The 72,089-nt window shown below is 44.3% G+C and overlaps 1 protein-coding gene across 1 annotated transcript; it reads left to right on the forward strand.

Annotated features, from left to right (window-relative positions):
- Window positions 1–5,261: 5,261 nt before the first annotated feature.
- LOC123443755 (chromatin modification-related protein EAF1 B-like) lies at window positions 5,262–40,771 on the forward strand. The gene is made up of 22 exons (XM_045120277.1): window positions 5,262–5,556; window positions 6,221–6,447; window positions 6,527–6,581; window positions 6,651–6,748; window positions 6,835–8,284; window positions 8,360–8,479; window positions 8,599–8,859; window positions 9,094–9,279; window positions 9,460–9,540; window positions 9,990–10,050; window positions 10,124–10,689; window positions 11,273–11,330; window positions 11,456–11,649; window positions 15,405–15,458; window positions 15,530–15,610; window positions 15,847–15,984; window positions 16,258–16,374; window positions 27,168–27,268; window positions 27,431–27,646; window positions 27,728–28,109; window positions 38,285–39,734; window positions 40,331–40,771. The coding sequence occupies exons 2-21, from the start codon at window positions 6,311–6,313 to the stop codon at window positions 39,662–39,664; spliced, it is 5,736 nt and encodes a 1,911-aa protein (XP_044976212.1). The 5' UTR covers window positions 5,262–5,556; window positions 6,221–6,310; the 3' UTR covers window positions 39,665–39,734; window positions 40,331–40,771.
- Window positions 40,772–72,089: the final 31,318 nt, after the last annotated feature.

The raw sequence follows: 72,089 nt of genomic DNA on the forward strand, positions 1-72,089 counted from the left end.
GGTTATGGTTATGTTGTGATGCCATCGATGTATCTATACATATCGGTATGCCATGCGTACGTGTGTCTTACTTGATATGTATGGGGTTCGAATACCTAGTCGTGAACTTTAGTAGCACTCCTTACAAGGAAATGCCCCTTTGTGATCCAACGAGCCTTGGTAGTTCGCTACTGCTCCGGACACATTGATTGACCGGCATGTGTCCTTCTTAGCTGCTGTGTCTGTCCCCTTTGGGGAAATGTCACGCGACGTAATGGAGTCCTTGTAGCTTGCTACGACTCGTCTACGTTCGTTGATGACCGACACCTGCTTTGTTGGGTCATGTATGCCTGTCCTTGTGCGGAACTGCCACTTTGGTTTATGACTAGACATGTCGATCCGGGTTCTTTGACATTGGTTTGCTAGCGACACTATCGCATACGTGAGTCAAAAGACGCAAACGGTCCCGGCTAAGGTAAGGCTGCAGCCGTGGAGTTAACCGTGCGTGAGACCACAAAGGGATGCGATGTGTTACAGGCTGGATTCCTATGGCTTAGGATCGGGGTCCCGACAGTTCTCAACAGCAGCGATGACGACGTTGGGGAGTGACTCGTCGTGAGACTCCCCGTCAGAATCCGCATGACGGACTGGGACGTCGATCATCATCGGAGAAGCCTCCTCGTAAGCAGGCTCCACGGGCATGCAGATCGGTCCAGACGCGATGCATCCGGCGGTGTAAGCACAGGCCCCCGCCCAGCACGTAAAGCCAGCCGATGCCGCGGACGGCCCCACGGTGGGCGCCAAATGTCGGTGTTTACTCACAACATAAGCCTGGGTAGGCTAAAGATGGTGGGAACCGAAGTGGCACCGCAGGGCACTAGGAACGAGGTTGGTACAAGCATGGAATGCACGATGTACCCAGGTTCAGGGCTCTCCGTAGAGATAACACCCCTAATCCTGTTGGAGTGTATGATGTATCAAAAGGACTACAATGTGCTCCTTGAGCTGTTCTGTGGAGGAGGAAGAAGGAGCAGCCGACTCGCGTCTACCACTCCTGTGTGGTGTGTGTGTGTGTGAAGTTGACCGACCCTCTGCATGGAGGAGGCCGGGGGGTTTTATAGACGAACCCACCGACCTACAATAAGGATATAAGTACAAGAGTGGGACCTGGCTTGCAGCCTCGCCGGCTGGCCAGGGGGCCCACAAGGGTCTTGTCTTGTCGCTGGAGGGGTCCGCCGGCTGCGAGGTCCCGTCTGGCTGTGGGACCCGCCGGCTAGCCAGTAAAGCTCTCTCGTAAGGTTGACGCAGGACACATGTGGTACGTCCAGCGTCGTCCAGCGAGATTCGTCATGGGCAGACAGTACGGCCGTCTCCACTGTTCCCACGCCGAGTGCAGTAATGGAGTGGGAGTTTGACGGGACGACACTGTGCAGGGTGATGGATCGGAGCCGGAGGAGGTCAGCGACATGGCCGCCGACGTTGTACCTGCCATGCACCCCGATCCAGTACCTTTGATGACGCGTAGCCACCTTTAACCGTAGGGTCTCGTCATGACCTACGGTCTGATGTGACTTGAGCTCCCTAGTCGGCTAGTCGCTTGACTAGCCGGCCTGGGCACGGTCGCCTCGTCTCTAGCCGGTCGGCTTGGCCTAGACGACTAGAGGGAGGTAGCCGTGTTGCCTCTAGCCGACAGGTGCTTCCTCGCCGGTCAAAGAGTTGGTCGTCTCGCCCCCCCAGCCGACAGGTGCTTCCTAGCCAGCCAGGGGGACTTGGGCTTCGCGGAATGGTTCTTGCTATTCCTTCTTGGTGGAAGGCAAAGGAGTAGGCTCGATGAGCCTACCCCGGGGTTATTCCCCCGACACGGATGCTTCTCCGAACAAAGATCGTCCGGGAAGGCTGGCTAGAGGGCAGAGAGGATACTTCACACTATGATAAGGGTAACGAGTGGAAATCCTTGTGGAAACTGCAAGTTCCATCTAAGCTTGAAGTTTTCCTTTGACATTTGGCAAAAAAATCTATACCTTTTGGAGCATTGCTACATCGTTGAAATATGGCAATAACTTCGTCATGTAATATCTACCGAGCTCATGACACGTGGAGACATGCGATGTTGGATTGCCCGATGTCACGTAGTACGTGGGTGTTGTCTACGAAATCCATTCTTGACCAGCTAAGCATTAATCAGCAGGAGTGTGTGAAGAGTTGGATTTTTTCTATAGGTAAAACATTACCAAGAGATGAATTTGTCATGTTTGTCGTAACATTGTGGGCCATGTGGGGCGCTTGCCGCAAGGCTATTCACGAAGACGAATACAAGAGTCCTCATGCAATCCACGGTTTGGTAAGTTCCTATCTAGGGGAGCTGCATATTTTGACACATATGAACAAAGGCCAAGGAGCAGTGCCACTACGACGAGAGGGTTGGATTGCTCCACGAGAACTGCAAATGAAAATCAATGTAGATGCAACGGTGGGAAGATTCAGAAGGTATGGTGTTGTTTGTGCGGTTTGTAGAAATATATAATGTTTTTCCTTAGGCGCCTCGCCTCACGTCTTCAGAAACATTGGAGATCCATCTACACTTGAAGCTATGGCGATCAAGGAAGGTCTGGCCTTATCTCAAGATTTGAACATGGAAAGGATTCATCTAGCGTCAGATTACCAAGGGGTGGTCGAAGAGATCCACTAGGGGAGTGGTTCCATCTATGGAGCGATCATTCACGAAATTAGGTTCAATTCTAGTATTTTTATTTTGTGTTATGTAGTCCATGAGTTTAGAAGCTCAAATGTTGAGGCTCACAATCTAGCGAAGCATGCACTAATGTTAGGGCCTGGCCTCCATGTTTGGTTAGGCCACCCCGGTGGTTTCCTTTCGTCTCTGTAAACGTTGTAAAGGTTGAACAAAGCTTTGCGAGATTGTCTAAAAAAGTAGACATCACTCTCTAAGTGTAACTCGGTGAGTCCGAAATATATGGTATCGGTGGGACCGAGTTGGACTTTAGGATTTTGGACAGATAGGAGTGCGAGGGTGTTGTTGAGGGGTTTTGGAGCAATATCTCTAAGCACTTGAGCAAATGACTCATGATCAAAATTTCATCCCCTTTCAATAGTATTGACTTTCCTATGTGCTCAATATGATCTTGGATCACTAAATAAAAAATGTATAATCTTTCTACCAATGTTTCTCCTTTGCATTTGAGGGGTTCACATCTCCATCCTATAGCCATATATACCTACATTGAGCTTCACGTGAAATATTCTTAGAGATGCATTAGTTAATGCTATATATGTTGTTATTAATTATCAAAACCACCTGGGGATTAGATGCACTTTCGCCATTGATATGGCATACCAAGTTGCTGATCGCACAACACCCCCCCCATATCCCCCAAATCACTAAACATAAAGCGTGCTACTCTTCTCATTGTACACGCCCATCCCACAATATCGCACTAGCAACCGCCTCATCCGATCACATGTTACCAGCAGGATTTCGTTGAGCAATCGGGATGCTCGTGTGCTCACCCTCCTGTTTCCGTCCTTGTTGAGTTCTCCTCCTGTCTTATTGGTCGTGGCCACACGCCATGGATGGTGAATGCTAGGTGGCTAATCCCTCAAGCATCCCACGCAGGTTCGCGGAGCCTATGTTTCAGATCAGACTCGATTTGGTTGAGATAATAGAGTCCTAAATTTTAATTTTTGGATATAGAAAATGGGAACAACTCTATATGTTATCGTCCAAAAGTCAAGGTGGGCAGCCCTTCAATCCCGAAGTATCGCACTCAGAACCGCCTCGCCCGATCACATGTCACCAACATAATTTCGTTGAGCGATCTGAACGCGTACATTCGCCCTTCCGTTGTTGTCCTCGTTCAGTTCTCCTCTTGTCTTACTGGCCATGGCAAGACATCATGGATGGTGAATGCTAGTTGGCTAATTCCCTCAAGCATCCCCACGTAAGTGCACAGAGCCTAATTTTTTCAGATCGTATTCGATTTGCTTCAGATAATAGAGTTTAGAATTTGAATTTTGGATGTAGAAAATGGAAACAACTATGCATCTTCTGATCCAAAAATCAAGGTGGGCAGTCCTTCGGTCACGCTAACAATCATACATACGCAGATATGCTACTTGTCTTCAAATTTCTGGTATATAAAATGGTCACATTGTTAAATAATAAGCCGAGCATTAGCCATTGTACTTCGGCCTGATTGATAAATAACAAATTGTTTTATGCTTTACAGTCAAAAAATTCCAAACTTCACCTTGATCGCAAGAACTATTTTCGGAGATAGCTACTTGGTCATCTAAGATTTTGATATAGTTGCTCATTCAAATTACAAGGTGCAGTCATGTTTTTTTTAGGATAATAAATGATAAGCTTATAACTCATTCATGTATTGTTTGAATTATAACTTTTATGTTGCTTTTAGGTAGAACATGGGTTAGTTTATTACTTGTATCATCTTTACTCTGTTAGGATTAATTTCTGATATTTTTTAAAATATTACACCAAATTGCTAAATGAGAGCATGTTTTAGTTATATGGCATTTTCCAAATTTAGGGTCATATTTCGCCTTTCTTTCCTGGCCTCCAAATTCCTCGAGACGACCCTCGTACTTATAGGGATAGGATGTATGCATGTGCATTTATAAGAGTGAATGTGTATGCGTACGTATGAGCGTCTGTGGTTCTGTGTTGAAAACAACAATTACTGATTATATATTAAAAAGAGAGAAAAACAAAGAGCGAGACGCAAGTTGCAAGTTTACAACTCACCCTCGGCTATTTCGGTTATTTAGCTTCGGGTAGTTTGATTTATGAACAATTCAGGTACTTAAAAATAGGAATCAAAACTTTTTCTATCAAAAAAAATCCCAACCCAAATTACCCAAAATTTTGATTCGGGTAATTCGAGTACCAAAACCCCGAAAGATCGGGAACACACATCAACTTTTGGTATGAATAATTTTGATATACACGTATTTCGGATAGTATGTGTATTTTAGCAAGTATGACTAACATGAGAGTCTAATAATATGATGAATAATTTGGATAGCTTAAATAATTCAGATAGTACGAGTATTTTGAATTTTTTAAATAAAACCCGAATCCTAACTCCAAAACCTAATAGACAAGAAATAAGAACCAAACCGAGTTACCTGTACCGGATTATGTGAATGGTTCGGGTTCAGGTAACGGGTCAGGGTACCCAAATGGCCAGGTGACTTGCAACCCAACGAGCCCGATCGCGCGAAGGCCAGCCCAATCCCGCGCGGCCGCGCCGATCGGGTCAGACCGCACCAGTTCGCCCGCTCCCGCACGCACTGAGGCAGCCCTTTCTCCCTCCTTCCTCCTGGCCTTGCCTGCATACGACGTACCACCCCCACCGCCCCGCGTGCAACCCACCGCTCCCTGATCTCCGGCGACGCCACTGCCTCCGGCAACCAAATACCGTAATACAGCTCCTCGGTGGCCTCCCCCGGAGACCCTCCTACCGCCAGGACCCACCACCTGTCTCCTCCAGGCTCATCCATTGCAAACCCTAACCCTAGCTCCCGGCGCGGGCTGTGTAGGTGCGTCCCCTGCTACATCGAATGCCCACCCCAGTTACACTTCTGCCTTGCGCCGTCTCCTAGGGTCGCAATTGAGGTGTCGAGTAGGCACCGTGCTGTGTGGGGGACAACGTGTGGCGACATGTTCGAGTGACGCTACTGTGCTGTTGCTCATGAATTGCGCTTCATTTGTGTTAGGCGTGGAGGAATGCCCGTGCTAGTCTTCTTTTTGTCTTCGACAGTGTGCATGCAGTCGTCGTTAGGATGGGTGGGCTTGAATTGCGCCGTGGTTTGAGATGTTGGCACGGTGTGTCCCTTGAAGTGCGTGAGATGACGTGGACTATAGATGAAAAATGTGATATTTGTTTTGCCCGGTTATGCAAGGCATACACTGTGTATGAAAGATACTGATTAGGAGCTCCACATGATCTGTTGTTATGTAAGCTTTGTTCGAATATGCAAAAAGTTGTCATGTTGTTGCATGTGCTTGTTTGATTGGGCAGAGGACAACACATGTCATATTTGGTTGGGCAATTATTTTGGTTATAAAAACTCTTATTTTGATTTCTAATAGTAGGGATTCCTTTTGTTTTAGGCTTACATGGTCTGTTATTTGTTTGCAGCTTCTGCTTATTATTGTTGTCTTTAGCTGTCATGTTGTTTATGGCGGTCTATCGGTTTACAGGTTAGGTTTTTATGGCGTCTTGTGAATTTGTGAGGAGGGCATGCTCATTTGATGGCTCGGAGTCTGAGTAAAATGCGCTTGTAGTAATGTATGGGCAAAGCCTGCTTCTGTGGTCAAGTGGATACTGAGCCGTGCTCTATGGGAGGAATTGTTGAATGTGGTGTGAGCACTGACACAAAAACTTCCCCTCGTCGTGTGGCCATAGAGAAAGCTCAGGAGGAGCTGAGGTACATCTACGAACATGTTATTCTTCATTAGTTTACGTTTTTGATGGATACCTGATACCTTTCTGTACACAACCTTCAGGCAGGAATATGATGTCCGTGAAGAACGGAGGAGGGAGCTTGAGTTTTTAGTTAAGGTATGTGCAAACTACATCACATGTGCTGTACATTTTCATTTTCCCCTGGTTTATTCACCTATCATGCAGGGAGGCAATCCCTTGGATTTCAAACTTGGACATGTAGTGTCGCTGAGTGTACAGTCCACTTCTGTCACAGATCAGATAGCCGAACAAAATGTGATAAGGTGATAATTAGTTCCCGGTCTGTCATGTGATAACATTGACATTGTTATTGGTTGATTTAAGCCTTTAGTTCTTTCTTGCACTGCAGTGAAGCAAAAGGTAGTTTCACATTTGCTGCATCACCTCATGGAGATTCGTTTGATAGTAGTGGCAGACCAGGAAGTTCATGTCGTGAAGCCAACACAGCTGATAATCTTATGCTTTTAGATGGAGATACCAACAAGATAGGTGGGGAGAAACTTGTGAAACGCGGCACTAAAAGAAGTAACACACCTCAACCTGAGACGCCTTTGTGCAATGATGGCCAGAATAACTCAAAAGAAGCTGAAGATTCTGGTTTGTTCCGCCTTGGGGCAAAGAGCCAAGCGTATGCTCGACGCAGGTCAAAGTCAAGCAGGGAGAATGTTAATACTGTGCCTGTTAGGTCTCCACCAGTTTCTCCTTTTGCAAAAGTGGCAGTACAAGAAGCAGTAAATGATGATCATGGCGCCTCATCCAGTGTGACTCCAATACTGAGAAATTCAAATGGTAACGATATGTTGAATAATGTGTCAAATAATCAAATGGTAGGGAAGATGGGCAATGTTCAAGCAATTCATGAATGCAAGCAAGAAGAAAAACATGAAATAACAAACAACCAACATGTTACTCTAGCTCCTGAAATCTCACCAAACAGCGTGTCTGATAATTCACAGCATGGTGGAGGTGGCCAGATGCCTAGTGCAGCTGCTTTTGCTGAATCTCCTCATGCTATTACAAATGAAGCTTCTTCAAGGACAACTTCTTTGCCATCTACACACAACGAAATTTTTAGTGAAGCACACGCTCCTGAAAAGGCAGGTAACACCTGCTCTGACAAAAGCATGGTTTATGCTCATGCAGTTGATATGGAAAATGAGGCTTCTGTTCTGCAACCAGCCATAGAAATTGCTAGATCTAATGAAAATGAAGTGGATCTAACTTGTACAGATGCCACCAAGACTACTGATGAGCATTTAGGTAAAAAGGCTAATTTTGTATCAGTGAAGATTGGTGAAAATTCTGATGAAAGCTTGAGTAACACTGTACCTGGTGATAACGACGACAAAAGAGATGACCAACTGGAAGGCTGTAGCAGCCCCACTGCTGTGGTTCACAGTTGTGCTCCTATACATCCAGAAGTCTGCACTGCTGTGAAAGATGAAATTGAAGTTTGTAACGACGTGGCGGACACGCAAAAGGATACAGGACCTCCTGCTACTTCTGACCACAACAAAGTGACTAAGGAGGCAGGTTCTGATTTGGATAGAAATAACAACTGTTCCAGTGCTCTGAGTGGTTCCGATAACTTGACTTCTGTTGATGTGCCTCCTGCTTCGCTCACAGAGGATATGTCTAATCCTGTGCTATCAACTAAATATTCTATATGTAACTTCGACAAAAATGTTACAGAATGTAGCCGAAATGACGCAACAATTACAAAAAAGGAATGTGAAGATCCTACTATGATAAAGAAGGAATATGAAGATTCTATCCTTAGAAGGGCTCGGTTTATAGAGGTACACTTAGGTAACATAATGCTCTCCTTTTATGCCAGTATTCTTGTTACTGAAAAGGAAGTCATTAATTGACAGCTGAATGTTAAGAGAGCTGGTGAACAAGCTCTTTGCAATATTTCTTTGGAGAAGAAGCGGAAAAGTCACTGGGAGTTTGTTCTGGAGGAGATGGCTTGGATGGCAAATGATTTCATGCAGGTACTTCCTCAACTGATCTTATTTTCTTCATTGCACTCATTGACTTGTAAGATTTCTTATGTTGTTGTGTAACATTGTTGTTACATATACATGTAACCTAACTATATTCTATATAATAGGAGCGTCTGTGGAGAAGCACAGCTGCAGCCCAGATGTGCAACTGGATTGCTTCCAGTGGCCGAGCAGCATTTGAAGAAGCTAGTGTTCATAGAAAGCAGAAATCTGCTGCCAGAATTCTGTCCAAGGGCATCGTGAATTTTTGGCGTTCAGCTGAGACTTTACGAGCTACTAGTGGTGAGATTCCTAAAGCGTCACAAATAGAGAAACCAAAGGGGATTGAAGAAATGAAGCTTGCTGGAACCAAGGCAGAAAAAGAACTGGTATTAAAAATCAATAAAACATTAATCTTTTTTTTTTTGGTATGCGTTGGTTCTGATGGGTATTTTATGCACTTGCTAGAGGTGTTTTGGCTTCCCTGTAGCCTCAGAATGAAATAGCTGCAAATGTTGCTTCATGTCATTTTTTCAAGTGCATAAACTTTGTTGTAGACTTATAGGCTTGATATGTTTGCAAGTTGCAACTGCAATGTTGATGTGGTTTATGAATTTGAACAGGGTGACGAATCCTTTGGACAAGAGAAGCCTAGGTGGTCTCAGCACCCTCATATTCAGAGTTACGCTCTTCGGTTTCTGGAGTTCAACTGTAATGTGTCTGAGTGTCTTTCATTAGCTGAAGCACCACCAACTCCAGACAGGCTAAATGATTTTGGCATTTTAAAAGTGCCAGATGAACTTTCAGAAGTAATCTATCTGGCTCTATATGGTTTTGACAATTTCCTTCTTTCTTTACATCTTATTGCATCCCAACTCATTCTATGTGATTTACTTAATAAACCCTGGAACTGTTTTTGTAAGTATGAGAAGAACATGCACAAAGAACTTGTCTAAATATTGGTTAATGATACATTTCCTATCTTTCAGACAAATCTCTTTTATGAGGTAGCCCCTGGTGCAATGCATGCATACAGAGAGTCTGTGGGGTGTATCTCTGTTTATAATAAGGTAAGATGATACTTTTGGTACACCAAAGCAGCAACTATGCTCTTTTTCCATCTTGGGGGAGTTCTAAAATGTTGAACTCAAGTATACAGTGGAACATGCAATTGGGGCTATAACTATTTAATATTTTGTTGATCAAACAAAATCTACTCAGTGTTTTGTCCTGGCAAATATTTCAGTTGCTTCAGTCGTGGAGTGTACAAAATTCTTGCACATCTAAATTTAGTGTTCTGTTGCTTTCAAGAGATTAATTGGTGTTATGGGCTCAATGGACATTTGATATTACCAGTTATCATTTCAATGTTAAATCACTAACAAGAACATTTATGCTATAAATTGAGGAACTACACATATAAGTCTCCGTGTTCACGACTTGCATCATTCTATTTCTATTCCAAGGTTAACTTCTTTTGAATCCATGTATTGTCAAATTAACTATTTCTGTATTACAGAAGTTTGTTAACACTGAACACAAGGAGGATTATGAGCCATCTACATGTGATTATGTTCCAGGTTTATATGCCACTCTTTCTCAATATCTGTATCATGATGCAATCTTCTTATCAACGTTCCATTTTTTGTTTAGATGTACATAGGGAGAATGTATATGAAGATGATGAAGCCGAGGCATACACTTACTTATTGCCTGAAACATATGATGGTGGCTTGACATCGAAATCGAGTCACAAGAAGAAACAACAGCAGAGGATGAATGGCAGAAGGCCGTATGATAATGGTGTTGACCTGCCGTATGATCCATGCTCGGAGAGCAAGCCAGGAAACCAGCCGTTTTTATCAAATGGTAAAAGACCTCCGGATTTCCTTTCCATTCCTACGAAACGCATACGGACAGCTGCTAGACAGCGAGTTGCAAGCCCATTCTCTGTTGGTATTGCCGGAACCTCTCAGTTCACAAGTAAAACAGATGCCTCTAGTGGAGACACAAACTCCTGCCAAGATGATCAAAATTCATTACAAGGCGGGTTTTTTCCAAGGAAGAATGCAGATATTGAATCCACTGTTGACTTTGACAGACAATTAATATATGATGGCAGTGAGGTGTCTACTAAGTCTAAAAAGAAGAAGCCTAAGCACCCTGGGTACAAGGCACCACAGAGTGTGACAGAGTCCTATACCTTGATGGCTGGAAAGGTCAAATTCTCAATGCCAACTCTCTTTATTGTTTTGTGTACTGTGGTTGGTAGAGAAAGTTCGTTCTGCTTATGTTTCAGTCCATTGCCCATGATCCTAGACCTCAGGTTGATTTGATTTCGCTCAATATGAGCAGGTATTATGTTTAGCTGTATGCGATTAAGCAGCCAACATTCTTATGGTCAATCCATTAGGATGTGCTTGGTCAATCTGTTGGTGAAGTCAAACTGAATACCGATACTTCAGCAAGGAATATAACTCTTCCACATAGCCCAGTAGTCATTTTGAAGCGGCTACACATACATGTTCTAGCAACAGACTAGTGAACATTGTGCTAAAATGATGTTTGAAGGCACATAAGTGAACTATATAGCATAACAACATAATTGATTAATTCCAGTCATCCTTTATGAGTTATGGGAGTGTATTCTTGTTTGGGAGCAAGAGAGTGCTGTAGGGTTTAGTGAACCCTACGCAGCACTGCAAGCCTCCAAAGTTCAGTACCACCAAACATTGCTGACTAGAACCTACAGTAAGCATGTAGTTTCTCTAATTTCTGGATACTGTCTCTTTCCTCTATCAGAAGGATTATTTGAAGAAGAGGCAGGAGGCTAATAAGTTTGATTCAAATGGGAATATTGGTAACTTTCTTTGTCTCTTCCTCAGACACCATATTTTTATCGGCATAGAACATGAGAATAATTGGTTCTTATTTGAGAGGACACGAGAATAACTTCTGACATGTTAGATGCTGATCTATTAACAGTGGTAAATGGTCAGCATGCTTCTAAGAAGACTAAACTGTTACATCAAGCACCAGATATTTCATTAGAGGCTCTTACACCAGTCGGCCCACTGGCATCTCCGGCAGCATCACAAATGAGTAACATGGTAAACCCGACGAAGATTATAAAGATCATCACTAATCGGGATCGTGGAAGAAAAAGTAAAGCACTGAAGGTATCCATATATTTTGACATTCTGGTTGTATGTATGTTTTGCACCTTCATCTGCACATAGCCATAGACACTATTATACTGTGCTGCACCTTTTCCTTTACAAATCAAAGCCATTTTTCTTTGCACATGCATTGCTTTTCTCTGCTAGCAATTAAAACTATTTGAGTTTGAATTCATTATTTGCTGAAACCAAATTGATGTTATAGTTTATGTACTTAGAGTGTAGTACTATCAAGTAGATTACTAACAGTTCAGTTCATTCTATGCTTTTATTGGTTTCCTCTTTTGTTTCTGGTGTTTTGGTTTCTCTTGTGTAACTGAATGGACTACCCAATTACCCAGGAAGCTTTTCCTTCTCATTGGTTGCTGAACTGTAGTATGCTCTTCCTTATGTCACAACTAGGGCTGGGAATTAACCGAGTTCAAGAAAAGGCAGCCAGACTTATCATGAGCTTGCGTCGTTTTACAGTCTGGGCTTCTGGCTTGGATAAAATTCTCCAGTATGACTAGAGGGATGAGTGTCAACCTTTTGCGCTGCTTGAATTGGCTCAGTAGTATGTTTAGAATTGTTACCTTTAAATATAGCACCGTAAACGTCAGTAGTTTTTCTTCAAGATTTTGACAGTATGAAGTAATAATGAATAGTATTCACATGATGCATGGGCCATGTTACTAAGGGAAATGGATTTTTTTTAATTAATTCTGTAAACTCCATTGTTTTGAGAAAGTGTGTTTCACTCATATATGAGTGCAGATTGAAGCCATGACTTCATGCTCGCCCACCCTTGCGCTCGACCACCTGAAAGTCATCCAGGTTTCATGGAATGACAGTTAATACACCATAAATTCAATTTGTTGTACAACAAGGGCAAAAAGCTGGGTTAGATTTTTTTCTTTCGAGAAAACGCAGAAGATTTGTGTTTCTTTTCATTGAGAAGGAAGTCAGTTACAAGCGTCCGAGGGCGGACGATCGGGTGATCAGGTTACAGACTCTTAATGCACATCCCATGAAGGGGGCAGAACCACTCTAAGAGCATCTACAGCCGTTCGGACCCCCAGGGGCGTGAAATAGCGCCGCCTGGGGGCGCGCCGGTGAAAAACTTGTCCTGGGGGGCTTGGATTCGCAGTCGCCACCCCAATGGGTGCCCGAAAGCGTTTAAAAAAATGTAAATCGCCCCAAATTTGGCCAAAACCCAGTCAAATTCATACGAAGTTCGTAGATTGATTAAAATTTGTACAAAAACTGGAAAAAAACATAATTAAACATTAAATTTAAACTAAAACTAGCTAAAGTCGCCGTCGCCACAGCATTGGCGCCGCCCCTCGGAATTGTGCCGTCCGCGGGGCTCGACCCCATTGGTGGCGGCAAGCTGGTCGGCGTGACGACGGTCGAAGAACGCCGTCCATAGCGCGTCGCTGTCGGGGCGTACCGCGCGAGATTGCGCGAGTTCTCCGGCAGGCCGGACCTAATGCGCGCAATCTGCACCCGCCGCTCAGCTTCGGTGGGCGGTGGCGGCACCGGGACACCGCCGGCGCTGAGCCTACAAGACCTCGGCACCCGCATGTCTGGCGCCGTCGGGTACTCCGCCTCGTAGAGGAGGCGGGCCTCATCCTCGCGGAGGTGCCGACGGCCGAAGCCATTGGCGGCAGCTCCATCGCCAGGGTAGCGTTCGGCCATTGGGGAGGAGAAGGAGAGAAGGCGAAGAAGGTCGGTGGCGAAGAAGAAGAGGGGAGAGCGTCGACGGAAGAAGTGTGTGGCCACTGGCGGGGTGGTGGGTCGCCTTATATAGCCGTGGGCGGGTCAGCACGCGGAGCGTCGGCGTGTGAACGCGTGGCAGGAGCCGACGGGACGTGCGTCGTCGGGACGTGTGTCGCCGCGCCTTCATTGTGCCATCCGTGAATCAATCGAAGGCTGACCGGTGGCACAACCTTCGCATTGATTCTCGCGGGAAACGAGGCGATGAGGACGACGACCGTGCGGCCAGTCGCTGACTCGGCGGGCCCAACTTTTTTTCGCGCCAAAATGTTTTTTGAGGCGCCCCCGGGCGACCCCCAGCGTGGGTTCGGCCTGGGACCGCCGGGGCCAATTTCGGCCCGAGCCGACGAAAAACGGCCTCTTGGGGGCGCGACTGGGCCGATTTCGCACCGCCGGCGCTAAAAAAGTTGCCCGGGAGGGCCTGTCGGGTGGGGAGGGGGGGCGAGTGGAGATGCTCTAAGACCTGCGGCTCCAGCCTTTGCCTTTGCCTAGAGGCAGGCTTCCTCCTTGATTCTAACCATAAGCGTGTTTAGGGAGGGCGTTGTCGAAGATGCAGCTATTCCTATGCTTCCAGACCATCCATGGTACAAGAAGCGCGGCGGATTGTAGGGCTTTGCCCTGTAGCTGCGGCGTGCTGGCCTTGGCGTGCCGCCACCAGTCCATGAGAGTGGTCTCCTGGCTGGGAATCGTCGTCGGTATGCGTAGCCAGGCCAGCGTCTCGTGCCATGCCTGCCATGTGAAAGGGCAGTGCAGCAGCAAGTGCCAGATCGTTTCTGGCGCCTGATCGCAGAGCAGGCAGCGTGGGTGATGTTGCAGACCGTGGCGAGCCAGAAGATCCGCGATCCAACAGCGGTCGAGGTTGGCCAGCCAATGGAAGAATTTGACCCGAGGTGGTGCCCAAGTCTTTCCAAATTGGCTTCCAGGAGTGGCAGTGCATTGAACCTTGGAATGTGGCCGCGTAGCAGGATTGCGCCGATTAGATGCCATTTGCGGTCGACTTCGAGATCAGCTGGTCAGGGGTGTCGGTGAGCGTTGTGCTCTGCGTGAGGTGCCAAAGCTGCAGGTATTGGCCAATCTCATGGATGCTAAGGACGCCGTGAATGTCACGAGCCCAGGCATTGCCGTGGAGCCCCTCCGCCACCGTTCTGACCTTGCGCCGACGTTTTGGGATGCAACTGTAGAGCGCGGGCATGAGCTCGTCAACAGACCACCCATTGAGCCATCGATCCTCCCAAAATAAGGCGCTCATTCCATTCCCAATGGGCGTGTAGGTAGATGCGGAGAACAGCGCGCGCTCATTGCTGGAGAATTGGAGATCCAGCCCCTACCAAGCGTGTGCTGGGCGCGTCTGGGTCTGTTTGCGAGAACCAGAGCCATCGTAATCTCGCGAGCCCGGCGCGCTCCAAGTCACGGACTCCAAGGCCGCCAAGCTCGTGTGGGCGGCAAACATGACACCAGTTGACATAGCAATGCCCACCCTTGGCCAAAGCGTGCCCGGCCCAGAGGAATCCCCTCTGAATTTTCTCGAGCTGCTGGGTTAGATTATGGCTACTCTGAGACTAAGATATATCAGTTTGGTTGAGGATCATATATTTAGCATATTCATCATTTGGGCTCCCAGTCAGTTGAGATCAAAATTAGCCCAAATTTGATTTCATGCTCAATTAAACTAGAGATGAGCTCCTGAGCTGACCCTTGTCGGATTGTGCCAAAACTTTTTCTTCCTATTTTTTTTTTGTTTCAGCTAAGATTATTGTTTAGCATGCAAGCACAACCATCTCTGGCATTTTGCTCAGCAGCTACTTCCTGAAATATTGATCGCTTGGTCAGATCGCTGCTGTCCACTCCGGATTGAGCCAAAACTTGAGCCGATCTTTAGCCTCATGTTTTTAACAGCCTAACTGTTGTAGTTGAGCTAAGATATTTATTTATTATGCCAACACCTCGGCTCTGGCATTTTGCTCATCAACTACTTTCTGAAATGTTGATCTCTTGTTCAGATGACTGCTGGCCACTCCGGTCCTGGAAGTCCATGGTCAAATTTCGAGGATCAGGTTATTCTATGTTTGAAATTACTTGATCTGGCAACATTTTGCGGAAAACTGCTAACATCTTAAAAAACCAGGCTCTTGTGGTGCTTGTACATGATATGGGTCAAAACTGGGAATTAGTGAGCGATGCACTGAACAGCATTGTCCAACTGAAGGTAATTACTGAGCACCTTGCATGATTCATTTTTTCATAACCCATGTCCTTTCCATTTACTTTTCTAGCGTTTACTTATGATTGAATTGGCATCATTTCTTTTTAGAAATGCTGGATATTACTTTCGTCCTTGTATGTGGATGAAATTTGTTACCATATTCTGGTGGCTTTAAAACATTGGTCATCAGTTTCTTACTTAACGCCTTAATGGTGAACTCTTCAATCCTCACGTTGCAGTGTATATATAGAAGGCCTGATGAGTGTAAGCACCGTCACAAGCTTCTCACGGATAGAAGTTCTGGTGATGGTGCTGACAGCGCAGATGACTCAGGCTCATCTCAACACTATCAATCCACATTACCTGGCATTCCGAAGGTTTGCTCTTGCATTTATGTTATACCTATTAGCTTTTATACGGGAAGAATATTAAGTGCCAGATCATTTATGTTATACAGCTTTTATACGGGAAGAATATTAAATGCCAGATCCTTGATCTAGCGGCTATTGGATTTCTGTAAATCTGCTGCAGCTTTTATTGATTGCTATAAATTTCAAGAATAAGGCCACCTTTTTGTTGTCCAATAATCTGCATGGAGATGCACATTTCTTTAACAATTAACACTATGAATCCCCTCGTGTGAATATCAGGGCAGTGCGAGACAGCTGTTTCAGCGCCTTCAAGGACCGTTTGAGGAAGAGACTCTTAAGACACATTTTGAGAAAATAATATTCCTCGGGCAGAAATTGCATCCATGTCGCAGAAAGGTTAGTATTATCTTCCTCTGAAAACCTCACACTTACTTGATTATGCGTGAGGCGTAGCTGCCATTTTCCTTGCTCGTAGTAGCCATGTTTCCTTCTTGTAATTTTGCCATGTTGTTTTATGCCTTCCTTACTGTCTGTAAGGGCATTCATCTGCTGCTGTTGGATATGCAGATCATGCTGATCCTCATTTTAGGTCTCTGAAGATTGGCTATCCTCTCCCCATTTACGTTTGATGCATCATATTGTTAAAGAAATAGCAACTTGTATTATTAGGAGGCCAAAGCCAACATATATACACATAAGTGAGGATGCCAAAAGGCTACAATGCGAAAGGCCAAAAGACATCACTAATATAACTCTACCCCCCCCCCCCCCTCAAACTCATGGTGGATCCACAACACTGAGTTTGGAGAGGTGAAATCCATGTTGCGCTCTAGTTTGGGCCTTCGTGAAGAAGTCTGCTAGTTGTAACTCAGAAGCCACGTACCGAAGAGGAATAACATGATCCTGCACAGCAGCGCGCACATAAAAAGCATCAACACCAATATGCTTGGTAAGCTCATGGTTCACGGGATCCCGCGCAATACTGATAGCACCTGTACGGTCTGACAAGAGGGTGGTAGGTGTACTAACAGAAACACCAAAATCCTCGAGTAACCATTTTAACCAAGTCACTGCTGCTGTCAGAAGAGCCATAGGTCGCAACTCAGCCTCTGCACTCGAACGGGAAACTGCAGGATGTTTCTTCGTCTTTCAGGCAATGAGAGAACCACCAAGAAAACACAGTAAGAAAGTGAACGGCGATTCGTAGGATCACTAGCCCACGTAGCATCCAAATAGGCCTGGAGTTGCAACGAGCTGGAACGGGGAAAGAAGAGACGGTGAGAGATCGTGCCACGAAGGTATCGTAGAACGCGAAGGTGACTGTAGTGTACCGAAGTGGGAGCAGAAACAAACTGACTCAAGATATGGACAAAATAGGAGATATCCGTACGAGTGACAACGAGATAGACAAGACTCCCAACAAGATGACGATAACGTGTCGGATCAGACAAGAGCTCACCATCAGAAGCGCGAAGCTGAACATTGAGCTCCATAGGAGTCTCAACAGTGCGCTCATCACTAGGAGCCGCGTGAGCAAGAAGATCCTGGATATACTTTTCTTGGGAAATAAAAAAGCCATCAAAGTTGGAGGAAACCTCAATCCCAAGAAAGTAACGAAGAGGATCAAGATCAGGCAGAAGAATTTGCTCACTAAGATGGGCTTTGACAAAGGCAATGTACTTAGAATCGTCGCCAGTGATGATCATGTCATCAACATATAGAAGAAGAGTGCGGCCACGAGCAGATAGGTGGACGAACAACGCTGGATCATGAGTACTGGGAGAAAAACCAGTTGCAGTGATCATAGAGGCAAAACACTCCAACCAAGCGCGGGGGGTTTGCTTAAGGCCATAGAGAGAGCGACGAAGATGGCAAACCATGCCATCAGGAATAGAATACCCAGGTGGTGGCTGCATATAAACCTCCTCACGCAACTCACCATTAAGAAAGGCATTCTTAACATCAAGCTGAGACATGGACCAACGATGAACAGAGGGCACGACAAGAAGTGTGCGGCTAGTGGTCATATGGGCTACAGGAGCAAAATCTCATTGTAATCATGACCATGCTCTTGCTGAAAGCCATGAGCCACAAGATGAGCTATATAACGCTCAAGAGAACCATCGAAGCGAGTCTTAATCTTATAGACCCACTTGCAAGTGATGGGACGAACATGGGGAGGAAGGGAAACTAGATCCCATGTGCCTGTGCACTCAAGGGCAACAATCTCCTCTGCCATCGCAAACTGCCATTCATGATGAACAACGGCATCTCGATAAGAAGTCAGCTCAACAACAGTCGAAAGACCATAGCGAGAAGGAGAATATCGGTCAGGAGACGGACAAGGCCAAGAACGAAGACTATAAGTCGGCTGAGAGGAGGAAGACGACACACCAGAAGTGGAGGGCACATCAGTAGACTCATCTGCTACACGTGGACGACGAGTATAATAGAAAGGAAAGGAGGGAAGAGGTGGAATCAATGAAGGCGGAGACGTGGAATGCATCGGTGATGAAGGTGGAGAAGGGGAAGGTATCGGTGATGAAGGTGGATAGTCATGTGAAGAAACCGTAGAAAAGGACGATGTCGGATTTGGACGAGGAGTAGGAACACTGGTCATAAAGGGAGGTGTATCCGGAAACGTATGAAAAGAAATGTCCTCCGTAGAAAAGGCTGAGGAGGATGGACGTGGATAGAAGGGTCGAGACTCATCAAAGGTCACATCCCAGGAAATACGCATCGTGCGGCCGACATGAACCCAACATTGATAGCCCTTATGCTCATCAGTGTAACCGAGAAAGACACACTCAACGGATTGAGCGCTCAATTTGGTGCGTTCACGAGGGGCAAGTAAAACATAGCAAATGCAACCAAACAAACGAAGGCGCTCGAGAGGAATACCACCCTGTAGAGCAACAGATGGCTGAATATTGACGAGATAGGTGGAAGTGGTAACAGCCTCAGCCTAGGTGAGGCGGAAGAGAGGCAGCAATCATCATCGCATGGGTCGTCTAAAGAAGGTGACGATGCTTACACTCAGCCACACCATTCTGCTTGAGCACCGGGGCAACAACACCGATGAAGAGTACCCTGCTCAACAAGAAATCCTCGGAGTGCATGGGAGAAATACTCACCAACTGAATCTGCGCGAAAAACACGAATAGGAGTGGAAAACTGGGTATGAACCATGCAGCAAATTTCTTATATATAGATAAGACCTCACTACGAGAAGACATGAAGTAGATCCAAGTGTATCGAGAAAATCGTCTATAAAGATAATATAGTAGCGATGACCCCCTTTTGAAGCGAAAGGAGCTGGACCCCAAACATCAGAGTGAATGAGATCAAAAGGGCGCTCGGATACGGACTCACTGTGAGGATAGGGTAGCCGAATCTACTTACCAAGCCTACAACCCAGACAATCCAATGAAATGTTACTGGAGACAGACCCCAGAACACCGCGATGAACCAAAGACGAGAGACGGTAACCACATAAGTGGCCAAAACGATGATGCCATTGCTGAAAAGCGCTGGTAGATGCAGCAATAGGGGTTGCGAGACTGGCAGCGGTTGCAGCGGAGCGTCGAGGGCCAACACCAAGCATTGCGCCCGTGCGACGATCCTGAATAGAGCACGAATCAAAGTCGAGAATGACCCTACAACTAGAGTCAACAATCTGACCACCGGATATGAGTTGCATGGTAAGTTGAGGAACATGAGCGATAGAGGGAACATGAAATGAAGTGCTAAGAGTACCTCGATTAGCTACAGAGAGGGGAGTGCCATCAGCCGTAAGAAAATGAATAGGAGACTCAACAGGTCGAACGGAGGTCAAAGTGGAAGAATCATAAGTCATATATGAAAAGACGCTCTGGTATCAAGAATCCATGGGGATGTACCTGAATGAGGAGAAGGTGGTCTCTCAGTGCCAAAAAAGTCAGTCGCAGAACATGCAGGTCCCATCGATGCAGAATCCCAAGCTTCAAGCAGGCAACGAAGTTGTGCAATCTCATGCGTAGACAGCGACACAACAGAAGAGGTAGATGTATAAACACCCGCCGATGAAGAGTGGACGCCACCTCATGTGGAAGCCGTGTGTAGAGTCGGCGGAGAGCCGCAAGTCGATATAGGGCGGCATGTGAAAGCCACCAAAGGAGTCAACTTTGAGTGACCACCACCACGTATGAACATCGCCGGGGGAGTCGACGTAGAGCGGCCATCATCATGTGCGGAAGCTATCAAACAATTCGATGTAGAGCGGCAATAGCCGCGTGCAGCTAGAGGTGTCGATGTTGAGCGGCCACGACCGTGAGTGGAAGGTGTGAGAGGAGTCGATGAAGAACGGGCACAACTGCGTGCGGAAGTCGCCTCAGGGGACGTCGGTGTTAGGAAATATGCAACTTGTATTTCCAAGAGGCCATAGGCTAGTATATACACATGTACATGTGTGTAATATGTAGAAAACCCCTTATACAATAGGGTAAATACAAAAGGTTACATGGCTACATATATATTACTCTAACACCCCCGCTTAAACTCATGGTGGATTAACAACACTGAGTTTGGAGAGATAGAAGCCGTGTTGTGCTCTAGTCTGGGCCTTCGTCAGAAAATCTGCAATTGTAACTCGGAAGGCACATACTGGAGAGCAATAACCTGATCCTGCGCGCCAGCGTGCACATAGAAAGCATCAACACCAATATGCTTGGTGAGCTCATGCTCCATAGGATCGCGCGCAATGCTAATAGCACCTGTACTGTCAGATAAGAGCAGAGTAGGTGTGGTGACAGAAACACCAAAATCCTGAAGTAACCACCGTAACCAAGTCATCTCTGCCGTCAAAAGAGCCATAGCTCGCAACTCAGCCTTTGCACTCGAATGGGAAATTGCGGTTTGTTTTTTCGTCTTCCAGGCAATGAGAGAACGGCGATCTGAAGGATCACTAGCCCACGTAGCATCCGAATAGGCCTGAAGCTGTAAAGAACTGGAGCGAGGAAAGAATAGACAGTGAGAGATCATGCCCCGAAGATATCGGAGAACACGAAGGAGGTGACTATAGTGAACCGAGGTGGGAGTGGAGATAAACTGACTCAGAATATGAACCGGATAAGAGATATCCGGACGAGTGACAGCTAGATAGATAAGACTGCGAACAAGATGACGATAACGCGTCGGACCAGGCAGGGGGTCACCATCAGTATCAGGGAGGTGAACAATGAGCTCCATGAGAGTCTCAACAATGCGCTCGTCAGTAAGAGCAGCACGAGCAAGAAGATCCTGGATATACTTTTCCTGGGGTATAAAAAAGCCATCAGAGGTAGAAGAGACTTCAATCCCAAGAAAGTAGCGAAGAGGTCCAAGATCGGACGTAAGAAACTGCTCAGTAAGACGGGCCTTTACAAAGGCAATATACTCGGGGTCGTCACCAGTGATGATCATGTCATCAACATAGAGAAGAAGAAGAGTCCGACCACGAGGAGGAAGGTGGACAAACAATGCCGGATCATGAGCACTTGCTGAAAAACCAGCGGCAGTCACCACAGAGGCAAAACGCTCAAACTAGTCGCGGGGGGCTTGCTTAAGGCCATAGAGAGAGCGACGGAGACGACAGACCATGCCATCAGGAACAGAATACCCAGGTGGTGGCTGCATGTACACCTCCTCACGCAGCTCACCACTAAGAAAGGCATTCTTAACATCAAGCTGAGATAGGCCACCGCAAGAAGTGTACAAATACTGGTCATATGGGCCACATGAGCAAAAGTCTCGTCGTAATCACGACCATGCTCCTGCTGAAAGCCACGAGCCACAAGACGAGCTTTGTAATGCTCAAGAGAACCATCAGAGAGTCTTAACCTTGTAGACCCACTTACAGACGGACACCGGGAGGAAGAGAAACAAGATCCCATGTACCAGTGCGTTCAAGAGCAGCAATCTCCTCTGCCATCGCAAACTGCCATTCAGGATGAACAACAGCCTCACAATAAGAAGTCGGCTCAAGAACAGCAGCACCAGCGGTGGAAAATCCAAGGCGATCAACAGGCGGACGAGGACGAGGACGCAAGCCATAGGTAGGCTGAGACGAGGAGGACGACACATCCGCAGAGGCATCCACATTACGTGAACGACGAGTGAAATACTGAGGAAAAGATGGAAGAATACAAGGAGGAATTGCCAATGTAGAATCGGGGGGTGGAGACGAAGAAGTCATCGGAGATGAAGGTGCAGAATCCGGTGACATGCTAGGTGAGGAAACCGTGAGAGATGGTGGCGGCAAATCGGCAAGAGATGAGAGGCAGAGGTAGCAGAATGAATAGACAAAGGCTCGATGGGGGTGATAGGTGTGTCAGGAAAAGTGAGGAAAGAGATATCCTCCACTGAAAAGGTCGAGGAAGATGGGCGTGGGTAGAAGGGACGAGACTCATCAAAAGTCACATCCCGAGAAATACGCATCCGATGACCGATAGGATCCCAACAACGATAATCCTTATGCTCATCACTATAGCCTAAGAAGACACACTCAACAGACTGAGCGGTCAGTTTGGTGCGTTCGCGAGGGCAAGAAGAACATAGCAAACACAACCAAACAAACGAAGCGTCGAATAATCGGGTAACGATCAAAAAGACGCTCGAAAGGAACGCCACCTTGCAAAGCAGTGGACGGCTGAAGATTGATGAGATAGGTGGAAGTGGAGACAGCCTCAACCCAAAAGTGAGGCGGAAGAGAGGCAGCGATCATCATCGCATGAGCCGTCTCAAGGTGACGATGCTTGCGCTTAGCCACGCCATTCTAAGCATGAGCACCAGGACAAGAAACTGAGCAAGGGTACCTTGCTCAGCAAGAAATCCTCCACGCAACATCTTGGAGATATATTCTCCAACAGAGTCAGCACGAAACACTCGAATAGGCGAAGAGAACCGAGTATGAACCATGGCAGCAAAACGCTTATAGATAGGTAAGACCTCACTACGAGAAGACCTGAAATATATCCACGTATGTCGAGAGAAATCATCTATAAAGATAATATAGTAGCGATGGCATCCCTTCGAAGCAAAGGGAGCTGGACCCTAGACATCAGAGTGAACAAGGTCAAAAGGACGTTGAGACACGGTCTCGCTATGAGGATAAGGTAACTGAACCTGTTTACCAAGTCGGCAACCCTGACAGTCTAAAGACACACCGCCAGAGACGGATCCAAGAAGACCACGCCGAACTAAGGATGAGAGACGAGAGCCACATAAGTGACCAAGGCGATGATGCCACTGCTGAAAAGAGTTGGTAGACAAGGCAACAGAGGTCGAGAGACTGGCTGCGGTGGCAACGGATGGAAGGTGAAGCCAGTCAAGCTCCCAAAGACCCTGAGAGTCACGGCGCCGGGGGCCAGCACCAAGAAGAGCACCAGTGTGACGGTCCAGAACTGAACATGAGTCAAAGTCAAGAATGACCCTGCAACCAGAGTCAACAATCTGACCACCAGAAATGAGCTGCATGGTAAGCCGAGGTACATGAGCAACATCGGGAACATGAAAAGATGCAGTGCTAAGAGTGCCTCGGCCAGTAACCGGGAGAGAAGTACCGTCGGCAGTAAGAACATGAATAGGAGAATCGGGAGGTCGAGTAGATGACAGGGTTGATGAATCATGAGTCATATCAAAAGATGCTCCAGTATCAAGAACCCATGGGGATGTACCTGCTTGTGTAGAAGGTGGTCTCACAATGCAAGAAGAGTCCGTAGTAGAACCAACAGACCCTGTCGATGAAGAACCAGAAGATGGAGCTATCAGGCGTCGAAATCGCCCAATCTCCTGCTCAGTCAGGGGCGCAACTGAAGATGGTGATTAGGTGCACCCGACAATAGAGTCGGAGGCAATCAGCAGGGCGCGAAGTCGCGCAATCTCGTCCTCGGTGAAGTACACAGCTGAAGTAGGCGGCCTAGTGGCACGAGGAGAGAAGCGACCACCACCACCTGTGGCACCCACTAAAGATGGCGGTGTAGCATGACCAGCATCGTCGGCAAAGGCCGGTGGAGAAGACGAGCCGTATGTAGACAAGTACCAAGCACCAAGGGAAGATGCGTGGACGAAGCGCAGTCCATGGAGTCATAGGCACCTGGACAACCGGTGAAAGTTGCGAGAGGTGTCGGGGAAGAGCGACATGCACCGATGAAAGTCGCGAGAGTAGGTGTAGAGCGACAATCACCATATGTGGAGCTCGCAGGAGGAGCAGCAGAAGAGCTACCAGCACAGCCGTCAGGAGTCACCGGGAAGCAAGGGACTGCAACGTTGCGCGCTGGTGTAGACATTTTTTTCCTTATTGTTTCTTCTTCTCCTTTTTATGCAACTACCAGACACTCAGCAGGAGAGACAGAGGCCCCGACCGCAGCAGTTAGAACTCCCGACGGAAGCAGAGGACGGCAGCAGGATTCGGCGAGGGGCGAGTGGTGTGGAAGCCGACGAGAACCAGCAGCTCAGCGAGGGACGCTAGATCCGGCGAGGCAACAGAGACCGCCGACCGGCGAGGCAACGGAGACTGCAAAGACCGTCGGCTGGCGAGGGAACGGAGGCCGGCAGCTGGCGGCGGGAGCAGTATCCGGCAACGAAGACCAGTGAGAAGCAACGCGGACGGCGGCTGGCGGCGGGAGCAGGATCGAGCGGGTGCTGGCGACGGGGACGACTTCGATCCAGAGAAAACCCGACTGGCGACGGGGACAACTTCGATCCATAGAAAAAAAACCCGACTTCGATCGAGCGGGTGCTGGCTCGATCCAGAAAAGCCGGCAGGACTCGATCCGGACGCGGGTAGGAGAGGAGCGGCCTTGAGTTGACCGGCAGCAGAGAGGAGCGGAACGTGGATACCAGCAGCTACGATGAAGAGAGAAGTGGAGGCGGCGGCCACGCAGGATCAATAGCACTAGTTGCAACGTGCAAAAAATTGACCTAGCTATAATACCATGTTAGGAAATATGCAACTTGTATTTTCATGAGGCCATAGGCCAGTATATATACACGTACATGTGTGTAATATGCAAAAAACCCCTTATACAATAGGATAAATACGAAAGGTTACATGGCTACATATATATTACTCTAACAGGCGGCACAGAAGGATGAGCACCAAGCACCAAGGAAAGGCACATGTGCGAGACGGGGTCAGAATAAGGAACACCAAACAACACCGTCAAAAATATCCGGAGAGCGGACAAGAGACGCCATGGCAGATGATTTCTTTATTTTATTTTTATTTTTAAAGAAGCTCACATGCAACTTTGTAGTGTTAAGCTTCATGCACTAGCCAACGCAACCAAAAGTCCGAACTGATGGAAAGGGCAGTGCAATCCACATATACTGTAACACCCCCTCTCACGTGTGACGGGGAAGACAAGTCAACACGTGCAACCGGAAGAGAGCGACGGCGCGTGAAACTCACGTATGACTCAAGAGGCCTCTACGTGGACACAAAGGGGGGCTACCAACAATTTTTAATAAATTGCGAAAACCAGGACTTGAACTCAAGACCTTACCTCTGATACCATGTTAAGCTTCATGCACTAGCCAACGTAACCAAAAGTCCGAACTGATGGAAAGGGCAGTGCAATTCACATATACTGTAACATGTAGAACTAACAAGTCAGTCCTCAAGGTAGCCAGTCGTACGAAGTAGACCAAACAGCCTAATAGCACGGCGGCCCACCAGCCTAATAGATCGGGAGCTAGGAACCTCCAGAACAATTAGACGGAGTGCAGAGCAGCCCGACGGACAGACGAATCTAAGTGAGATGGAGGCCGATCGGAACAGCAGGCCGAACGAGGACCAAATCGATCCAGAGGAGCGAACAAACTGAGCCTCGATCTGGCCGCAGTTGCAGGCACACGCGCGACCATCTCGGAAGCCAGCTGTGGTGCGAAGAGGGCGGGGCCGGATGGGCTAAAGCCAGCAGCGGCGACTGGCGGCGGCGGCTGGTCGACGGGACCAGCGGGAGGTCAGCAGGGTGGAACGCGTGCAGCCTGGAGTGGATCGGATCAGACCGGGAGCAGGGCAGATCGTGTTGGGGTGGGCAGCAGCAGCGAGAAAGAGGAATCAGCGACTGCAAGCAGGGAGACGACGGCGACGCAATGCGAGGATCAAGCATGAGTTGCACGTGCTAAAAAGGACCTAAGCTCTAATACCATGTTAGAGAAATAGCAACTTGTATTATTAGGATGCCAAAGCCAGCATATATACACATACATGAGGATGCCAAAAGGCTACAAGAGGATGCCAAGAGACTAGAATGCAAAAGGCCAAAAGACATCACTAATATAACTCAACACATATATATATCCCTAGGTGCTTTGTGGGGTTGAGCCAAAATAGTCCCGTACTTTCACGAGTCACGAGTCTGGGGCTTTGGCACCCAGGCTCACATGAGCCAGTTTTTTCTCTTTCCAAAATGGGCATCTCTAAATTTCAGAAAATTCTGAAAAACTGTCACAAGCGTAGACGCTCGAGGTTTTGCATATTATGCACGTTTACAAGATCCCTTGCCTGTGTAAAATGAACAAAATTCTGGGGAAGAAGTTGCTATTACAGAACTATATACTTAGCAACAAGTGCAATAGTTGCTCAATTTTTTTTCCTCTGTGATTTGTTTTCTGATTCTGAGTGAAATAAGGAATATTTCCAGGTAGGACTAGGTTTGCTCAGTCTCTCACTTTATAGTTTTCTGTACTTAAACTGGCCACCAAATTTGTGTGGAATCTGGCGACCACTGGATCCTGATCTTAAGTAAACTACATACTTTACTCACCCTTTTCCCTTATCATTTTCGGAGGAACATCAAGTACAAATATAAATTGATGATATTGTGTCGTTTCTTGATTAGGTTTCGCTAGGTTGAAGCGATATATTTTCACTTCAAATCACATAACAGTTGTTTACAAGTTACCCCAATACGCCATAGGGGTATGGCAATTTGGGTACACTGATCACGATATGACATTTCCTCCAAACAGGAAACATATGCATGCTTTTCAATGTAAATATACTTCCTGATTTAACCTTGCTACTTGGGTTTGTCTGATATAATCTTTCTGATGTTTCCTTCCAACTTGCTCCAATTTTTTGTGTTATTTTGTTTATCGTCCTCATTGAGTATTATCAATATTTGCTTGTTGACATGATTCTCTTCTCCTTTTTGGTCATTATTAAGGCGGAAATGCAGGAGCTTAAGCTGATAAATCCACTTCATACTTCTCATGTTCTTGCACTTTCTCAAGTGTGCACAAGCAACTTCTCTGGTGGCATTTTGACGTATGTGCATACACTTCAAACTAGCCCTCTTTTACATATTAATTGCCCCCCCCCCCCCCCCCCCCCCCACACAAAAAAAAATTATTCACTGATTCCTATTTAATCCAGCTACCGCTGGTCATTTTGTGTTCTATGCTTCTGTCTAATTCAAAGCATTTATAGGCCACTTGATCTTTGTGATACAATAACTTCAGTCCCGGATGCACTTCCCGCTGGTTATCCGGGATCACATACAAATGCTTTAACGGTTCCGAATCATCACGGTTCAATTAGCCCTGCCCTTCCAACTTCAAATGTGAACCCAAGGTTATCAGGTTCTCCTGGTATGGTACTAGGAAGCAGTTTGCCGTCTCCTTCAACATTGAATGCCCCGTCTAGGTAAATGACCCTATTGTCCTCTCTAGCTGATATTGGATATATTTATCTTTTTAATATTTGTTTCTGCATGTATGCTCAAAGGTATGGTGTGCCTAGACCTACCTCTTTACAGGGTGACGAACAACAAAGAATTCAGTACACTCATGTGGTTAATGGCAGAAATCTTCAGCAGCCCGGAGTTTCTGTTCCGGGTGTGTTGCCTGCTGGAGTTGATCGTGGTGTTCGAATGATGCCTGGTGCTAATGGTATGGGAATGATGACCGGACTTACTCGATGTGCACCTGTTTCAAGGCCGGGTTTTCCAAGGATTGGTTCCCCAGGAATGCGAAATATGGTTTCATCCGGAAACATGCTATCCAGCAATGGTCAAGGCATGCAAAACTCAGTAAATCTTCACCCTGGTGCTGTACCTGGCCCTGGAAATGCGATGTTGAGGCCACGTGATCCGATGCAGATGCTTCGGGTACGCATCCCCTTTCATATTGTATTATGATATTTAAATTTCAGTGTATCTCCTTTTTTGCATTGACGGGTTTGGTAGAAGCACTTGAGTAGAAAGTACTATGCATGCTATCTTTATTTCCTTGCCAAAATGATGTACTGGTTGACTGATGATCCGTAAACAATTGTCTATGTTAGGAAGTATTAGTATTAGTCTAGAAGTCCTTATTAGTATTAGTATTATAGTCTAGGAGTCCTTATTAGTCTATGTTTACTTTCCTTGCACCTCAAGTCATGTGTAATATATATATGCCCCTTGGACCTTCAATACAGATAAGTTGCTTTCCTAACATGGTATCAGAGCTTAGGTTATTTTTTTCGGGCGCCGCAACTCGCCCTCCCGATCCAATCTATCCATCTCGATCGATCTCCGCGGGCCTCCCCGCTCGATCTCCTCTCCTGCCGCTAGGTCCTCTCCCGCCGGTGATCACTGCCGGCTACCCCTTGTTACGCAATCCCGTGTCCGCTAACACCAGCGTTTCCGACCCACATGCGTCAACAGGCCCAACTGGAGAGCAACCATCTTCTACACAGTCAGGACCGTCTCACGCACACTCTGGTTGGAATTGGCCTTCGCCGCCATGATATTATTTTTTCTCTTCCGCTGCCATCATCCCTAATCTAGTGTGTGTTTTCTAGTTTTCTTTGTTTTCCGCTATGTCCATCAAATCCGTTGATATTTTGTGTTTTCTCATGCCATGCGAGTCCACCATACCTTAGTCCGTCAGCCTTTTTCCGGTCCTAATCCTTTCTATGCAACTTTTGTGGCCTACTTGCCCATGTTGTTTTCTATAGGATTTTCTGGACTTCTTTTGCATTGTCGATCTACGTCCATCGTGCCTTATCCGCCGAGCTTCTTTCGCCGACGGTTGTCGTGGACTATGATTTTCTGCACAATGCTTTATTCTCTTGATGTGCCATCTTCTTTTGACAACCCATCTTCTCTTGATACTTATGTTGTATCTTCAAGTGATGCGGTGTCTTCCTCTGATGTGCCATCTCTTCGATGTCTTCCTCTTGATGTGCAATCTTCTTTTGACAACCCATCTTCTCTTGATACTTATCTTGTATCTTCAAGTGATGCGGTGTCTACCTCTGATGTGCCATCTCTTCGTTATCTCCTTCGGCGACTCGACAAGTTTTGAAGACTCTTCATGCTACGACGACACCCTCAAGACGCGGATTTGGATTATCATTTTTTTTTAGTATTACACTTCTTCAAATGCAATGCTATTGCATACGCTTTCCATTTGAGGGGGGGGGGGGTTAGGAAGTATTAGTATTAGTCTAGGAGTCCTTATTAGTCTATGTTTACTTTCCTGGCACCTCAAGTCATGTGTAATATATATATGCCCCTTGGGCCTTCAATACAGATAAGTTGCTTTCCTAACAGTCTAGTCGTACACGTCAGCTCTGACTGTGCCAATATAAACAAAAGGGTTTTGCAACAGAAATTGTGTCATTTATGTAATCACAATTGCCTAAACTGATCACATATTAGACTCTGGACAGGGAATAGTGAGTTTGTATTTACTGCCAAGACTGGTTGGTTGACCACATAGATGTCCCAGACTCCCTGCAGCAAATGTTTACTGGTTGTTTTCTGAACAGGCCATATTACCTTTCCATTTGGAGAGAAGCCCACATACTTCATGTGTATTGACACTCCTATATCTAAGAATGACAAACCAGCTTTTAAGTGATGCTAAAACCACTTTCACCCTGCTCCCTCCTTGCCATCCTATAAGTGTAAGAATGACAAACCAGGTACTGTTGTGAACGCTGATCAACAATAAGATAACTACCATGCTGCTCATATCCAGACAGCATGGCAGTGAGGGACTGGGTAGACATAGGGTTGAGACTAGAGAATAATTTTGGGTGAGATCATATTGATTATTCTTGCTTGATTCCAAACCTTACATGACCTGCCCGGTATATTACCTCCTAACTTGACACCCAGGGTGTTGTACTCTGTAACTAAGAACCCACTGATTCGAGTATCTGAATCCATACTTACCCAATCCTTGCTGTTCAGAATTAAGCATTCCTAATTCTGTCTCTTAACTCATCTCTCTCAGTTCAAGTTGCACACTTTGCCTAGCCGACTCCTTCCTTAAATCTCATTGGACGTCTCTTTCCTGTATATAACTCACATACAAGTCGCGCACCTTGTTGGCTGGCTGTCCGGCCGCAATACATTTGATGCTGCTTTGAGGCCACATACTAATGTCCACAACGCTACACCCCTCCTGGATAAGCAGCTTGTCCTCAAGCTGCACACTAGCGATCATGGTTTCACTTCCCCCAGAACTCCATGCCTCGCACCATTGCTGCTACTGCTGCAGAATCACACGTCACCTCTGTACACAATGCTGTTTCCGCTGCCGGAGCTAATGCTGTAGGCCTTGCTCGTCGCAACATCGTGGTCACTCCTGGTCCTTTTGAGCATGTTGCTGCTGCTCCTGTTGTGTCGATCCCAGGACCGAGCCGGCAAAATCCAAGGTCCTGTGCGGAACTCAAAAATGGGGCCCTATCTTACTAGTAAAGATAGTATAATAAGCAATTATAATGCAATGACGGATGGCGGATTTTCTTGAGGTGGGGCAGACTCGAAGCACATCACAAATTTGATCACAACATAGGTAGAACACAATTAACAATGCACATAAATAATTTCATGAGATCTAAGTATACTAATAAAGTGCAACGAAAATTAGAACACATTCAAATAAAAACAATAGAAAAACATACCGATAATGGATCTAATGGCATCTAGAAAATATGGGCCCTGTGCGGGCTGCACAGTCTGTACAACTATCGGCTCGGCCCTGGTCGATCCCTACTGTTTTTGTGCCTGGCTGCACTGCCGCTGCTCCTTCGATGGTGCTTCTTGCGCTTGCTCTTTGTGTATCGAGCTTTGCTGCTACGTTCGCCAGAGTTGCTATAATTGGCTGCTCTGCTGTCATTTGTATCATGAGTTATATATTGTCTACATCTACGCTACCAAACATGTACATTATGAAAATATAACTCATGATGTATCCAGTGACGCATTTGGTATTCTAAATGTACCTATTTTTCTCTATAAATATGGTCAACATTTGTAATGTTTGTCTTTTAGAAAAAGCTATAGGCACTACATTATGGAATGGAGGGAGTAGTTTCTAAAACTGGACTGGACTGCTGTCTGACTGGAAAAAAACAGAACTGGTGACCTGTCACGCCCAAGATGCGACCCTATCCTCAATTTGGCACGAGGGCCTCGTCAGGGATAGAAGCGCATCTCGTCGTGTCGCAAGAATGGATATCGTTACAAGTACATGTACTGAAAAGAAGAGATATATAAAGAGTTGGCTTACACTCGCCACAAGCTACATCAGAGTCACATCAGTACATTACATGATCATCAAGAGTAAGAGCAGGGTCCGACTACGGACGAAAACAAACGATAAAAGAAGAACGACGTCCATCCTTGCTATCCCAGGCTGCCGGCCTGGAACCCATCCTAGATCGATGAAGAAGAAGAAGAAGAAGCAACTCCAAATGAACAATCAACGCGCTTGCGTCACGTACCCTTTACCTGTACCTGCAACTGGTGTTGTAGTAATCTGTGAGCCACAGGGGACTCAGCAATCTCATTTCCAAAGGTATCAAGACTAGCAAAGCTTAATGGGTGAGGCATGGTTAAGTGGTGAGGTTGCAGCAGCGGCGAAGCATATATATGGTGGCTAACTTATGAGTATAAGAAATAAGAGGGGGAAGATCTACGCATAACGGACGTGAACTACTGATGATCAAATGAATGATCCTGAACACCTACCTACGTCAGACATAACCCCACCGTGTCCTCGATCGGAGAAGGAATTCACGAAAGAGACAGTCACGGTTACGCACACAGTTGGCATATTTTAATTAAATTACTTCAAGTTATCTAGAACCAGTGTTAAACAAAGCTTCCACGTTGCCACATAACCGCGGGCACGGCTTTCCGAAAGATTTAACCCTGCAGGGGTGCTCCAACTAGTCCATCACAAATAACCACAAGCCGCATAGAAATCCTCAATCACGAAGCTCGCGATCTTGTCGGATTCCCTAGTGGAAAACCTCAACTCTGAGATTACCCAAAGCATCACCGGAATCCCGATGCACAAGATATCTCGTCAAAGGTAAAACTAATCCAGCAAGGCCGTCCGACGTGTCGACGATCCCGATAGGAGCCGCGTATCTCGTTCTCAGGACACGACGGATGGGTCACACTAGGAGATACCAAACCTCGGGTTGCCCCGCGGTGGCCCCATAGTCTGCCAATTTGGACCAACACTCATGAGGAGCACTGGCCCGGGGGTTGATTAAAATAGTCCGCGGGTGCCGGCGGGTCCCTATGCAATTTTATTAGGTGAATAGGCAAATGTAGTACCAAAGTTGGGCCTTGCCAGACCAGCTTTAATCTAAAACGAATTATCAAGGGGGTCCCCATAACAACCCCGATCGTGTTAGGAGCGCTCATTTATGGAACATAACACCGGTAGCCGGTAACTAAGGGGGCAAAGGTGGAACAAAACACCAGACTAGAAAGGCCGAGCCTTCCACCTTTTACCAAGTATATAGGTGCATTAAATTAGATAGCATTAATATGGTGATATAACAAGGAACCCATGTTTTCGCATGGAAGCATTTGCACCTGCAACTAGCAACGCTATCGACAGAGTTAAGCAAGCAGTAACATAGCCAATCAGTGGTTTGCTAGGTCGAACAGGTTGAAGGTTTCATGGCATTGTTGAGAGGCTGATATTTAACATGTGGTAGGCAACGAGACATAAACGATAGAAGCGGTAAAACTAGCATGGCAATGATAGTAATGGTATCTGGGGAAATGATCATCTTGCCTGAGATCCCGCTTGAAAAAAGAATGCCTCCGTGAAGCAGACGGACCGACGTAATCGAACGGGTCCTCACAATCCGACGCGATTGCGGAACTCTAACGAGACGGGGAAAACCGGAAACAAGCATCAACACAGAGAATTCACCACACGATGCACAACACATATGATGCATGAGCAGCTGAATACATGCAAGGCACGGCATGACACTTCACACAATCAAACACTACACATTAAGTGAAGTTCAATATGCAACGGGTTGCATATTGACGAAACTCCACATATGAATTATTTAGTTCACTCCCGGTTATTTACACGGCAATATTAAAAGGTTGTTAACATGGCAAGAGGTGAAGCGCAATTAAACTACCTATCTAGGCATTTTAAATGAGGTCGGAAATGACATATAGCACCTCCGAAACGACCTCACATGTTAATTTACAATTCTGTCCAGATCTGAACTAACACATTTAATTAGTTGTTAAACAACAAAACAAATAGGTTCACTTGATTCTACGCGTCAAGGCAAGCAATCTACACGTAAAGATCATCTCCAACGGAGCTACGGATCAAAAGATACAAGCACCGCAAGAAATGATGACATGAATGCAATATGTGTGCAACGGCGGCCACGAGCACTTCAACACATGCGACCAGCAAGAGAAAATGAAACTACACGAGATTCTAAGCAAGTTTAATGTAGGACACGATCAAAACGGAGCTACGGTTCGAAAACTACGAGCATAACAAGAAATCACTACAATCTGCCAAAATCAGCCACATAGCATTTTCTACGCCCCACAACTACGAGCTACACAACTCCGATAAACTCAAGCAGGGCATGGCATGAAAGCGGGCAAGACGCACTACTACAAACAACTATCATCAACTAGCATGGCAGCAAGGAGCACTAGGAAAAGAAAACACCAAAATGGCTTCCCACACACTATTTCAGACTTAGTGAAAATTACACCTCACGAAAGTGCAGTTTTCGATCTGAAGCTATATTGACAGCAGCAAAATCCTAAGCTACAGGACTCCAAATGGCATGAAAATTTACAGGATGCTAGAGGAACACAAGGGGTACAACTAACTTCATTGGACCAACCTCAAAAGAGCTATAGATCACAAGATGCAAGCAAGACAAGACAGCAACAAAATATAACAGATTTCAGACTTAGAAATATTTCAGCACCTTCAAATCAGCACTATTTCTAGCAACTTGAGAGCAATCAAACCAAACCTAAACATGCATTTCTATTGCAACTAAAAATACCAGGGGCTAGTCTAAACACCCAAGAACAACTCCCTAGTTGACAACTCCGTCAAACGAAGCACGGAATAAATCCTACGAATTAAACAAAAGGGCATCACGGATTTTTCTACCCCGAAAACATATAAAATATGTGGGGTTGCACAACAATAATTTCACCACACGTAAATGCGAGAGAACGTCCTAAACACGGAAAAATAGTCTAGCGGCAAATCCCTACGTGCAAAAATACCATCGGCTACTCTAAAATACATGAAAAATGGGTCCCTAGAGCATGAACATTTTATCTACGACAGACGAGCAACCCGGACACGGGCGAAAAATAGCTAGGGCAATAAACCTATTGAGACAGCACGCAAAACTAGGCATATGGCACGCTAAACTACGTCAAACAATTATGCAAGTTGTGAAATCGTATTCTACGCGCAAAACTACCCCAAAACCATATACAATACATCGCGATCCGTCTAACGGTTGAAAAGATACAGACGTTTTAATATCCGAATATTTTCTGGAATTTATTAATTACGAAAAACCCTAAATTATCTAAATGGGCCGAAACCATTTCTAATGCTACACAGGGGGTGGCGCAGGTTTCTATACAGCGCCTAGTGCGCGATTTAAGCGTCAGAGGGGGCCTCACCTTGCGGACTTCGACCCAAGAGAGGAAGCTGCGGAGGCGGCCTGGAGAGGAGGCCGAAGCGAGGCATGGGCCGGCGCTGTCCTGAGGCAGCCTCGCTGGGCCGAGGCGTGTTGGGCCCTGTGCGGATCCGATCCATGCGAGCGCTCGCTCGGCGGCAGGGATCGATCTAGCCTCGTCAACCTCCCGACGCTGCACACGACGAGGCATGGCGGGTCAACGCCGACCGGGGAGGTGACTGGACGGGGTCAAACGAATCCGAGAGGGGGCTGGCCGGATCTGGTGTTGCGGGAGCCATTCCCGGCGGTGGAGGCGCGAGACGGCCACGGAGCTCCATGGTGATGGGGACCTGCGGGAGAGAGAGGTACCGAGGGTTAGGGAGAGAAGGAGAGAGGAGAGAGGAGCGGGGCAAGGCTCCGGCCTGGGTCCGGCGAGGCCCGTCGTGGCGGCGGCCGGAAGGTGTTAGGCGGCGGGGCACGGCGATCTCCGGCGAGGTCCATGGCGGCGGCGACCGGCGGTGGCACAACACGACGGCTGGGCGAGGCCGCGGGATTTGGACGGTCTGCTGCCTCCGGGCGAGCTCGGGAGGAGCGGCGGCGCGATCCGGGCCGGGCGGGCTCCGGATGGGCTTCGCGGGCCTGGCGGCTGGAGGGAGGAGAGAGGCTGGCTCGGGTTTGGTGGGGGCTGCGCGGAAAACGAGGAGGAGAGAGTGGGCTGTCTAAAAAAATAAGATGGAGGGGGTATTTATAGAGAAAAGGGGGCTCGGTTAACCGGAATCGCGTTCCGGATCCAACCGCGGGGTCGGATTCGGATGATTCTGAACGCGGGACATGCTAAGTGACCGTGTAGTGTAGATGTCCGGAGACGAGAGGGAGAACGGGCGGCGCGGCAACGATTTTAAAACACCGACAGACGTCCTACGAATAACCGGAGACGGTGCCGCTACGGTCGACCGTTCGGGTACCAGACGGTCTCCGATCGCGACGAAATTCGACAGGCGGCCTAGCTATATCTAATCGCGACCGCGTGCCAAGTTTCACCTCGATCAGAGAAAGTTTTAAACGTACTTTAAAAACAGGATTTCGACGGTGCCGCGGGCGCGTGCGAGTGCGGTCGGGCTCAGAACGGACGACGACGCGAACCGGCAACTAACAACGGATGCAAGTTTTGAAAACTGGCGGCAACGGAAACGCCGATGCAATGCTGATGATGCGCAAGATGCGATGATGATGCAACAAATATAAATAGACACATGACGAAAACGGAAAGAGGGGGGAATCTTCTGGAACATCGGCATCGGGCTGTCACATGACCCTGTCGGTTTCTTAGGGTGTGTTTGGTTGGAGGGATAGGCTAGGGTGGTTGTGGGTATCCCCAACCAGGTGGCTGGGGACATGGGCGGAGGATGAAAAAAATTTAAGGTGGGGCGAAACCTCAAGACAGACCCTTTGCCGGAGTCCATGCAGTTTCGTCATCACTCGTTGCCGCCGCCCGCTAGGTGTACCGCTTCCAACGGCCAAGCGGCCCGCCGCTTGCTCGATCCCCACATCTACCCTCACTGGTTCGCCCCGCTTGCTCGCAACAAACACACAACAAACACATGAATGTCTTACTGACTACCTACCTAGCTAGCTCCTTAATCCTGACTCGGTAGATTTTCTTCCCATGACACGACTGAATCGCGCGAATCTTCCATAATGAAAAAGACAAACGCACATGCTCTGCGAGTAGCTCACATTCCATCCAAACATCAGGTAGCAAACATAATCTTAGTTATTCCTTGCATCGAATGAATCGCCACCACAGATTACATTTATTTCTTTAATCCTGGCAATGTATTCCTACAGTGTGGGTGAATGACCGTATGTATAAACACAATTTGGAGCAAATCAAGGTGTGGCGGCTGCCACACCTTGCCCACCTGGGTGCTCCGCCACTGGCTGGGGATATCCCTTTTTTTTGTTTGGTTTTAAGGGTAGGGTTATCCTTTTTTTTGTTTGGCTAGGGTGGTTGGGAGGATGGATAACCAGGTGGCTGGGGAGCCCGCGACGGCCACCGGCCGCGCCTGCGCCGCCACCGCCCGCGCCGCCACCTCCCGCGCCGGCTGCGCCGGCCGGCCACCTCCCGCGCCGGCCACCTCCCGCGCCAGTTGCGCCCGCGCCGGCCGCGCCCGCGCCGGGCTCCTCCTGCGCCGGCCGCCTCCCGCCCTGCCGCGCCGGCTGCCCCAGGGTGGTTGCCACCGCCCGCCCGTTTTTGGCGGGTGGCCACATCCCTTTTTTCTGAGAATATTCCCAGCATCTGGTTGACTCTGTCCCTCCTCGCCCCAGATCCAAACGCATGGCAACCACAGAAAAAAGTGGCTATCCCTGTCCCTGGGAGGATATCCCTCCAACCAAACACACCCTTAAGCTCCATGGACTGTCCCCGCCTACCCTGGTGGAGACACCCAGACGGCCTTGCTCCGAGGGATTTGGTATATATAGGTTGACATCCAGGGTGTTTTACTCTAACTAGGAACCCACTAATACGAGTATCTGAATCCATACTTACCTAATCCTTGCTGTTCCGAATTGAACATTCCTAATCCTGTGTCTAGCTCATCTTTCCAAGTTCAAGTCGGCCCCTTCCTGAACTCTTCCCTAGCTGACTCCTCCCATAAAATCTCATTGGGCCTCTATTTCCTGTACAGAACTCACATATCAATTGTACGCCTTGCCAGCTGTCTGTCTGTACAGAACTCACATATCAAGTCGGCCCCTTGCCTCTATTTCCTGAACTCACATATTACTGTTGTTCAATTTTCATCGACTACTATGGATGAACTAAAAGACTCTATTCTGCTATATAAAAAGCGATTCCTGGATGCACGTTTCAAGATGGTCATCTTTTTATTTTTTAGGGATAGGACAATTTCGGAAAATTTCGTCGATTATGGTTCAGTTTATATATAGCATAACAATCTTGGGCAAGAGTTTATGATCATATATGTATTCCAACAAGGAAGGAGGATTTTCAAACATCACTAAACATCACGATGCATTGGTTTATTGATAGCAAAGGATATCACAGCTAGAGAATAAAATACTATTGGTTCACTACAACAACTTGCATCTCTTTTCTTTTGGTATGGCCCAGTTTTTTTTTTAGAAAAGGAGGAATACCTCCGGCCTCTGCATCAGCACGATGCATACGGCCCCTGGTATGGCCCAGTTAGTGATGTTTGCTTGACTTGGTTTTCTTGTGGTATCAAATTCAACTTAATCAAGAAAAGCTAAGATTAAATATAACTCCTTTTTTTTTTTGGTATGGGATTGCTGATGCTACACCTCTGTTTCTTGTAGCCTGGCCAGAATTCAGAAGAGCATAGACGAATGATGGTGCAGGAGTTTCAGATGCAAGTCCCACAGGGAAATAGCCAGGCTATCCATTTCAGTGGCACGCCATTTCCCCATGCTGGAACATCTTTACCTGTTCAGTCATTTCCTGTTCAGCAGACCCAACCACATCAGATGCCACAACAGGCGCACATGTTTGGAAATACACAGCATTCTCATATCCGAGGAGCCAACCAGTCAAGCCCACAGCATCCAGCTTATGCACGGTTAGCTAAAGAGAGACACATTCAACAGTGCATGATGTCCCAACAACAACACCCGCTTTCTGCAGCTAGTGCAGTGCCAACTGTGCAGAATGGTTCACAATCGCAACCACAGTCTGATGTCAATGCTATTCCATCTTCACAATCACAGCATAAGAAACAGCACCCGACGCAACATCCACAAGATAGCCCAGTGCTTCCTAATCAGCCTGCCAATAGTACATCACATAAGCAGAAGAAGCAACAGGCTCAGCAGCAGTTAAGACAAAATCAACAGCAACGACATCAAGGTAGCCAGCAAGCTAAGCTAATGAAGAGCTTAGGCCGAGGGAATATGACGCAGCAGAATCCTTCAGTTGATGCTACTCAACCCAGCAGCATTCCTGCAACCTCAAAAAACCAAGTTTCTGATACAAATATGATGCAGCAGGCCCCGGCATATTTTGCTGGTAATAAGGGATTGATTCCACCAGTGCCTCAGCCTGAGAATCAACCAAAAATGTATGCTTCTCATACACCCCAGTCACCAATACAATCATCAGATATTGGTAGTCAAGGTTCAATTCAGGGTTCTCCCAACCAGACCTTGTTAGCTTCCCAACAAGCTCCAGTCCATTCATCATCGCAATTGTCTACACAGCAGCAGCAGCAACAGCGGCACATGAATCCATCACATAATAATATCCAAAGATTGATGATGCAACAAAACCGCCATATGAACAGCGATATTAGGGTTGAGTTGCCTGTTGATCAAGTCAATCAGGTAATTCCGTCCACATCCGTTGCAAGGAGTACAGACTTGGGTAGCCCAGGCGTTTCATCTATACAACATCGGAAACAGGATTCATCTCAAGATCCAACTGCTGTTGCCTCGACCTCACAGCTAGCTAGCTCGCCTCAAGATAGCTTTGTTGGAAATGAAGCTTTCTTATCAGCACCTAACCAAGGCATGCTGCAAAGGCAACTGTCAGGGGGTGTTCCTATACATGGAAATGTTATTGGCACCCAGCGGCAGCAACAGCAGGCTCAGCTGCAACTTCAGACTCAGCAGCAGCAGCAGCAACAGAGACCTGTTGTTCAAGGCACTTTATATGCTCATCCTTCAAATTCAGGAGCAGGATGATGATATATAATCACTCCAGGTTGTTAACTTCTGCAGGAAATTGCTTTCTGTTGTAAAGTTTACTGTACAGGTATCCCTCTTATCTTAAGTCATTCCTTGGTCTTTGTGTGAGTGCGATGCAAGATATTTGTCAAATCCTTAGCATGTTTGATTCCTTCAGTGCAAACACATGTCATCAAGCTGTTTTTGTGAACCGCCCAATAAGTTTTATCAAGCAGTATGAAACTGATAACACTTGCACTTTATTTCTCCTCTAGCTATTATTTTTCTGCTATTGCAATTTGGGGAATTGACACGTAATAGGTCTAGGCAAGTATACCAATCCAGCTTAAACAGTTACATTTGGTGCTGCATTATGCCAATTATTATGCAGTTGTCTAATATAGGTAGTTAGTTGTAAGTTGTGCTTGTGACTTACACCTTCCAAAAATAATCCAGTAAAAGAATTTGCTCAAAAAATTTGAAGATGCAACATATAATTTGACCCTCTTTTTGTTATCTGGGTAGCAAGGGCCAAGTTAATTATAGTTCGTGGACATGAATATAAAACGTGCTAATGCTGTTGCACTGACATCTTCATTTTAACTGAGTATTTTCGTCGCAAGCTTATCTCAATATGATTGTCAGTGCTTACTTCAATTTTCCAATTTCGTTCCTTGTTGCTAGGTCTTACCGTGCCGTGGAAGCCGCTCAGATGATAGCGCTCGGCATCCCCAACTCTGAAGCTAATTGTAGTTACCTCAGTGTCAGGTAGATAATTGTTTGTGTTCCATTTTGGCTCCACCTTACAAGCAGCTGGTTCTAGATTGCTGGAGATAGCTCTTGTAACGGCAAATTCTTTTTGTTGTTGAATTCTAACTCAAATTTGGGCCCAGCTGTATATGCGTCTACGGGGTCCATGTTGGTAGAAACAGTCATCTTTTGTATAAGCCTGTACATTTAGCTCACAAGTTAGTGAATGCAATAGTCTTCCTTAGGCGTGGACGTTTTATCCCCATAACCAGAGGTTCTAATTAGTAAGCCCTTCTTGCAACATGGGCAGCTGTCGATAACTTGCTTCTCTTTGAGAATCCATTTATTGAGAAACCTTGCAAGTTTGATGTGGTAGGCTTGGTTTCTTTTGTGCTGGTGAATTATGTTCTTTTCCTTGTGAGTAGTAGGGATGACCTTTTATAGCTAAGTTAAGATGATTAATTAATACTCCCTCCGTCCTAAAATTCTTGTCTTTGGGACGGAGGGAGTAGGAAAGAGGTGCGCATACGAAAGGTGTACACATATTGCGTTTGAAACAAACAACTGTTTACGTGTTGGTGACCGGCGGTGTTGATTTGTCTTTTTTTTTTCTAACACTAGATGACCCATTGCACCAATGACACAAGAAGCCAATTAGAACAATGTATTATCTGGGTATTATAGGGCACAAGTGAGAGAAAGCAAGATAAGATTATCTGTGTTTATGGTAGTCCAAACAAAGATCCATAGTACTCCTAACTTTCTGTTTTACAGAGCTCACCTGAATAAAACGTTTTTCTGTTTCGTTAGTCTCAATTCTACTACTTACCACATCATCACATGTTCAGATTTTGAGATGAAGATCAATAGCACTCCCAAATTTCTGTTTTATAGTGTTCATCTAAATTTAAATATATTTTTCTGTTTTGCCTCAATTCTACTATTGCCTCCGTCCCAAAATAAGTGTCTTGATGATGACCATTGCATGTTTAGATTTTGAGGTGCATTAAATCGGATCAAGGGAAAATTCATCTATGCATGTAGAAGTTTTCGGTCATCAGGGCTCTTGTTATGACCGTACAACGTACCAACGGAGGAGGTCCAATGGGCAGGGTTAGTTATGGGCTTAGCCCAAGTTATCTTAGCTATCTTAGAGTCCAAGTTATATTAAAGTCCAAGTTATCTAGGGTTTAGTGGAGGTTGTCCTCCTATATAAACACATGTACCCCTTCGATATTAAGCAGACAATAAACAGTATTCTGTTGTCGTCTCCCTCAGGAGACGGGAGCCCCAAACCCTAGCCGCCTCTCTCTCTCTCTCACGTCGCGTCGGCGCCCAACCGCCTGCGCCGGCGTCCCCAGCCTCGCCGCCCGCACTTCCACCTCTACAACCTACGTCCGAGACCTGGTAGAACCCTAGCCTCTATCAGCTCTCCCAATGCATCATATCTTAAACAGTATGGAGAAAATAATCAAAGGGAAGATGGCCTTGTGTGAGGACAGTCGCCAAAGTGTGTAAAAGCTACACAGCCCCCCACGCCTTAGCCTCTTTTGCTTGTGGGCTGGGTGCGCTACCTTTTTTTTTCTTTTGTACTTTTTTGAGCCAGAGAGAACATATGATTTTTGCGGCATATAGGTACAGTTTCCATTAATAATGCCATGGAAGCAAAAAATCATGCTATTATGCAGGGTATGACACTGAACATTTGAACCACCCAGTGATTAGTCAGATTCGTCGAATGCTCTGGCCATTCTCTCGTGCGACAATCTCTATGGCCATCTAGCCGCTGAGATTAAAGCTCATATGGTATCCAGGAAGTTGTTCCTCTAAAAGTTAGCCGAGATCGAAATAGGTTAGCACATCAATTGGCACACTATAGACATACCAAAGCTTATCTAGGTATGGTTGAATTCGATTCCTCCGTGGTGTGAGGACTTGTCTCGAGATTGTAGTCCTGTTTTTATGGAATAAAGCTTGCTTTCTCTCAGTAAAAAAGGTTGCATGATCTCCCTCTCCCCCTCCCTCCCTTCCTACATTATCTACTATGCCACATCAGCAAAATACTTATGGCACAATGTTAAGAAACTTGCATTGGGAGAGTCCTTAGGCCCTTAGTGGTCATGCATATATTTTTCTTTCTTCCATGTTTGTTGTGTGCAAGAACCGTGTCTAGTTTTTTATGATAAGTCACGTGACAATACTAATATCAACATCTCCAGATTCGAGAATCCGACAAGAGCCAAGAAATATGTGGTTATTGTAGGGCACTAGCAGCTCCCTGCAGAGAACCACATAATAGGCAATTCACACTAAGGTAAGCAATTCATGGCACGAAATATTCACTTTTTCGTAGTACAAAATAACATGATAAATCTACAACAATAAGTGCATGCAACAATGTCTCCATTATTTCGGTTTAAACAACTAAGGATGCGTTTGATAGGTTGCGCATTGGTTTTTGGGATCTTTGCGTGTGTGACTGAGTCAGGCCTGGCTGGGTAAATACAAGCCAAAAACTATGTTTTTCACATAGTTTGCAGGCTACATATAGGTTGCGTGCATCAGGGAAGCATTCCCCCCCTCGTGATTGGTGGTTTACATGGGGCTGGGCTGATGCACTACACTTTGTTTGGTTATGCACGATTGTGCAGGCTATGTTGTGCTCACATTTTCTCACTAGTGGTGACCTTACCACACATATGAAGTTCAAAATAAACATTGTTTCATTCCTAGTAGTAAACAAATGGCAATTCATCCTAACCCAAACTACTAACAAATTGCAGTACAAATTATCAGTCATATGAGTCATATGGTCAATAGGGAAAAGTTCATCGGTGCCAAATGGGAAGTCCGTTCTTGTCTTCTTCTTCTTCTGTTGCTTCTTTCTTTGTTGCTATCCTGCTTGAGATCCTTGTGTTACCTCTTTTTGCCCACATTGCCTCATCCCACTCCAACCTTTTGGTCTTTCAACCTTCATTTTAAAATACCTACACACCATGGTCGAAGGTATCAACATCATCAATCGCCACATCTTCCTCATCTGGCACAAGTTCATCACAACCTCATTCTAGGATCCAATTATGGAGGATGCAACATGGAAGAAGAAGCCAACCGTGGGAGGGCAAAGGGTGGAGTAACTTCCGATCCAGGATCTTAATTCTATTCTTCAGAGCTCCAAATGACCCCTCAACCATAACTCTAAGGCTAGAGTGTTTGAGATTGAACAATTCCTATGTGGTCCTTGGATAGTTCCTGGAAGAGAACTCATTCACATGATACCTGGTTTTTCCTAAGGGTGAAAGAATACCATGACGATATGCATAGCCAACATCTCGTAGGTAAAACTTGCCATCAGGGATATTGATGCCATCAGGTCAAGCTATGCTGTTAGCAAGAATGTTAGCATCATGGGTTGATCCTTCCTGACCAGCTAACACATATGTGAATTTTAGATCGAAGGCCACGATAGCAAGGATATTCAGGCTTGTGTAGTGCTTTCTACACCTGTATGCTGCAACCCATGCCCTCGATGCTCTAGCTGTCACATGAGTACCATCTACTGTGCCAACTGAATCCTGTGATGGCATTAAAGGATAGTGTTATGTCTTTATCAGAACAATACAAGCACGTCAAGGCATGAACTATGAATAATGGTCACCTTGAAATACGGATACCATCTTGGGCTATTGCGAATCTTGCTAGGAGTTTGCCGAGTTGGTGCCTTGATTATCTCACCTCTGAGCTCCCCAATAGCATACAAGGCTTGCTCGCAATACTTGGAAATGGTCTTCATTGATCTTCCGAAGTATTGTGAATAACCCCGAACATCTGACTATGAACTACAACATGAAGGAACATGTGAACTTGTTCTTCCACAAAGATGTGGATGCTATCTTCTAGCAGCTCCCTATTCCTAAACATCTCCACAAGCTTGGCAAAAAGGCACTCTTCACATTCGAAGCATCCACATAGCCTCTACGTCATTGCAATTGTAGATGTAGTTTAGATTCTCCATCCTCTCCCTATACCGTATTAACATTGGACCATAAACGTATGTCATGCGTATCACTATAACAAACAACTCTTGTAGACCAACATGACCCATGACCGAATCACACTTATGTGTATTGCTGCCTGAACTATCAACTTCACCCGTTCATCTATAATCTAATGGCGACGTCAATGGTGCGATGAGCAATGGCGAAATCGATGCTACATCGTACGTAATGACCTAACGAGAGGGGCGGGGGTGTTATATGATGCTTACACCCTTTGGAGCCGATGATCCACCATGACGTAGACGAGGAGGACGATACGAAATCAAATATGAAGGGAGAAACAATTCGTGCCGTCGAAGATTGAAATCGTTGTTGCTTTCGCAGATCTGAGTCACCCCCGTCGACCAAGGCAAGAACTGATGATTTGTTTGTCCTAGCTCTAGATGTGAGTGAGTAAATGGGGAGGGGGGAGGGGGGGGGGGGTGGTGTTACCGGAGGGTGTGGTGCTAGATTTTGCACCATCCCGTGCCAGCCAGTTTCCATCTCCCATGATATCAAGGTACATTTTATATACTCACATGAAACATGCGAATGGAGTAGACCGACTGGTGCTGAGATTCCGGGTAGACATGATAGGAGCCGATCAGGAAGCGCTTATTAGTCGAGCAGATGGAAACGACCCCGGTCACCTCCAAAAATATATCACCCGCTGAAAAAATGATGTCGCCCCTGCAAGTCGACATTGCATATCCAGTTTCACAGGAAGGGGCACAGAAAGAAGCAATATTTAGAATCAAGAAATAAAAGGGTAAAATCGTATACAATCACGTCCCATCACTGGTCTCATTTTTTGTTTGAATTTACCGACTTTATTTAATTAATAGTCATATCCTTTACAATAAAAGGGGCCAAGAAAACTTGAACAAATGATGCATGCTCGCGTTGGGAATCGGTCAACATCAACAAAAGGTCCAAAATAATCTATACCTGTACCTATACCTACTAATAAAGAAAACATATATTCTTGATCCGTCATGCTTTCTAGTAATAAACCCTCGCTCTAATGCTTTCTAGTAATAAACCCTCCCTTCAGTTTTAAGTCGATTTTTTGCTTTCGAAGAAAACAACGTAATGTTTTTGGTAATCAACCCGCTACGAGTTTTAAGTAAGATGTTTGCTTTTGTAGTAAACCCCCTAATATTTAGGTTATCAACCCAAAATACATATCAAATGATTAAAAAAATACCGTATCTTTTAAACACTAACTTCAAATTTAACATATTATACATGAAATTTGATTATAAAATATGTTTAATCTTAATATAATGTTATTTTATATGTTAACCATTTAAAAAAATGTAATATGGGGTGCAAAACTAATCAATAGTGCATGATCCGTCTTTCTTTCATATCTGTGCCGATCTGGATTAAAAATGAACACCTGAGCAAAACCAGGACATGAGACGAAAAACCACCTATAGCCTCACATGCACACCCCGCCAAAACCTAAAAAAGGCAGATTTCTCATCTTATGCCGAGAGAGAGATGTCTTAGGATTGAGAACATTCGAATGAGTCGTGATTGTGTGCGAATTGAGGCCATGTTCAAGGATGGTGGGAAGGAGGGTAAGTGACAACACAAATGGGAGGTCATGTGTTGAAATAAATTACATGAACCTATTAGGGTCTTGAGCCATGGTTATTGGGTTAGAGGAGTGTGCTATTTTTTTTCTTCTGTTGCAACGCACGAACTCTTTTTTTCTAGTGATATCATATTATGTTATAGATAATTTGCGAGTTTAACAATCAATAATCTCATTTTTTGGCCAACAATATGAGTTGAGGACAAGATGCGCATGCATGTCCATCGTTGTGACAAACTATGCATAATTTTGCTCTTTTGTGTGCTTTTATCATAAGGTGGACTTGAACATGGTGATGTTGGCCGTCCAGATCCAATTTTTTTGCAGGAGCCAAAATATGAAGGGGTTTATTTAATTGTGCTATAAGTGTGAATTCATGCTTTGAAGACTTTTGCCGAGTCATAGTTGCATTTCTTTGTTGGAATCCATGTTTCTTGTGTAGAAGATCTTTACCATATTTGAAGTGTGCATAAGGGCTAAACGTAGAACGAGGTTTGTCGAAACCTTGCGTAGCAACCTCATAAGATTATGCATTATTATCACCGAGTTTAACTAACTCGAGGGCTTTCAGATAAAATGTTTGATGACGAAACATATTATGTGCAAGAAAGCATGATCCTTTTAGTACACAACTAGATCGACATGAAGAATGTCACGAGCGTTGCTTGTCCATGTTTTCATTATATGCTTTCCGGTATGTATGGAATATACAAATAAGTCATGATCTAAATGTAGAGGCATAGAGTTAGTATTTGTAATGTTAGTGAACGACGATATGGCTTAAGATTTGATAGAATAGACATTCAATATATGAGCACAAAGAAGACCCATATGTTCATAGTGGCCGCATTCGCAACTGAATATTTCAAACTTATCACTAGTTGGTACAGTGTAAGCAGGTTGCCGCCATTTCTCTCGCAGTACAATTTTTCTATGAATAATCTTGTATTGATTGTTTGGAACGATAACCTCAACTTGATAATCACAATATTCATATAAGTAATCTACAGACTTCTCAAACAATTTCCGCGTATATATTTTGCTGGCATGTCTCTCAAGTGGATTATCTACCTACTTTTGAAACAATACTATCGTGTAAATTGAGTAAATGAACTTATACACATTTTAATGAAGTTGGTGGAAAAGTTCAATACAACAGAAGTTACATATAAATGTTCGAAACTTAGGAGTCTTGTTCCTTTTCTTCATAATTTTCCTTTGTTGCTCGATCAAATGACATTTTTTGACCGAACATTGGGAGGTAAAAATTCCCACAGTCTTGGTATCATTTGACGGAATGTGCATTGCAGGTCCAACGGTAATATAAGTTTTTAATAAAAGGATTTTCACTTTCACCATACCGTGTGGTAGTTTTCTTTGCACAGAAGATTCCATCAAAATATGCTTTAGCCCGTTTGTGTCTAACTTCAAAGGACTATACTAGAAAGGTGTTCTTTTGTAGTTTGACTTATCAATAACTATTTTCAACCTAACTCGAATGCATAGACAATGATGATACGACTAATTTGTGAAATAGGATCCAAGAGAGTTTTTAGCTTTTGCTTTTTGAAGAACATGACACTTACACTACCCATGTGTCATCTTTGGTATTGCCAATCCAATAACAATTTTTATTCCTAAACATTGATCAAAAGATGAAAGTGTACATGTATTATAAGTCTAATTAGAATGTAGGATGAGCAGAAGGAAACAAACATGAGAATAGAATGAACCTGTCACTACGATAACACGACGTTTGCCACCCATGATTGCTATGAACTCAGAGAAAACCCATTTAATATTTTTGCTTTTCATGACACATGAAAACACCCCCAAGTATGGTACTTCAAAATTGATTGTTGACACCAGCAAATAGAGCAACATATATCATTTAGATTTGTTGGGTAAGTGGTACTGAACGTGATTACATCTTGAAAATATTTACATCCAGATCGACTACGAGCATTGTTCCAACAAACTTTCGATCCTACTTTTTGATACAACTAGAACTTGGTAAGAAAAATAGGATCTTGAGAATCTATATGATGAGAAACATCACGTGTTTTACATCATTATTAGCAGGCTCCTTATTGATGCGACCAGTCAATTTTTTTAAACTCCCTTTACCAAAAGGAATGTTTTCCATTCAGCAAAGAAACTCCCAAGAAACATATAGATCTTTGATATGTGAGCATTGCTCGTTCTAATTTTCGTTGTCAAATCCTAAAGGTACTTATCAGTATGTCGATGAGATCGCAATGCATCATCTAAGCATTAGTTGTCGATAATGGATGGCCAGGGTTAGAGTGAAACTCAACAATGCACCATTGAATACCTTTGCGTAGGCTTAATCGTATCATAAAAGGTAAATCCGTTCTGATGGATGTTGTTCTTCTAACATGCGGTACCCAATAAAAAGATGATAAGGTGCATGGAGTGTGATAAAAAAGTCAGAAATTGTGTAAATTAATTAGAAACATACTCCACATAGGCAATTGGATTCTTGCATCACATGAATATTTTTAATATTGCACCAAGTTCATTCATACTTGATCTCAAAGGCTATCTACCGGCTATATAAATTGTAGAAAACATATTTGATGATACCGTGAAAGCATGTTTTAATAGATGGGTACACAATAGAAGGCTTCGTGCGTGTTGAATATGATAACGAAGATTTTTGTAGAGCACAAATTTGATGTGTGATAGATCAATGCACATATCAAATGGAAACACTTTCAACATGATAAAGGTATTGCAGGTTAGTGATACATAAGTCAAATGCAATGAATTTGTGGCAATAGGTTTAGTAGAAGGTAGGTGAATTACGGGTAATATGTTCTAGCAAAGTGATTGGAATAAATCTCATTTGATTTATCAGGTGGAACATAAGAAAAATGTGGTGATTACATATAATGAATCATCAGAAGCATGATTATGCACAAATTGAGTTGACGAAGGTTGGTTCATATACTCAAAATGAGGAACATCACCGGAGACTAGACCATCAGATAGAACATCCAGGCACTCTAACGAGGCCTCAGTATAATTGAAACTATTATGCCATCTGAAAAAGAAGTAGGAGAACTAATAACTAACATTAAGATCTATCATAAACGAGAGTTAAATTGAACAGATGTAGTGCATACTAAGTAAACTCTTCAGATAATATGTTGTACTCAGTAGTACGAACAAATTGAGGTGAGGATGATGTGTTGATGGATTCAAATTGAGTAACAGGTGTGGACACGGTAGCATCACATACAACATTAAACGACTATAAGGAGGTGTCACTATAAGTCAAACCATGTTTCCATGTGAGAAAGATAGTACAATTGGGAAATAAAGTGCATAATGAGTATGAGTGAAACTAACAAATGAAGAACTATACTAATGGAGTGGGAAATAACTATGCACTGAGTAAAATGTTTAAATAATCTATTATACTCAATGGTAACCAACTGAGGTACATTAGTTTAAGGTGTAGTCGTAGTAAGACTAAGAAGAGAATGCATGTGGTTTGCAGGACACATGATCCGTATGATAAATATGTGTCAGTAATCCAGTAGTAGGACTAGGCCGCATAACTTTTTTTGAGTTGTATATATAATTGTGTTAGGAATAACAAACAAATTTTATGTAAACCTCAAGTTTCACCAAACATAACTTGATAATAGATTGATACAAAATTCTATGAAAGGAAGAGGTTTCACAATCACCTAGGATAATAATCATTCTATCACAATGAATTTAGCAATGGCTTCATCCTTGATTCGTCTGAGGAATGAGATTCATAAATATGTCATTTGGGTTTTTCAACAAAAAACAAATTTTTGGTATGCATCACTCACATTTCAAAAAGTGGTAATTTTCCGGATATCTAACTCGTAAAGTGATGGATTTATGCTATTTACTCACCAATAATGGGACAAAGTGAATGGCTTGGCCTCTGTCTTCTTTTACAAAGTGGTCGCTAACCCCATCAAGTAAACAAGAATAATGCAAAAAAAGCAACAAACAAAACTAGCAAAAGAAATGATGACAATGTGAAGTAGGTTAAATCTAATGCCACTTTGGTTGCGACCGACCACTTGTAAATAGAACAAAAAAACTTGTTAAAACTCTCTTGGATGGCGGACCATCTATGTTAGAGACAACCCTCTTTCCGGGTGGTACTGATAGCATTTGACTACAGATGGTTCTTGCGCTCATGGTAATGCTTGTGATTTATTTGCCAATACTTTACGCCCCGTGCTGGTTTCCACGAATAGGATCCATGATTGTGGCCAACTAAGATTCACCCAACAACACATCCCATGTGTTGTGAATGTTGGACTCTAGCCTTTAGCGCGTGCACGCCCTGAAACAAAGGGGAATTTGTATTACTCAAGGCATACTTTATAGGCTCTCGACCTTCATTTATCATGCTCAACATCTATGTGGCCTAAAAATATGCATCCCAAAATTACCACAATTAATACATATGGGGCCAAAAAGGAAGCAATCCAATGGTATTATTCCTATAGGGTGCTAGAGTACTTGTCTCTCCGGAGCCTCCTGGGTAGATTGCCCTCATGTTGTCTGTTTCACGACGGATGCCTTGGGGTTCCACGAGGGATGCCTTGGGTCTGTCCGCATTGTCGGATATACCCAGGCGGCGCATGCCCATGCGAGTGATACTTCTCCAACGTATCTACTTTTCCAAACACTTTTGCTCTCATTTTGGCATCTAATTTGCATGATTTGAATGGAACTAACCCGGACTAATGCTGTTTTTAGCAGAACTACCTTGGTGTTATTTTTGTGCAGAAATAAAAGTTCTTGGAATCGAACGAAACTTTTTTTGAATTATTTCTGATACTTATAATGATTTATGGAGCGAATACTTGCCGAAAGGGAAGTGCTATGGGGCCAAAAGCCAACAGGGTGCCCTCCAAACCGCACCCTGATGGCTTGTGGGGCCCTGAGGCTCCTCCGACCCTAATTCCACTCCTATAAATTTATATTCTTCGAGAAAAAATAGGAGAGAAGTTTTCATCATGTTCTACGAGACGGAGCCGTCGACACCTCTTGTTCTTCCTCCGGAGGGCTGATCCGGAGTCCGTTTAGGGCCCCGGAGAGGGGGATTCATCACCGTTGTCATCACCAACTCTTATTCATCAACACCACCATGATGCTCACAACTAAGAGTGACTAATTCCTTTGTAGACTTGCTGGAAAATGGTGGGATTGGATGAGATTGATCATGTAATCAAGTTAAGTTTGATAGGGCTTGATCCCTAGTATCCACTATGTTCTGAGATGGATGTTACTATGACTTTGCTATGCTTAATGCTTGTCACTAGGGCCCGAGGTCCATGATTTCAGATCTGAACCTATTATGTTTTAATGAATATAAGAGTGATTTGGATCCTATATTGCAAGTTATAGTTACCTATTACGTGTCTTGATCCGCATACCCCAAGGTGACAATAATTGAGATTCTTTCCAGTGATTGCCGTAGTTTGAGGAGTTCATGTATTCACTATGTGTTAATGCTTTGTTCCGGTTCTCTATTAAAGGGAGACCTTAATAACCCTTATTTTGCAATAGGACCCCGCTGCCAGGGGAGGGTAGGACCAAAGATGTCATGCAAGTTCTTATCGCAAGCACGCATGACTATATACGGAATACATGCCTACATTATGTTGATGAATTGGAGCTAGTTCTGTGTCGCTCTAGTGTGTAACTGTTATATGATCAATGTCATCTAAATCATTATTCACTACTGATCCATGTGCCTACGCTTTACATATACTGAATCTTGCTAAGTTACTACTATTGCTGCTACTGTCACACCTGCTACTCAATTGCTAATGTTACTATCGTTACTACCGTTACAGAAACTATTGCTATCACTCTTACTGTTAGTACTATCACTTGCTCTGCTACTAAATATTTGCTGCAAAAAGATATCCCAAGTGCGGTTGAATTGATAACTCAACTTTTATGACCAATAAATATTCTTTGGCTCCCCTTGTGTCGAATCAATAAATTAGGGTGGAATACTACCTGTGAAGACTGCCGTGATCCCCTATACCTATGGGTTATCAATACCTTTTCTCGCACCATTGCTGGGGAGCATAGCCCTATTTATTGTGTTGACTTGAGGATATCCAATTACCATTATGAAGAATCTGAAAGATAATCGAACCAAGATCATCCCCTCTCGCACGAGAGGAGGTAAGGAACTATCATCTAGCTTTGCTTTTGATTCACCTACTGTTTTGAATCAGCTTGTTACACCGCCACTTGTTGCTCGACCTGATATGCCACATGAATTTGATGATGCTACTTCGGAAATTAATGATGATATTATTGCTACACACGATGAAACTGAAACTATGCCACTAAGTGAATTAGTTGATGTCCATATTGCTAGAGCTAGTGAACTTGAAAATACTGAAACTGATGAAGACTTTGAATTACCTGTTACACCCCGTCCTCCTAATATATATGAATTGCCTTATGTACCCGAAGGTTATGTTATGGATGGTGAAGTATATAGGGACTTTCTTCCTTGTAATGAGAGAGATGATTTGTAGAAATTACTAGGCAAACTAAAAGAAAAATCTATGATGGAGAAAATGAAATATGATCCTAAATTTGCTACTTCTCCTATACTTGTTACTCATAAGGATTATGAATTTGCTATAGACCCTGAACTGATTCCTATAGTGGAATCTGATACTTTTCATGGTTATGAAAATGAAACTATGGTAGAGCACCTATGAAACTAAATGATATTGGTGCCTTGTTTACCAATGTTGAAAAGGTATGATACTATTATATCTGTAAGATTTTTTTCCTTTTTCGCTGAAAGGCAAGGCCAAGGAATGGTTCCTTTCTCTTTCTCCTGGTTGTATGCATAGTACCCCGGATATGCTCTATCATTTTTCTGAAAATTATTTTCCTGTTCATAAGAAACAAGCCGCCTTATAGGAAATATTTAACTTTGCACAAATTAAATAAGAGAATCTCCCTCAAGCTTGGGGGAGGCTTCTCTAGTTACTAAGAGCTTTGCTTGATTGTCCTCTTAAGAAAAATGAAATTATGGATATCTTTTATAAAGGACTAACATACCCTTCTAGTGATTTCCTAGATAGTTGTGCTGGTTGTGTTTTTAGGGAAAGAACCGTTGAACAAGCCGAAAAGCTATTAAATAATATGCTGCAAAATGCTGATGATCGGGCACTGCCTGAACCACCACCTGAACCTATCCGAAAGAAGAGATGTATTCTATTTCTCAGCCGTGAAGATACACAAGAAGCAAAAAGAACTATGAAGGAGAAATGTATTAAAATTGAGGATATTAATAAATTACCACCGATTGAAGAATAAACGCTATGATAAGAGAGACTTCGTTGCTAGAAAACATGGTATGGAAAGAGAACCATGGGTTCAAAAACCTTTGCCATTCCCTCAAAAGTCTTCCAAAAGTAGGGATGATGAACATTTTGAACGCTTTACTGAAATGATTAGACCTGTATTTTTGCATACCCGCTTGAATGATATATTGAAAATGCCTACGTATGCTTAGTATATGAAGGATATTATTACCAACAAAAGAAAGATACCCGAAACTAAAATTTCCACCATGCTTGCTAATTATTCTTTTGATGAGGGAGTACCTAAGAAGTTGGGAGATCCGGGTATCCCCACTATACCTTGCTCCATTAAGAGAAATTATGTCAAACGTGCTTCATGTGATCTAGGAGCCGGTGTTAGTGTTATGCGTTTATCCATTTATAAAAGACTTGAGCTGAATAAGCTTACACTCACTAAGACATCTTTGCAAATGGATGATAAATCCACAGCTTTACATATTGGAATTTGCAAGGATTTCCCCGTTGTGGTTGCAAATGTTACTATCTTAACAGACTTTGTTATTCTCGATATGCCTGAGGACAACAATATGTAGGACATCCTTGGTAGACCCTTTTTAAATACTGTAGGGGCTGTCATTGATTGCAACAAAAGCAAGGTTACCTTTAATGTCAATGACAAGTAGCATACCATGCATTTTCCGAAGAAGCTTTTTTTGGTTAGTAATATTAATGTTATTGAGCCTTGTGCCATGGTCATCATAGGAGACTTTCAAATCCCTCTACCTATTGCCAAGGAAAATAAATACTATAATCTTGTTGTTGGGGATATGAAAATCCTCATTGAGGTAACCTAGTGTCATACAAAAGTTCTTCGGTTTCATGTTAATCGAAATCGGTTATTAATAAGACTTGATCAGTCTTATTAATGGATCCTCTTCGAAAGACATGCTATTGATGAATTTAGTTTTCACAACTATGTGTACCCCAAGTTTATTCTCTGTTTTCTTAGTTGTATAAAAATAAAATCCCATGACTTTCCTGTTTTCTAAGTTTTTGTGCTTTAGAAAAATGACCCCAAAATAAAAAGTCTAGATTGCCACAAAATTTTAACATATTTTTTATGGAATAAATAGGAATTTTTGGAGTAATAATTACAGTAGGGAGGTGCACCTGTGGGACACAAGCCAATAGGGCCGCACCCTCATGGCTTGTGGGGCCCACAGGCCCCCTCCCTTATCTCTTTAGCTCACATCATCTCCTACCTCCCGAATTTTTTCCTAGCTCTCTCTTTCCCGTGTTCTTCCCCTAGAAATTGAAATTTTCAATCTCTTTGCTCGGGACTCCGTTTCCGAAACATTTTTGAGGGAATTGTTCCTTGGTATGTGACTCCTCCATCCCTCCAATTAGTTTTTGCCTTAGTAGTTTATATTTTGCTTAAATTACTTCACTTGGTGTTGCAGAATATGAGCTTGCATGTTAAAATCTTTGATTTCCAAGTAGCATGAATGCTTGATATAGCCTCTAAATACCCATTTGAGTAGTTGCTACCAATGTTGCAAAGTTTTATTGAAATCGTTTTTGTGGTCCAAAAATTTAAGAAATTTGTACTTAGGGAGATGAGTTTCTTTAGGAGGAGCTCCTCGAGAAGGCGTAATCCTGGTGAATCATCGAGTGAGGGCTCGACACGACAAGCTTACATTGAGCCTCGGGCCAATCAGGTAGTCATGGCTGACGCAAAATCGTGCTGGCGGCCGAGTGATGAGTTCATGGATGGTGCATGTATCAAGGAGAAATTTGACCATTTCTTTTACAGTATCGGCCTCACCGACTTCCTCAAAGGTAAGTGTGCCCAACATTACAACCTTACACACACTTTCACGAATGCATTCTATTATCTCTCTAGTACTTCTAGAGTATCATTTACTCTCTATGATAAAGCCTTTAGCAGGAGCCTAGAAGATTTTTCCATTGCATGCAAACTCTCACTCTGGGGTTCACTAGAGAAACCTTCAAAAACTGATTATAATATGTTTCTTGAGAGCCTCTGTGTTGGACAAAATAGAAGAGTAACGCAGGCTAGAAATAAAAGCATTCATTTCCCTCTATTCGCTACTTTGCACTATTTAACGGAAAATGCGTAGTAGGGAAACAAGATTGCAGTGTGCTATGTGCCCCTGACTTGAGACTTATTCACACTACTGTGACTGGTGAGCAACACTATAACCTTGGTGCAATTGTTGCTCGAAGGTTGCATTCCAACTCTAGCAATGGTGATTTATATGGAGAAATTTATGCCTCCCGCGTAGCTACACACTTAGGAGTGGCACCCCAATTTAATGATCCTATTTTTCCTAATAGATATTTAGACTTTGAAGCTATGCGTTATCATGAATTTATTGTAAACCGTGCTAGAGGATACGAGTATAACTTGATATTTGAAGAATATACGCCTATGCCTCTCACTTTGCCTGCACATGTCCTATTTATCTATCAAGCTCGACAGAAATACTAAGTTCTTGAGAACGAAGTGTAGGAGTACAATGCTGGAGTGGAGGCTGCTTGTTTGGCATAGGAGGCGGTAGGAATGCCCCCACGAGCTATCATCTCAACCATTTTCCTGATTACCAATGGGATTACCAAGCTAGGCAGAAGTCTAAGCTTGGGGGAGTACGTATTTCCGACATTACATTCATGTTCACACAATTCATATAAATTGCTGGTGTTCATCCTCTTTCATTGTATATTCATGTTTAGCTTAATTTTTTCTTCTTTCTTATTGTGCGTTTGAAAAAAATCTAGAAAATACAAAAATATTTCTCACTTCTTTTCGGTTTCTCTTTCTCGTTCAATTAGTTGTACTACTAAAAGAAAACCCAAAAAGATTTCCTCTTGCTTGTTGGGAGCTTTATCGTGAAAATAGTTTTTCTCATTCTTGTTTTCCCTTGGTTTTGTTTGCTTGAGAAAAACAAAAACTCCAAAGATATTTCAGTGTGTTTCTCTGATTTTTTTGTTGAGTGATGAAAGGAGAAGACCACGATGAAAATGTTGAGTGGCTCCCACATACTTTGTTGTTCACCTAACGAAGAGCTAGTATTACTATGTATTATCCTTTGTTTAAAATTGCCATGCAGATTTAAGCTTAGTCCACGGTATTCTTGCATTTTTATTATTATCACATCATTCCATTGTGCAGGTGAAAGGCAATAATGATGATATTTGATGAAGTGATTGTGGCAAAGGAAACTGGTACAACCTCTTCTTGTTTTCTATTTTTGTAAATATGTTTAGCTACTTCTATCTTGATTCAGTATATCATGAGTAAACATGTTTATGATGAGAATTAGAGATTATGGTTTCTCATGTCATGCTTAAATAGCTAGGAGTGGACAATAATTTAACTTGTGCGTCAAGATGCATTAAAATGGTTATGATGTGATATGGTAGTCTCGTATTTCCCTCTGAGTAATTCAAGTGGTTTGGCTTGGCCCATGTGTAAACATGTAGTTGATTCATAACCAATGCATCCTTTATGATGTTTAAATTCAGAGTGTTCATAACCTACTCATGTTAATGTTCAATGTTAATTATTAACAATGCATTTTTTCGACCGTTCGGCTCTCTAGCTGGTCACTTCTCAACCTATTTCTAGCCTTCACCTGTTGAAAGGACGCGGATGTCGCCTAGAGGGTGGGGTGGTGAATAGGCGCTTTAAAATAATTACGATTTCAGCTTGAACAAATGCGGAATAAAACTAACGTTTAATTTGTCAAGCACAAAACCTAAAACAACTAGGCTCACCTATGTGCACCAACAACTTATGCTAAGCAAGATAAACAACTAAGTGATAGCAAGATATATAACAAGAAACAATATGGCTATCACAAAGTAAATTGCATAAGTAAAAGGCTCGGGTAAGAAATAACCGAGGCACATGGAGACGACGATGTATCCCGAAGTTAACACCCTTGCGAATGCTAATCTCCGTTTGGAGAGATGTGGAGGCACAATGCTCCCCAAGATGCAAGATGTCGTGATTTCACTAAGGGACCCTTGAGGGTGATCACCGAACCCGTACAAGCAAGGTTTGGGCAATCTCCACAACTTAATTGGAGGCACCCATCAACACCATGATGCTTCACCACAATGATATATGGCTTCGAGGTAACCTCAAATGCTCAGGGCAATCTCCACAACATAATTGGAGACCCCGACGCTTGCCTGGAGCTTTACACCACAATGATTGAGCTCCAAGGCACCACCAAGCTTCTAGGATGCCAAAGCATCCACAAAGAACAATCTTTAGAGTACCAAGCACCCAAGGGTAATAAGCTTCTCAAACTTTTTCACTTCCACGTATCACCGTGGAGAACTCAAATCGATGCAACTAATGCAATGGCAAGAACACACGAAGTGGTCAAGTCCCTCACACTCAAATCCGTCCACAACAACAAAAGGTATGGAGGAATATGAGAGGAAGAACAAGGAGCTCACAAAGAACTCCAAAATCAAGATCCAAGGGGTTCACCTGACATAGAGCAGAAAATGATTGCTAGAAATGTGGACCTAGATCTCCTCTATCTTTTCCCTCAAGAACTAGCAAGAATCATTGGAGGGATTGTGAGTTAGCAAGGTCTAAGAAGGTTAACAATGGGGGCAAAAACGAGCTCAAGAGTTGGCAAACCATTGGGGAAGAAGACCCCCTTAAATAGGTCCCCACAAATCTGCTCGTTATGTGCAGAATTACATAGGGGCAGTACAACCGGTGATGCGGCCGGTACAACCGCTGTGACCGGTACAACCACCCAACCACCGCCCAACTTGAGTAGTGGACACAACAAAGTTCCAAGTGGTATAACCGCCTGGAACACAGGTAGTACCGGACTATATAAAATAGTGATACAATCGGTCCACGTTCGCCCAACAACCGGAGCTCAACATAACCGTGTTCGGTTGAAGCCCGGTGCTGGGCCGGTTCAACCGCCTAGGGGTGCCAACGTGGATCACCCAGCTGTGGGTGGTACAACCACCCGGGGGCAGCGGTACAACCGCTAGGGACCACTCAGTGGCAGCACCCCTAAGGTATCACCCCTCGAGTGGTGATTAGATCGGATGACACGAGCGAGCGGTACAATTGTATCAAGAAAACATGTAAGACTAGAACTGCCATAACTACTGCAAATGAGCTCCGAATTGAGCAAACTAAAGCTTTTTGGATTCAGGAAATCTTAGGAACACACAGTTATGAAAATGCCAATGATATAATGATGTGAGACGTTTGTGAATGAATAACCGACAAAAACTCCAACATTAAAAACATCATAGAAGATGCACATGAACTCCGTTTTCCATGAACTCGAGCTTGTCATAAAGATGACCATAAGCTCTAATATTCACAAAGAGAACCACCAAACAAGAACCAAGAAATATGATGCAAGGAAGCAAATGGTTTGAGCTCTCAACGAATGATATGATCAATCTACTCACTTGAGAGCCCCCCTTGACAGTACGACAATCTATCCTAAAATAGAAAAACCTATCAAGGGCAAACCTATACCTTGCACATAATCCACTTGAGCTAGATTATGATGATCTTGACTTCCTCAAGATGGACCACCTTTCTTGATTGCATTGGATTGATGAAGACTAGTCGACTTCTCCCCCATACTCACTATTGGTGAGCCACTCTTCAGCACATCTTCACAAGTCTATTGCTACCACAATGGACGACAAGCTTCAAGCATGATATCTTCGTGATGCTCCACTTGAGATTGCACACCGAATCTTGATGATGATCACCACTTGGTGTCATCCTTGATGGGTTGAATGAGATCTTCCTCTTGACACTAGCCCATGAAAACACACCTAACCCCACATAGAACTCTCACGAAGACCATGGATTAGTACACACAAGCGTAATGGAAAATACTTACCATACCATGGGATCACTTGACCCCTCTCGGTACATCTTGTACGCTTTGTGTGATGATCAACTTGATTTACTCTTTGACTTAGTCCTGATGAAGCTTGTGTCTTTATGACCAATCTTTGGATAATACCTTGAATACCACCTTTGTCATCATATAAACTCCTTAAAACCAACAGATGGACTTCAAGAAGTGCCTATGGACAAATCCTTCGAATATAACTTAAGGAAACCATTAGTCCATAGGGATTGTCATCAATTACCAAAACCAGATCTGGAGAAATATGCCCTAACACTTGTACTAAGCGGGAATGCTGCTTGTGCATAGAATATCCTAAAATCAAGTTATTCCACATGAGTCCACCATACCTACCTATATGCGGTATTACCATGCCATTCCAAGTATATTTGTATGTGCGAGCTCTAAAACTTCCAAATAAACATCTATTTTGTGCACTCGTACAACTCATGGAGCGACGGGGCAACTAGTATCTTCCATGCTAAGTAAGTTACGCTCAAAATAGACGTTTATTCACCATCATTGCATGAGGGAGGTTGGTAACAAGGGTGCCTAGCCCCACTTAACAAATACTAAATTACAACAGAACTCCTTGGGCAAGATGATATGTTGGAGGGCACCCATGAATTCGGCTAGCCATGGTTGTGTATGGATGGTGGATGGGAGTAAAACTTTACAATTCTGTTTGGGAACCACCTATAATGAGTTTAGCATGGAAGATACTGAAACCTTTGTCGTGACGTTGACAATAAAAAACACCGCTCAAAAACTATTCCTACCCTGCTTTAAAATTTGAGCCCTGGCATCGCTGCAAATAAATGCTTGTCTCTGCGAAGGGCCTATATATTTACCTTTTTATGTTGAGTTATCACCCTCTTACTAAAAGCACCCGATTAGAGAGCACTATTGTCATTCTTATGCATTGAGCCTAGCTAATGTTGAAAGAGAGCATGACTAGATATTTCCTACCCTGAATTATAATATTTAGTCACTGCTTGAATCCCAGAGGTGCTGTGCATTTATGTTTTGCAGTCTCAAAAAGGGCTAACGAAATACCATGCCATTATATTGTATCGTGATTGTTTTGACAAATTGCTGGCATGTGATATATTTTATTATTGCTTGATAGTTGGTTATGCATTGCCATGGTTGAATATGATGCTTAAATGCTATCTTGGACATGATTATATATGATTATGATGAAAACTTGAACACTAGGTAAGCATGTGTATAATAACGATGACAAAAGAGTTTGCAAAAGTTTTCTTTATCACTTTCAGTTTAGCAACTAAATTTCTTGAGGACAAGCAATGAGTTAAGATTGGGGGAGTTGATACATCCCCAACGTATCTACTTTTCCAAACACTTTCTCTCTGATTTTGGCCTCTAATTTGCATGATTTGAATGAAACTAACCTGGACTGACGTTGTTTTCAGCAGAACTACCTTGGTGTTATTTTTGTGCAGAAATAAAAGTTCTCAAAGTTGGATGAAACTTCTATGAATTATTTCTGACATTTATAAAGATTTATGGAGCGAAGACTTGCCAGAGGGGATGTACGAGGGGGACACAAGCCAGCAGGCCCCCCAGGCCGCGCCCTCATGGCTTATGGGCCCCTCGAGGCTCCTCTGACCCTGGTTACACTCCTATAAATTCATATTATCTGAGAAAGAAAGTAGTAGAGAAGTTTTCATAGCGTTCTACGAGATGAAGCCGCCGCCACCACCTGTTCTTCCTCCGGAGGGCTGATCTGGAATCCGTTTGGGGCTCCGGAGAGGGGGATTGGTTGCCGTCGTCATCACCAACCCTTCTTCATAAACACCACCATGATGCTCACTACTGGGAGTGAGTAATTACTTTGTAGCTTGCTGGACAGTGATGGATTAGATGAGATTGATCATGTAATCGAGTTAAGTTTGATAGGGCTTGATCCCTGGTATCCACTATGTTCTGAGATCGATGTTACTATGACTTTGCTACACTTAATGCTTGTCACTAGGGCCCGAGTGCCATGATTTCAGATCTGAACCTATTATGTTTTCATGAATATAAGAGTGATTTGGATCCTATCTTGCAAGTTATAGTTACCTATTACTTGTCTTGATCCGCATACCCCAAGGTGACAATAATTGGGATTCTTTCTGGTGATTGTAGTAGCTTGAGGAGTTAATGTATTCACTATGTGTTAATGTTTTGTTATGGTTCTCTATTAAAGTGAGGCCTTAATATCCGTTAGTTTCCAATAGTACCCCGCTTCCACGGCAGGGTAGGACAAAAGATGTCATGCAAGTTCTTATCGCAAGCACATATGACTATATACAGAATACATGCCTACATTGTATTGATGAATTGGAGCTAGTTCAGTGTCGCCCTAGTGTGTAAGTTTATATGATCAATGTCATCTAAAATACTAGACAATCTTTTTTTTGCACATAAAGAAATAAAGAAGTCATTGCAATTGCCGGAAATACTAAGCCTACTAAAGGCACAAAAATAGAAGGTAAGTTCAAATCCGTCATGGGATAGGTGTCTCAATTCCTTGAAAAAGACTTTTTTCCATAAGAAAGAAAAAAGAACTTACTATCTTTGGGATCTGATACTACACTATTCACTGCTGATCCATGTGCCTACGCTTTACATATACCGAATCTTGCTAAGTTAATACTGTTGCTGCTACTGTCACACCTGCTACTCAATTGCTACTATTATTATCATTACTACGTTGCTGAAACTGTTGCTATCACTTGATGTGCTACTAAATATTTGTTGCAAAAAGAAATCCCAAGTGTGGTTGAATTGACAACTCAACTTTTTGACCAATAAATATTATTTGGCTCCCCTTTTGTCGAATCAACAAATTAGGGCGAAATACTACCCGTGAAGACTCTCATGATCCTCCCAAACCTCCTCTATTAATAGGAGGAATGAGAGAGGGGGCCGGTCACCCTAGGAAACCCTAGGAGTGGGCGGCAACAACCCTAGGGGTGGCTTGCCTCCCAAGTTGGAGGGAGGCAACCCCACGCCCTAGGGTTATAGCCCTAGGCCCCTAGGGCCCCTTTAGTGGCTCGCACCAGGCCACCAGGGAGCTGGTTCCCTCCCACTTTCGGCCCATGTGGTCCTCCGAGACAGGTGGACCCTCCCGATGGACCCCCGGTACCCTTTCGGCGGTCCCGGTACAATACCGATAAACCCAGAAACCTTTCTGGTGACCGAAACTGGAATTCCAATATATAAATCTTCACCTCCGGACTATTACGGAACTCCCTGCGATGTACGGGATCTCATATGGGACTCCGAACAACTTTCGGTAACCACATGTACAATTCCCATTACAACTCAAGTATCACCGAACCTTAAGTGCGTAGACCCTACGGGTTCGGGAACCATGCAGACATGACCGAGACACCTCTCCAACCAATAAACAATAGCAGGATCTAGATACCCATATTGGCTACCACATGTTCCACGATGATCTCATCGGATGAACCACGATGTCAAGGATTCACTCAATCCCGTATACAATTCCCTTTGTCTATCGGTATGATACTTGCCCGAGATCCGATCATCGATATCCCTATACCTTGTTCAATCTCGTTACCGACAAGTCTCTTTACTCGTTCCGTAACGCATGAACCCATGGCTAACTCCTTAGTCACATTGAGCTCATTATGATGATGTATTACCGAGTGGGCCGAGAGATACCTCTCCGTCACACGGAGTGACAAATCCCAGTCTCGATTCGTACCAACCCAACAGACACTTTCGGAGATACCTATAGTGCACCTTTATAACCACGAGGTACGTTGTGACGTTTGATACACCCAAAGCATTATTATGATATCCGAGAGTTGCACTATCTCATGTTCTAAGGAAATGACACTTGACACTAGAAAATCTCTAGCAGACGAACTACACGATCTTGTGTGCTATGCTTATGATTGGGTCTTGTCCATCACGTCATTCTCCTAATGCTGTGATCCGTTATCAACAACATACAATGTCCATGGCCAGGAAACCATGACCATCTATTGATCAACGAGCTAGTCAACTAGAGGCTCACTAGGAACATGTTGTGATCTATGTATTCACACATGTATTACGGTTTCCGGTTAATACAATTATATCATGAACAATAGACAATTATCATGAACAAGGAAATATAATAATAACCATTTTATTATTGCCTCTAGGGCATATTTCCAATAGTCTCCCACTTGCACTACAGTCAATAATCTAGTTACATTGTGATGAATCGAACACCCATAGAGTTTTGGTGCTGATCATGTTTCGCTCGTGGAAGTGGTTTAGTCAACGGATCAGCGACATTCAGATCCGTATGTACTTTACAAATATCTATATCTCCATCCTGAATGTATCCACGAATGGAGTTGAAGCGGCGCTTGATGTGCTTGGTCTTCTTGTGAAACCTGGGCTCCTTGGCTAAGGCAATAGCTCTAGTGTTGTCACATAAGAGAGTCATCGGGCCCGATGCACTGGGAATCACTCCTAGGTCGGTGATGAACTTCTTCATCCAGACTCCTTCCCGCGCTGCTTTCGAAGTAGCTATGTACTCCGCTTCACATGTAGATGCCGCCACGATGCTTTGCTTGCAACTGCACCAACTGACTACCCCACCATTCAAAATATAAACGTATCCATTTTGTGGCTTGGAGTCATCCAGATATGTGTCGAAGCTAGCATCGACGTAACCCTTTATGACGAGCTCTTCGACACCTCCATAAACGAGAAACATATCTTTAGTCCTTTTCAGGTACTTAAGGATATTCTTGACCGCTGTCCAGTGATCCACTCCGTGATCACTTTGGTACCTCCCTACCAAACTTATGACAAGGTTCACATCAGGTCTGGTACATAGCATGGCATACATAATAGAGCCTATGGCTGAAGCATAGGGGACGACACTCATCTTTTCTCTATCTTCTGCCGTGGTCGGGCATTGAGCTGTGCTCAATCTCACACCTTGTAGTACAGGCAAGAACCCCTTCTTGGACTTATCCATATTGAAATTCTTCAATATCTTGTCAAGGTATGTGCTTTTTGAAAGACCAATGAGACGTTTCGATCTATCTTTATAGATCTTGATGCCTAATATGTAAGCAGCTTCTCCAAGGTCCTTCATCGAAAAACACTTACTCAAATAGGCCTTTATGCATTCCAACAGTTCTATCATTTCCCATCAACAATATGTCATCCACATACAATATGAGAAATGCTACAGAGCTCCCACTCAGTTTCTTGTAAATACACGCTTCTGCATAAGTCTGTACAAACCCAAATGCTTTGATCATTTCATCAAAGCGAAAGTTCCAACTCCAAGATGCTTGTACCAACCCATAGATGGAGCGCTGGAGCTTGCGTACCTTGTCAGCACTTTTGGGATCGACAAAAGCTTCCGGCTGCATCATATACAACTCTTCCTTAAGAAATCCGTTAAGGAATGCCGTTTTGACGTCCATTTGCCAGATCTCATAATCATAAAATGTGGCAACTGCTAGCATGATTCGGACGGACTTTAGCATCGCTACGGGTGAGAAAGTCTGATCGTAGTCAACTCCTGGAAGTTGTCAATAACCTTTAGGGACAAGTCGAGCCTTATAGACGGTCACATTAACATCCGCGTTAGTCTTCTTCTTAAAGATCCATTTATTTTCTATGGCTCGCCGATCATCGGGAAAGTCCACCAAAGTCCATACTTTGTTCTCACACATGGATCTTATCTCAGATTTCATGGCTTTAAGCCATTTGTTGGAATCCGTGTCCGCCATCACATCTTCATAGTTCGAAGGTTCACCGTTGTCTAACAACATGATTTCCAGCACACGGTTGCCGTACCACTCTGGTGCGGAACATGTCCTCGTGGACCTACAAAGTTCAGTAGTAACTTGATCTGAAGTTTCATGATCATCATCATTAACTTCCTCTCTAGTCGGTGCAGGCACCCCAGAAACATATTCTTGCGCTGCGCTACTCTCTGGTTCGAGAGGGGGTACAATTACCTCATCAAGATTTACTTTCCTCCCACTCACTTCTTTCGAAAGAACCTCTTTCTCTAGAAAGGATCCATTCTTGGCAACAAAGATCTTTCCTTCGGATCTGAGATAGAAGCTATACCCAATAGTTTCCTCAGGGTATCCTATGAAGACGCACTTTCACGATTTGGGTTGGAGCTTTTCAGGTTGAAGTTTCTTGATATAAGCATCACATCCCCAAACTTTTAGAAACAACAGCTTAGGTTTCTTCCCATACCATAATTCATACGGTGTCATCTCAACGGATTTAGACGGTTCCCTATTTAAAGTGAATGCGGCAGTCTGCAACGCACATCCCCAAAATGATAGCGGAAAATCAGTAAGAGACATCATAGATCTCACCATATCCAATAGAGTGCGATTACGACGGTCAGACACACCATTACGGTGAGGTGTGCCACGCGGCGTGAGTTGTGAAACAATTCCACATTTCCTTAAGTGCGTGCCAAACTCATGACTCAAATATTCTCCTCCACGATCAGATCGTAAGAAATTTATTTTCTTGTCACGTTGATTCTCTACATCACTCTAAAATTCCTTGAATCTTTCAAAGGTTTGAGACTTGTGTTCCACTAAGTAGACATACCCATATCTGCTTAAGTCATCAGTGAGGGTGAGAACATAATGATAGCCCCGCGAGCCTCAACGCTCAGTGGACCGCATACATCGGTATGTATTATTTCCAACAAGTTGGTTGCTCGCTCCATTGTTCCGGAGAAAGGAGTCTTAGTCATCTTTCCCATGAGGCACGGTTCGCACGTGTCAAATCATTCAAAATCAAGAGACTCCAAAACTCCATCTGTATGGAGTTTCTTCATGCGTTTGACACCGATATGACCAAGGCGGTAATGCCGCAAGTATGTGGGACTATCATTATCAACCTTACATCTTTTGGTACTCACACTATGAATATGTGTAACATCACGTTCGAGATTCATTAAGAATAAACCATTGACCAGCGGGGCATGACCATAAAACATATCTCTCATATAAATAGAAAAACCATTATTCTCTGATTTAAATGAGTAGCCATCTCGCATCAAACGAGATCCCGATACAATGTTCATGCTCAAAGCTGGTACTAAATAACAATTATCGAGGTTTAAAACTAATCCCAAAGGTAGATGTAGAGGTAGCGTGCCGACGACGATCACATCGACCTTGGAACCATTCCCGACGCGCATCTTCACCTTGTCCTTTGCGAGTCTCCGCCTGTTACACAACTCCTGTTTTGAGTTACAAATGTGAGCAACTACACCGGTATCAAATACCCAGGAGCTACTACGAGCACCGGTAAGGTACACATCAATAACATGTATATCATATATACCTTTGACGTTGCCGACCTTCTTATCCGCAAAGTACTTGGGGCAGTTCCGCTTCGAGTGACCATTTCCCTTGCAATAATAGCACTCAGTCTCAGGCTTGGGTCCATTTTTGGGCTTCTTCCTGGCAAATGGTTTACTGGGTGAGACAACTGCTTTGCCGTCCTTCTTGAAGTTCTTCTTACCCGTGCCTTTCTTTAAACTAGTGGTCTTATTCACCATCAACACTTGATGTTCCTTTTTGATTTCCAGCTCCGCTGATTTCAACATTGAATACAACTCGAGAATGGTCTTCTCCATCCCTTGCACGTTGTAGTTAATCACAAAGCTCTTGTAGCTAGGTGGAAGCGACTGGAGGATTTTGTCAATAACCGAGTCATCCGGAAGATTAGCTCCCAGCTGAGACAAGCGGTTGCACAACGGAGACATTTTGAGTATGTGCTCGCTGATAGAACCATTTTCCTCCATCTTACAAGTGAAGAACTTGTCGGAGACTTCATATCTCTCGACCCGGGCATGAGCTTGGAAAACCAGATTCATCTCTTGGAACATCTCATATGCTCCATGTTGCTCAAAATGTTTTTGGAGCCCCGGTTCTAAACTGTAAAGCATGCCGCACTGAACCAGGGAGTAATCATCACTAGGCGACTGCCAGGCGTTCATAACGTCTTGAGCCGCTGGGAAAACGGGTGCGCCTCCTAGCGGTGCATCAAGGACATATATTTTCTTGGAATCTATAAGGATGATCCTCCAGTTACGGACCCACTCCGTATAGTGGCTTCCATCGTCTTTCATCTTGGTTTTCTCTAGGAACACGTTGTAGTTCAGGGGGACATTGGCGTGGGCCATTGGATCGTAAAGACAATTTTAGACTAAGTTCATGATAATAAAGTTCATATAATCAAATTATTTAATGAACTCCCACTCAGATACACATCTCTCTAGTCTTCTAAGTGATACATGATCCTATCGACTAGGCCGTATCTGATCATCACGTGAGACGAACTAGTCATCAATGGTGAACATCTCCATGTTGATTGTATCTACCATACGACTCATGTACGACCTTTTGGTCTCTCGTGTTCCGAGGCCATGTATGTACATGCTAGGCTCGTCAAGTTAACCTAAGTGTTTCGCGTGTGTAAATCTGGCTTACACCCGTTGTATGCGAACGTTAGAATCTATCACACCCGATCATCACGTGGTGCTTCGAAAGAACGATCCTTCGCAATAGTGCACACTTAGGAGGAACACATTTCTTGAAATTTTAGTGAGGGATCATCTTATTTACTACCGTCGTTCTAAGAAAATAAGATGTAAAAACATGATAAACATCACATGCAAATCATAAAGTGACATGATATGGCCAATATCATCTTGCGACTTTGGTCTCCATCTTAGGGGCGCGACATGATCACCATTGTCACTGGCACGACACCATGATCTCCATCATCATGATCTCGATCATCCTGTCTTCATGAAGTTGTCTCGCCAACTATTACTTCTACTACTATGGCTAACGGTTAGCAATAAAGTAAAGTAATCATATGGCGCTTTTGATTGACATGCAGGTCATATAATAAATCAAGACAACTCCTATGGCTCCTACCGGTTGTCATACTCATCGACATGCAAGTCGTGAATCCTATTACAAGAACATGATCAATCTCATACATCACATATATTTCATCACATCCTTTTGGCCATATCACATCACATAGCATACCCTGCAAAAACAAGTTAGACGTCCTCTACTTGTTGTTGCAAGTTTTAGCTGGCAGCTGTGGGTTTCTAGCAAGAATGTTTCTTACCTACGTCACAACCACAAGAGTGATATGTCAATTGCTATTTACCCTTCATAAGGACCCTCTTCAGCGAATCCGATCCAACTAAAGTGGGAGAGACAGACACCCGCTAGCCACCTTATGCAACAAGTGCATGTCAGGCGGTGAAACTAGTATCATGTAAGAGTACATGTAAAGTCGGTCCGTGTCGCTTCATCCCACAATGCCGCCGAATCAAGATAGGACTAGTAACGTTAAGCAAATTGACCAAATCATCGCCCACAACTACTTGTGTTCTACTCGTTCATAGAATCTACGCATAAACTAGCTCTGATACCACTGTTGGGGAACGTAGTGATAATTCAAAAAATTTCCTACGTGTCACCAAGATCAATCTAGGAGATGCTAGCAACGAGAGAGAAGGAGAGCATCTTCATACAGTTAAAGATCACTAAGTGGAAGCGTTACTATGAACCCGGACGATGGAGTCGTACTCGCGACGATTCAAATCACGGAAGATCCGATCCAAGCACCGAACGAACGGTGCCTCCGCGTTCAACACACGTACAACCCGGGGACGTCTCCTCCTTCTTGATCTAGCAAGGGTGAAGGAGAAGTTGAGGGAGAGCTGCGGCAGCATGACGGCGTGGTGGCGGTGGAGCTTGTGGTTCTCCGGCATGGCTTTGCCAAGCGCCGCAGAGGAGGAGAAGAGGAGAGGTAGGGCTGCGCCAAGGGGGAGGGTTCTGGTGTATCCGCAGCCCTCCCAAACCTCCTCTATTAATAGGAGGAATGAGAGAGGGGGCCGACCACCCTAGGAAACCCTAGGAGGGGGCGGAAGCAACCCTAGGGGTGGCTTGCCTCCCAAGTTGAAGGGAGACAGCCCCATGCCCTAGGGTTCTAGCCCTAGGCGCCTTGCGCCCCTTTGGTGGCTCGCACCAGGTCACCAGGGAGCTGGTTCCCTCCCACTTTTGGCCCATGTGGTCCTCCGGGACAGGTGGACCCTCCCGGTGGACCCCCAGTACCCTTTCGGCGGTCCCGGTACAATACCGATAAGCCCCGAAACCTGTTCGGTGACCGAATCTGGAATTCCCATATATAAATCTTCACCTCCGGACTATTTCGGAACTCCTCGTGACGTTCGAGATATCATCCGGGACTCCGAACAAATTTCAGTAACCACATGTACAATTCCCATTACATCTCTAGCATCACCGAACCTGAAGTGTGTAGACCCTACGGGTTCGGGAACCATGCAGACATGACCGAGACACCTCTCCGGACAATAACCAATAGCAGGATCTGGATACCCATATTGGGTCCCACAAGTACCACGATGATCTCATCGGATGAACGATGATGTCAAGGATTCACTCAATCCCGTATACAATTCCCTTTGTCTATCGGTATGATACATTCCCGAGATCCGATCGTCGATATCCCTATACCTTGTTCAATCTCGTTACCGGCAAGTCTCTTTACTCGTTCCGTAACGCATGATCCCATGGCTAAATCCTTAGTCACATTGAGCTCATTATGATGATGTATTACTGAGTGGTCGAGAGATACCTCTCCGTCACACAGAGTGACAAATCCCAGTCTCGATTCGTACCAACCCAACAGATACTTTCGGAGATACCTGTAGTGCACCTTTATAACCACCCATGTACGTTGTGACGTTTGATACACCCAAAGCATTCTTACGGTATCCGAGAGTTGCACAATCTCATGTTCTAAGGAAATGACACTTGACACTAGAAAAGCTCTAGCAGACGAACTACACGATCTTGTGTGCTATGCTTATCATTGGGTCTTGTCCATCACAACATTCTCCTAATGATGTGATCCCGTTATGAACGACATCCAATGTCCATGGCCATGAAACCATGACCATTTATTGATCAACGAGCTAGTCAAATAGAGGCTCACTAGGAACATGTTGTGATCTATGTATTCACACATGTATTACGGTTTCCGGTTAATACAATTATAGCATGAACAATAGACAATTATCATGAACAAGGAAATATAATAATAACCATTTTATTATTGCCTCTAGGGCATATTTCCAATAGTCTCCCACTTGCACTAGAGTCAATAATCTAGTTACATTGTGATGAATCGAACACCCATAGAGTTTTGGTGTTGATCATGTTTCGCTCGTGGAAGAGGTTTAGTCAATGGATCAGCGACATTCAGATCCGTATGTACTTTACAAATATCTATATCTCCATCCGGAATGTATCCACGAATGGAGTTGAAGCGGCGCTTGATGTGCTTGGCCTTCTTGTGAAACCTGGGCTCCTTGGCTAAGGCAATAGCTCTAGTGTTGTCACCTAAGAGAGTCATCGGGCCCGATGCACTGGGAATCACTCCTAGGTCGGTTATGAAATCTTTCATCCACACTCCTTACCGCGCTGCTTTCTAAGTAGCTATGTACTCCGCTTCACATGTAGATGCCGCCATGACGTTTTGCTTGCAACTCCACCAGCTGACTTCCCCACCATTCAAAATGTACACATATCCGCTTTGTGGCTTGGAGTCATCCGGATCTGTGTCGAAGCTAGCATCGACATAACCCTTTATGACGAGCTCTTCGGCACCTCCATAAACGAGAAACATATCTTTAGCCCTTTTCAGGTACTTAATGATATTCTTGACCGCTGTCCAGTGATCCACTCCGGGATCACTTCGGTACCTCCCTACCAAACTTATGGCAAGGTTCACATCAGGTCTGGTACATAGCATGGCATACATAATAGAGCCTATGGTTGAAGCATAGGGGACGATACTCATCTTTTCTCTATCTTCTGCCGTGGTCGGGCATTGAGCTGTGCTCAATCTCACACCTTGCAATATAGGCAAGAACCCCTTCTTGGACTTATCCAATTGAACTTCTTCAATATCTTGTCAAGGTATGTGCTTTTTGAAAGACCAATGAGGCGTTTCGATCTATCTTTATAGATCTTGATGCCTAATATGTAAGCAGCTTCTCCAAGGTCCTTCATCGAAAAACACTTACTCAAATAGGCCTTTATGCATTCCAACAGTTCTATATCTTTTCCCATCAATAATATGTCATCCACATACAATATGAGAAATGCTACAGAGCTCCCACTCACTTTCTTGTAAATACATGCTTCTCCATAAGTCTGTACAAACCCAAATGCTTTGATCACTTCATCAAAGCGAATGTTCCAACTCCAAGATGCTTGTACCAACCCATAGATGGAGCGCTCGAGCTTGCATACCTTGTCATCACTTTTGGGATCAACAAAAGCTTCCGACTGCATCATATACAACTCTTCCTTAAGAAATCCGTTAAGGAATGTCGTTTTGACGCCCATTTGCCAGATCTCAGAATCATAAAATGTGGCAACTGCTAGCATGATTCGGACGGACTTCAACATCGGTACGGGTGAGAAAATCTCATCGTAGTCAACTCCTTGAAGTTGTCAATAGCTCTTAGCGACAAGTCGAGCCTTATAGACGGTCACATTACCATCCGCGTCAGTCTTCTTCTTAAAGATCCATTTATTTTCTATGGCTCGCCGATCATCGGGAAAGTCCACCAAAGTTCATACGTTG

The sequence above is a fragment of the Hordeum vulgare genome, chromosome 3H (assembly GCF_904849725.1).
Source record: "Hordeum vulgare subsp. vulgare chromosome 3H, MorexV3_pseudomolecules_assembly, whole genome shotgun sequence".
Taxonomy (NCBI): Eukaryota; Viridiplantae; Streptophyta; class Magnoliopsida; order Poales; family Poaceae; genus Hordeum; species Hordeum vulgare.

Excerpts from the sequence above, each read along its gene's own strand:
- LOC123443755 (XM_045120277.1), top strand. The coding sequence starts at position 6,311 with ATGGGCAAAGCCTGCTTCTGTGGTCAAGTGGATACTGAGCCGTGCTCT. Across the intron at positions 9,280-9,459 it reads TGCCAGATGAACTTTCAGAA|ACAAATCTCTTTTATGAGGT; the intron begins GTAATCTATCTG and ends CCTATCTTTCAG. Across the intron at positions 15,611-15,846 it reads ACAGCATTGTCCAACTGAAG|TGTATATATAGAAGGCCTGA; the intron begins GTAATTACTGAG and ends CTCACGTTGCAG.